The sequence below is a fragment of the Rhipicephalus microplus genome, chromosome X (assembly GCF_043290135.1).
Source record: "Rhipicephalus microplus isolate Deutch F79 chromosome X, USDA_Rmic, whole genome shotgun sequence".
NCBI classification, from domain to species: Eukaryota; Metazoa; Arthropoda; class Arachnida; order Ixodida; family Ixodidae; genus Rhipicephalus; species Rhipicephalus microplus.
Genome location: NC_134710.1, coordinates 105262323 through 105334411, shown reverse-complemented (window position 1 = coordinate 105334411; position 72089 = coordinate 105262323). Strand labels below are relative to the sequence as shown.

At 45.6% G+C, this 72089-nt stretch overlaps 2 long non-coding RNA genes across 2 annotated transcripts; one reads left to right on the top strand and one right to left on the bottom strand.

Annotated features, from left to right (window-relative positions):
- Positions 1–26781: 26781 nt before the first annotated feature.
- On the bottom strand, positions 26782–45594 carry LOC142776939 (uncharacterized). The gene is made up of 3 exons (XR_012887878.1): positions 45439–45594; positions 45320–45376; positions 26782–27561 (listed from the first exon to the last, which is right to left on the bottom strand). It is a non-coding gene; the product is annotated as an uncharacterized LOC142776939 (long non-coding RNA).
- Positions 45595–60647: 15053 nt separating this feature from the next.
- LOC142776938 (uncharacterized) lies at positions 60648–62695 on the top strand. The gene is made up of 4 exons (XR_012887877.1): positions 60648–60757; positions 60819–60875; positions 62078–62213; positions 62341–62695. It is a non-coding gene; the product is annotated as an uncharacterized LOC142776938 (long non-coding RNA).
- The last annotated feature ends 9394 nt before the right edge of the window (positions 62696–72089 follow it).

The following is a 72089-nucleotide window of genomic DNA, read 5'->3' as shown; positions in this document are numbered from 1 at the left end:
TGTTGTTTGTGCTTGATTCTTGGTTCACATTCATATCCGGTTGCATATTGTGGTTCAAAGGACACGGGCATTCCGAGTGCAACTGTACAGGGAGTCCCCGCTCAACTAAGGCTGCAATATGGGGACTATTTGGTGCGTTTCATATTTCGATGCGCGGCCACGTTGTTTGATGGGCTGGCAGTGTCAATGTATGGGGCTGACTTTGTATAAATGAATGACCTGGTACGCATGAACCAGCTTTGAAGTGGAGGAATAGGGACAAAAAGAAGGTGTAGAGGAAGAGAGAAAGAAATAGAGAGGAAAAACGCATATAAACATTGACGCACCCAAGCACACACATAGAAAAGGCATTCTGGCTATACGTAATTGCGTTTACTGTCTTGCAAATGTTTATGTGGCACTTCACTAATGGAGAATTACGGCGTATTGGGCACTTCGGTATAGTGCTTGCCGTAGGAGCGCTGGGACAGCTTAAAACGGCAATTGCCACACGCACCAATTTTTCTTTACTCGTGGTGCGGTTGTAGAATACACGAGAAGGGAAAGATGGCAAGCGAACGAAAGGCGATGAGAGCGGGGTGCGAAACGCTATCGCTTCCTCTTTTAGCGCAAAGCTTAAACGCCCTTCAAGCTTTCTTGCGATCCCTATTAAGGAACGAAGATATCACTCATTCTGGAGATACAAAAGAGACATGTGCTTGCATCTAGGAGGAGGTGAGAAACAATATATACGACAAGGGACGCATCACCAGAAGCGAAGAATAGCGCCTAACTCCGTCACTTTACCTTCTTCTTTCTTCTGAAGATGAATGGGAACCAACTTGCTGACCATTCCGTCATAGAATGTTCTGACATATTGTAACATCTATTACTCAAATACGGTCGGGATCAGCTTACCCTCGCTCAAGAAGTAGTACGAATCAGGAGCCACAAATAAGAAGGGTTAAAGAAAAAAACGATGGTTTTCAGGAAAGAAGTTCTATGAAATACTGTTAGTCATCGGTAGCTTTTATAAAGGAGCATATATATGAAGAAAAAAAAACTATAGCGCAAATAATTTGAAACCCAGCAGCTTGCCTAGGCAAGCATCAACTATTTGATTATTGAATGTTTAAGCTGCCATAACAAATGTGACACTTGACCGCCAGCGCTGGCGGTGCTGGTGGCTTCAACATTAGGGCTTACAAAAATCACCTCAAGATGACATCTGCTAATGCCGTCATCGTGACCTCGAAAATCCACTTGATATGTGACTTCCCCATAGAGTCACTAAAATTCCGCCTGAGGTGACGCCACATATTGGGGTAATTCTAAGACACTGTCGCTTCGCAAAACAAAAGTCGCGAGGTAGCCTGGTTGGTAATGATGAGGAATTGGTTGCAGTTCGAACTTGAGACAAGGACGCACGAATAATGACAACGCAAGCACCGATATCGAAAACAATGTTTGTGTCGCGCTACGACCAATGCCGCTTGGTAAAAGGTCCACCAACCACGTAGGCAGGGCTAAACGAGGTTAGATGCAGAGAGCCTGCAATGCCTCCAATATTCAAAGCAGTGCGAACTCATGTTAGATGCAGAAAGTTTCGGATGGTGGGGAGGGAAAATTATTACCTCGACTGAGAAAAAAAAAGAGGAGATGGATTTTGCCTTGCAATCACTTTAGGCTAATGCCTAAACACAGTTTGAGTTTCTTTTTCTACCATTTTTTTTTCAGAGTCCCTTTGGAGTTCGATTTTGGCCAGTTAACGGAAAATACGCATAGGAAAGAAAGTTTGTTGTGTGGAATTGGGTATTGGAAATCTTTGCGATCGATGGGAATGACAAAAAATGCATTTAAAGAAGTAAGAATATATATTAAAGGCATCTGCCATTCCCTCACTCTAACAGCAGAGTCAGCTGATCCCACTTATTCCTACCTGCTCTTCCATAATATCTCCCAAATTGTTCACAATGAAGCCTTTCACAATGAGACCTTTCAAGAAAAGAATAAGAAGAAGAGGCCATACTCATCTAAACCAAAGCTTATAATCGAAGCATAAAGGTTCTACTTAAATATCAGGTACATTGCTGCGGGAACCACGCAGCAATGTCCTTTGAATTTTTAGTGCATATATAAGTTTTAAATAGAACGTATACTAATTAGTACATGTATGTCGTACTTGTGTTAACTTCAACGCGATTACGTTGGTTCTTGGCAATTCAAAAGCCGTATATTTCCGGCTACGGGCAAGTCTCTTTCGATATTGAATGGTTTCGTATGAAATGTCAATAAACACCCTCTGAAACTTTGGGATATAAAGATATCACTAATGGTTTTTCTACGAATAGATTTATATTGTAGCAGTTCAAAAGTACGTAACGATTATAAGGTATATATACAAATAATCCTGTCATTTCTTCTTAAATATCCCGGGGCAATCGAGAAACATTTACAATGAATAAGAAGAAGCAAGTTTCGAGGTTTGCTAAAGCTTCCAAGAACAACGATACAGAGCTTCTTTCGCGACTGTTCCGATGCTGGCGCGGGGCTGTGACGTGTGCGTGGTGGTGACTACGCGGGGGCTTCTCAAAGAGGCGCCTTCTCCGTCCGATTCGCGCAATTAGTGGGCGCATCATTAGGACAGTCCATCCGTTTACTTAACATACAGTGACCCGCGCAGGTCGCGTAATCGAACCCCGGCGTCGGCTGCTGCATTTTCGATTCAAGCGAAAATGATGTAGGCCCCTGTGCACAGATTTGGGTGTACGTTAAAGAACCGCAGGTCGTCAAAATTTAGGAGCCTTTCACTACGGCGTTTATCATAATCAAAGGTGGTTTGGGAACGTTAAACCCCACAAATTAATCGATACCTAACATAAAGCTTCCTCAAGGAATACGATGGCTTTGATGAACTTCGGCTGACGTCACGTGCTGCAGATGCCGAAATATAATTGAGAATAATAAAACCCGTCTTATAAACGGATACTATGAAGGGTGACGCTGGAGTTTGGAAAGCGAGAAACGCTTCGGAAACTCTTGTGCCGGCACCGCGTGATATTGCAAACACAAATATTTCTCCGTGAGTTTTATTGCATCTACATTTACATATGATTTCTGCCATTTGCCAAAAGTCATTGCGTTTCCTTGTTTTTACTTCCGCCACCTCATAGGTACCTATTTGTATATGGCGGAAAATGTGGTTTTGGACTCGCTGGGCCATTTCTCCACATATTATGCCAATTCTCCACGTATCGTTCCACGATATGTGGAGAATTGGCATGATTAAGAAGCATGATATGAATCAAATCGCGGCTGGGGTGGCTATATTTCCGATGGTGGCGGAAGTGTTGCAGGCCCGTGTACTCAGATTTGGGTGCCCGTTAAAGAACACCAGGTGGTCGAAATGTCCGGAGCCCTCTACTACGGCATCTCTCATAATCATATGGTGGTTTTCGGATGTTAAACCCCACAAATCAATCAATCAATAGTTCGCAGGCTTGATTCTTTCCTCGCCGCTACAAGTTAAAGAGAACTTGCAAAAAAATATCCGTGTCGTTGGTACTTATGCATATACTCGTTGCGTGCCCCTAATGAGACCATAGCTTTAGCACGTGAAACCCTATAAATCCTGATTGTGATAATTTTGATAGATAAATGTTTTCAAAGCTAAAAATTGTTTTTAATATGTTTTGATAACTTGACCAAAACGACCACACTATATTTATATTTAATATTCACGGCAAAGGGGAAAAGCTTGACTGGCACAGTTGCCTGCTTTTCAACTTATTTTTGTCTTTAGAGAATTCACAAAGGCTGATGAACATTCAAGAGACAATTTTTTTTCATCTTTTGTACCTTTCTGTGCTATGTTGCTCGCATGGTGTCCCTCAATCTATTTTATACTCACGTTAATACTTGAACCAGGACGGTGTGCGTATACGCATGTGTTTTCTTATCGGTGATGCTCGAGATAGGTTTGTCGAAGCTGCTCTTAAGGCAGCAGTGCCATAGAGTCCCCTTCCTCTGTGGTAGCGCGACAACTTATGTGACACAATCATCGGACACTCAACCATCGGTTCACCGCTTGCAAACAAGATGAAGCTCGCCTTTTCTTTATTTATTTCAGTTCACCCAAGTCCACTTTTATCACTCGGGAATCATACCTGCGACATTGAAGTCAACGTCACTGCCACTGTGGTTAGTATACTGGTCGATGCGGTAACCCCGTTTGGTACTACCGTCTGCAGCATCTTGCTCTTGGAGTTCACCGTATACTGCGTGTTCTTGTCGCCGATTGTGGCGCAATTCGAAGGCTCTTCGCTGAGACCTGCCTTGCGCAAAGGACCTATCTCCAAGATCAGCCCAAATCACCGACGCAACGCGGCAGACAGACGCAGCATCAGCCAATCCAAATATCACAGGAAAACAAAAGCTTGTCTCCCTTCGGCTACGGGCAACTGGCGGTGCGGCCTGCAGCTCGAAAAAGAGCGAAGGAGTAGGGGACAAGCCGGGGCAGAGACCGAATGCTGGTCAGAACGAGGTGTCGCCACTGCGCGGCAGTGGCAAATAGGTACGCACCCTGTGAAAAAGAAAAAAAAGAAAAAGAACAGCCTTGTAGGAGCTGCACCTCGGGCCCTGAGCCACGGGCATGAAATCGTGTTCGATCCGGTTCGATGGGGCCGCGATCATTCAATCAGCGTTAAAATAAGAACTCTTATTGCACCGCTTATTTTTCTTCATTGCGTCGCCGGTTTCGGAGCGTGTGGCTTTGCTTGATACCCGCATTTGTGGGAGGCCCTCGTGGACGTGGTAGTGGCGGCGGACCGCGAAGCAGCTCGCGCGATATTGAGACGGATCCCTTCGCTGCAAGCGCTAACGGTGCGGCGTCCTGGCCCAAATCCGTGTACATCAGACATGTTAGAGGGAAGATTCCTTTGGAGCTCACAGTTATCGCTTCACGTGTTCCGACATAGCTGTCAGGTGCATGACACTCCCAATGAGAGCGATCGAGATAAAAGAATCATTTTTGAGATAATCTAGGATATGAAATATATTCATTCGTTCAGGCATTCATGTTTTCTCTTCGTTCGCTATTACTGTATTTTATTGCACTGAGCATAGTGGCAGAATTTGACGAGTACAAAAAGAATAAAACAGAATGCTGAACTGGTTCGCGCCATCGCTAAAAAAAGAAAGGGGATAAAGAAACTACGTCATGAAATGTGATTCGGTGAAATACCGAGGAAAGCATGAAGTACTGAGTCATGAAAAAAAGCTCGTATGTCTTTCAATCAATTACTTACGAAAAAAACCTGTTTGAAGAAACGTGCAATTGCAAATAAACTCGGTTGTAAGTCAGCTCTCGTCCTTGTTGTGTGTGTCTACTATGGTCTTTGTCTATATAGCGCTGAAGCTTATCCAATTATGTACCAACTCGCCCAAGTCAAAGTGCTTTTAAAGAAACGCTGTTCAAAGGATTAGTATATACATTGCAAAACGGTTCAGAAACTAAACAGATGAGCCCCGGCTAGCACAAAAGTTATTCGAAACTGCTACAAAGTATACTGCCCAATCCAAAACGAAGGTATTCTAACGAGTGCACAAAATCCGTCCATTTGACGTCAGCAGTCGTATATCTTCGCTAACGTACGGCCTGTATAATTATGTAGAGGTTCTACAATCCTTCTTTCAAGAGGTCACAAAAATCTGTTCTTCTAAGGAGATACTCGACGACCATCGTAAGCCTTAAAAAGTAGGGATAGAAACCTTCTACAACACGGATTGTAATGTCCGTCTTCCTTTTCTCTTTATGGCTCTCCTCACTCACCTTGTTTTTCTTTCCCGTGCTTTTATAGTTTTGTCGTTTCCCTCTCCCGAATATGCGCTCTTTTTCTCGTACATCTTCGGGGTAGGAGACTGAGTGACTGCCGGCAGGCTATTCGCACTTAAATGATGCGGGAGGCGAATATTTTTATGATATCACAAGTGAAGTTACAATAACAGCCATGATAAACACGCAAGTCTCGTGGGACCACTTTGCTCAGCAGTAAATGGAGAGAAGATCTGCCTGGGTGTGTGCATACGGTAAGAAGCTCGTATGTAGACTACCGAACAAAAGTGGTACGACTCGATCAGCAAGGGTGAATAAACTTCGATATAAGCCCACTTGCTACAGTTGTTTATCTCAAATACTCGTGCACAGCTGTTTGCTCACACACACCATATGCGCTCAAGTGAAAAATGACAAAAATCATGGGCACAAGCGCTGCCCCAATAGTCTATTCCAATTTGATAAAACATTACTACGAAACTGAGCATTGAAGCTACTACAGAGCTTCAAAAATACAGAACAAAGGCAGCGATTTCGATGCAGGTATCAGCTTCCCAAGAACAAGGTTATAAATAGTGGCAGTGGAAACCAAGCTATGTACAAACAATAAACAAAAATGAATGGTTATGGTTCAAATCAGGTGATAAATCAAGTGACAGATGCCTAATTACATGCCCCAGCTACACAAATAATGGCGGTAAAGCGCATGTCCTAGCTTTTCACAAAAATGTTGGACAGCTTGAAATCAGCTACATTGTTAAGAGAGCACAGATTTGGCCACCTCGCTAGCGCTCCTTGCGGATGATGTAACGTAAATACCTTCTTAAGAATTACGCATACCATCTACGTCAAATTAGAAAGCACACCGACGATTGGCGGAATTGGCTCACCAGGGCACCCTGCGGTGCGATTTGTTCACGTTGCCAACACACACAGACGTTCAAGGAATTACACAACTGCTTGATACAGCTTATTATAGGCCACACAACTAATTAACGTAGTTTAACCTTTCGTTTGCCTAAAACGCCCCAAAAAATGAGAAACTAGAATGTTTTGACATTTATTTTTATTCATACAAAAATGGCAAACCTTTGCAATAGAGAAGGGATAAATTAGTTGGTGTAGCACTTGTTTATAAACATCCAGGGTAACACAACCTGCGAAAAATAGGAGAAGGGAGAATTTTGTATATATCTATCATTACGAAGCCTGGAAGCTTAGGAAAGTTGGTAGGGCATAACTGAATATACGAAACAGCACGACCTTTTCTATTAAAGCGCTCCTTTCTATTCTTGTTTATTGCTTTCTTAGTTACGCTGTCACTACTTTTAAGTTGCGCTGTTCGTATATCCATCACTGCCTTATAGACGACAGCATGAAAAGGCGAAACTTGATGATACTGTATACGGCGACCGAGGACGGGCAAGATATAGTTACCCACGCGTGCCGCGTGCATGACGTGATATAGAACTTTTCAATTCTGCATGAGATGCCAGGTTTAAAGAGAAAGGAGGAGGTCAACAGAGAAGAAAAAATATGCCACAGGTTTCAACGAGCGCGTCGAGGCAGTTAAGGCGAAGTATCTATTTGGAGTAGACGCCCAAATAGTCCGTGACGGTGACACGAATATTACGCCTCTCGTATAGTACCATCTGGACAACAGACTTGAGAGCTCTGTTGAACCTTTCTACACGTCCGTTTGCTTGCGGGTGGTAAACTGAAGAAAAGCATTGGCGTATGCCACATTCCCGAATGAACTCCTCAAATTCAGCTGAGCTGAATTGTGGTCCGTGATTAGAAACTATTTCATTCGAGTAGCCATCACGAGCAAGCACCTGTAACAGGAAGTTCTTGACCATCGCCGTAGAAACTTTCTTTTAAAAATGCTTCTGGCCATTTTTTGTGGTAATCAATAAGCGTCACCGCATAACGGTTTTTCATGGGCGTTTGCTCAAAGAAGCTAATAATATCAAGGGCAATTTTCTTCCAAGGCTCGTCAGGGAAAGTCATTGGTTGCATAGGGTCTGCAGTAGGCCGTGCATATTTGCCACTTGCCTGGCAAACAAGACATGTTTGAACCTGTTCTTCTACATGGTCATTCATTCAAGACCACCAGTATAACTTTCGCAGTCGACTTTTTGTACGACTGATTCCCGGATGCGATTCATGTGCGAGTTCCATCGAACGAACAGTAAGACCACTTGAAACTAGATTGTTTTCACCGTGGTAAAGCAAGTCGCGCACAATAGATAGCTCTGCACACAGTTCCACGCACATCAAGATATGGCATTAGTGCCACTCGCAATTTTTATTCAGGCCTAGATGACAAAACAAAGTCAATGACTGTTGCGAATATTTTGTCAGATGTACTCACTGCTTGTAATTATGCCATGGTTAAAATCGAAGAAAGAAGTCAAACAAACTCATCGTCAGTGACTTGTCCGGTTTCTCCAAGTAAAGTCAGTCGAGAAAGTGCATCGGCCACCACATTGTCACTTCTCTGGCGATACTCTACAGTGTAGTTGTAGCTAAGCAGTTTCGCTGACTAACGTGAAATGCGCAATGGCCGATGTCCAACACCCTTAGTAGACAAGAAGGTAACAAGGGTACTATGGTCAGTCCGCAGAACGAAAGGGTGACCCCAAAGGTACACGTGCCAACGTTCACAAGCTCAAACACCTGCTAAGGCTTCACGTTCAACTGCAGAGTATTTCCTTTCTTGGGGGTTCAAGGTGCGCTATAGGCAAAGACAGCCATCTGTAAAAGGCCCTTGTTGTCTTGTTGTAGCACAGCGCCTAGTCCATATCCGGAGGCATCAGTCGTGACGATGACGGGAAGGTTTGGGTCAAAGAAATGCAGAACCTTGCAAGTTGTCAGCAGCGATTTAAAATGGACAAAACTCGTTTTAGCAGCTAACGTCTAAACGAATGGTTCGTTACCTCGAAGCAATGCCCGTAGAGATTCCACAACATCCGAAAAATGGTGAACGAACTAGGCGTAAAATCCCGCCAGGCCAATCAGAAAACGAAGCTCACTTATTTATGAAGGCGCCGTAGCTTCTTTCGTCGCTTGGATAGATTACGCTAATGGAAAGAGTTTTTTGCCAATCACAACATGTCCCAGAAACGTGAGTTCCGTGACGTCTGAAATGCACTTCTGATTTAGCTTCAGGGCTGCTTTAAAACGTCGTTGTAAAACGTTACGAGAGTTCGCAAGATGGTCATCTCGAGAACAACCATAGACGACAATGTCGACTATGTAAAAAAGTACACCTTCGCACCTTTTCAGTATGAGATGCATCATTTACTGACCAACGGGTCTGAATCCAAGCCGAAGCATACCTTTTGGAAGCGAAAAAGCCTGTAGTGCGAAATGAAAGTAGTCAAGGGAAGCAAGGGAAGTGATAACGTGGTGACTCGTGCACTCTCTCGACTGCCTTTACCAGGAGAAACCACTCAGGTCTCTGACGATGAGTTTGCCTTTTTTCTCCGATGTTAATCATGACATAACTGCAAGCAACGAATGCATCTGACAAGATAATCGCATAAGTCATGGACTTTGTTTCGTCATCTTGTCCTGAAAAAAAATCTTTGGAAGTGGCACTAATGACATATTTTCATGTGTGTGCACAGCTACCCATAGTGCACGACTTGCTTTAACCTAGTGAAATGATCGTAGTTTCAAGTAGCCTTACTCGTCGTTTGATGGAACTCACTCGCAGACTAATCCCATCCGTGAAACAGTCGCATGAAAAGCAGACTGCGAAAGTTATACTGGTGGCCTCGAATTAATGACCATGTAGAAAAACTGGTTAAAACATGTCTTGTTTGCCAGTGATGTGACAAGTATGCACGGCCTACTGCAGATCCTATGCAGCCAGTAACTTTCCCTCACAAGCCTAAGGAAAAAAATTCCATTGGTATTATTGGCCTTTTTGGACAAGCGCCCATCAATTGCCGTTATGTGGTGACGCTTATAGATTACCACCGCAAATGTCCAGTATTTTTTTCAAGACAAGTTTCTACGGTGATGGTCAAGAACTTCCTGTTACAAGTGTTTGCTCGTGATGGCTACCCGAATGAAATAGTTTCTGATGACGGACCACAATTCAGCTCAGCTCAATTTGAGAAGTTCATTCGGGAACATGGCATGCGCCATTGCTTTTCTTCTGTTTACCACCCGCAAGCAAACGGACGTGTAGAAAGTTTCAACAGAGTTTTCAAGTTTGTTGTCCAAATGGCACTATACGAGCGGCGTGAAATCCGTGTCGCCGTGACGGACTATTTGGGCGTCAACCTCTGCACACCTCCTATCACAACGGGATTTGCATCCTTCACTCTCTTGCACGGACGAATGCCACGAACTTGTTGAAGAATTGGATTACTGGATTCTTCATTTCACGCAAATCCAGTCGAGTCGATGAAACGGCTGCCAGACAAAAACAAGCTTCACACAAACTTTACACAGACGGCCGTCGTGGAGCACAGACCAAAAACTTTGGCGTCGGCGACTACGTCCGTGTGAGAAAGTCGTCTTATCACGAAAAAAATATCTTCACACTTTCTAGAACCGAAGAATATCACTGAGCAACTAAGACCAGCTTCATTTGTTTTGAAAAACGGTCGCATATGGAACTCTTCCAAGTTTCAAGCAATAATACACCCAGAATCTCCTTTTTTTTCAAAATTTTACTACGCATTCTCAAAGCATTTACTAAACGTTTGGCAGTTTTCTTCTAGTACTATCATATGTCATTTTCCGCCATTAGCGTTAAAAGTTATGAATTCCAAGTGTTTAAGCCAAAAAGACGCAGTAAGGAGCTTTTTTTTAAACTTGTAGTTTCGGTTTCCACACCTCCGGGCAGTGCCGCCTCGGCACACACCTGTATACCTGAAAGAGGCATGTCCACTCTTGGCCAATTTCTCTTTCTTTGAGACTGAACTATGGGAGAGCAGTGAGCTTCCAGACTCGCTACAATTTATGGTCGCATAATGTTTAGGAAAAGTTTATTCACACAATGTACATAGACAAATAATATAGAATTCCAGTAATGAGGAGGTGGGGCATACACATCAGCACATCCGTGTGCTACAATATAATGCAGTGTACACATCCTAACTTAGTATACATAATACTTGTATGTACGGAAGAACTGTGTTTAGAAAAAATGGTTAACAATATAGAGTACATGTTACCCTACTATGGGAGAGCATAAAACGATACGGAAATATACTTTCGTAAAGAGTACACACTCGAGCCTTTTTGTGGCTGAGCAAGGAAGGGTTGGACTAACCGCTAGATGGCGCACCCATGCTCGCTTCTACTCGTTGGTCAAGACATGTAATATCCGCCTCAGGAGAACCCTGAAGACCCAAGATTGGCATCATTTTTTTTGCAAAAGAAAATTATTGGTTTGTGCCATTCTTCATATCGATCGGCTCTACATCGTGTCGCGCTGAGGGCGTTTAATGCGTCACCACAAAAGTCAGTGAAGTCTGACTAGGAAGTGTTATCTCTCTGCAATTATTTTGCACAAAGGGTACACATTCGTGTGGTTTAAATGTACTGTATATGTATTGCGGTTGATTGGCGGATCATTGGAGAGGCCTTTGCCTTCCAGTGGGCGGTGCCTTTACATTCCCGCACCGTTCTAGCCGGTAACTGCAGCGCCAAGGTGAGTCATGGTGCGAACTAATACGAGTGGCGGCGCGCTAGGTGCTTTTCCGACGACCGCGCGCACGGCTAAATAGCCAGATAAATGGACGGCGGTCATCTTAAGTCCCATTCCAATTCTCACATAGCCAGCAAAAAAGACAACTCCGAGAAGACGGCATTATGCTAGCCACCATAACCGCATCGTAGACAAATACTAAATACGATGCAGGCTACTTTGCTGTGCAAACAAGGTGGCGGCTCAGTGAATCGCTCAGATAGATCGGATCTCACGGGAAGGGTCGTCTGCTCACAAGCAGACGCTTCTCCAAACGCTCAATATGAGTGTTTCAATTTTTTTAGATTTCAGCACTAAATAAGCCATAAATCACAACAGTTATGTTTGTTTATGCTAGCTTTCTTTTTTTTGACGCGAGGTGGCGCTTCATCGCATATAAGCCGTCAAGACGTGTTTCATTTTTCGGACAGCATAAGCTAGATGCTGTCTTCTAAACTGTCCGCGTAGACTGTCTATATGTACGGTCTAAGTATCTGAACACAGCCGTGCGTGAGGAGAGGAGGAGCAAACTGCTGAACACTTGATAATAGGCAGGACCATGGCATGTTTCAAGCTTCCCGTCCGCACCATCAGAAGACACCCCCATCAAAACGACGACAGCGCGCCGGCGGCAGTGGCAAACAAAGCACCATCTAAGCCTTTTTTCTACAGTTTCATTTGTAAGACTTCAGAATGGTATGCATAAGAACTGCTTCTCATTTAATTTTAGGCATTTGTAAGCATGAATAGTGCACATGCGTGGAAGATTGAAATATGGCCCACTTTAGCTGGCAGCACGAGAGAACAAACCCGAAAACAAACAGTCGGGCCGCACTGCTCGTGAAAGGCAGGTGGATAAGTTGACATTAATTAACAGAAAGTTTGCTGAATACTTTCAACGAGGTGCTTCGAGATCTTCAGCTACAGATGTACTGGAACGTTATCAGTATACTTTTACTTACTGCAGTGAAGGTTTCGTGGAGAGCGACGGATACATCAACCAGTGGTGGACAGCTTCTGTGCTCCAGGCATCTGCGTTGGGGCTATGCGTAGTACGTACCTTGTTTGCACATGAACGCTGATGCGCGCATATAATTCACTGCTCTACATGCTAAACCGTTACTTACGTGACCTTTATGAAAAATCATGACAACATATCTATGGGATGAATGATGGAGAGTGCAGCAAAGCTGGGTCCGCATGCCGCTGCCGCTTCGGCCTTCCGTTCTCGTACGCCGGGATCTTGACGCAGCCGCCACGCAGATTCACGGCACGCTTCTGCCTCGCGCACTCGCACATCGGGGTTCCGTCTTCGAGCACGAGCCACCACCGCCTTGCGCGCACGCCACTCTGCAGCCTTGTCCATCCACAAACTTTCTGAACGCACGCGCGTGCCAGAACAGCTTTTATTTTACTACACCGCACCACTTACAGGATGGCGCCGCCGACGAAAACGCGATCGCCAAAGTCTTCGTGTGACGTCATTCCTATTTTCTCACGCGCTCGCACATCGGGGTTTTATCTTCGAGCGCGAGCCGCCGCCGCCTCGCGCATATCATACTTTTTATCGGCAAACCGTGAATCGTGTGCTGGCCGCGTCCGTCCGTCGTCTGTCTGTCTGTTTGACGCACGGATGGACACATGTACGAACGTACGGATGGATGCATGGACGAACAGATGCATGGATGGACGGGCGCATGGGCGAACACAGGAATGGACGGACATATGGACGCACGAGAGAACGGACGGACGCATGGTTTGATGCACGAGTGGACGGATGGACACCCGAATGAACGCACAAACGGACGGGCACACGGATAGGCGGACGGACGGATGCATGGACGGATGCACGAATGAACGGACGCATGGATGGTTGCATGAACGGACGCACGGATGGACGGAAGCGTGTACGGAATGATAGACGCTTCGCCCCACTCATCATCATTCACTCGATGGATATGCTGCGATTTTTATTTTTTATCATAGTACAAGTAACGTCAGTGAAATTTAAAACTATGCATATTACCTGACAATCAATTGATTCTGGGGGAAATTCACACCAGCTAGTTTTATAAATGACAAATAGCTGCTATTTATTAGTTATATAGTGTCACGGGTCCCGTTAATTCGAGAGGCGATCGCCGGGCTAATTCCAAGGGCCAAAGTACCGGCCCCCCGAACCGCACCATGAAAGCGTGGACAATTTAGAAGTGGTCCTTTTTGGCGCGCCAGTGGACGCCAGCTGTGGCCCAAAGAACAAGTCAGAGCCGAGAGTTGATAAACAAAACAACGTTAAACGTCAGTAAAATTTAAAACTATGCATATTACCTGACAATCAATTGATTCTGGGGGCAATTCACACCAGCTAGTTTTATAAATGACAAATAGCTGCTATTTATTGGTTATATAGTGTCACGGGTCCCGTTAATTCGGGAGGCGATCGCCGGGCTAATTCCAAGGGCCAAAGTACCGGCCCCCCGAACCGCACCACGAAAGCGTGGACAATTTAGAAGTGGTCCTTTTTGGCGCGCCAGCGGACGCCGGCTGTGGCCCAAAGAACAAGTCAGAGCCGAGAGTTGATAAACAAAACAACATTATATTCTCAATAATGGCAGATCGAAAACAATACACAAGTATGCACACTCCACCATAGTTGAGTACAATATGTCACCAATCAAACAACGTACTACACAGTACTATCAGCCACACTCGAAACAACGGACACAGACAACAATACACACTACAATGCAGTCGCATGCATTGAACAACCAAGACACTTAAAGACTAAAGAGATAGAAAACCTATTCAGTCCAAAGTTTTCTGGAACAAAAGTCTGGATGATACTCTTTCGAGAATCACTCACTCAAAGTCCAGCGTTGTTGTCGTTCCGCTGCCCCTGAAGTTTCTCTTCCAGGAAACCTCGCGTCTTCAATTGGCCACTCTTCAAGCTTCAAACTTTTTCGCCGGAAACACGTCGGCTTCACACACGCAGCTGTTGCCACGCGTCTTCGCTCGATAGCGGTAAACACAGACTCTTGCCTGTAGCTCGAGTCGTCACCCCTCAGGTGGAAATCATCTTCTTCTCCTGCTTTGTCTCTACGGACAAAACCTTCGCCGACTACACGGCGGAATCCCTACGCGCTCTGGCGCTAACTTCCGTCTTCTCCTGATCTCTCGTCTCGGCTGCTCGATTAAATACCTTCCGCTCGAGATTCCAGAAAGTTCTCATCATTTCGTCGGCGCGATGCGCAGCGAAGGCTGGGGGAAAGGTCGAGACTATACGAGGGCCGTCCGCGACGGATGACTCAACCCGGAATCACCACGCCTCTTTCCATCGAGAAAATTCGAGTGCTTGCTCGGCCGCCGATGTGAGGTGAGGAGGTTCGTCGGCGAAGCCACGCTTCCGAGGGAAAAGATTCACGCGCCGGGGAGCCTCGGATGTTTGTTTTCTTTTTTTGATCGTTGACCTCGCGGCGTCACTCCGGCGTTTCATCGCGAGAATTTGGCAGCGCGCCCTTTTTGAGCGCTCGTTCTGTGACACTGCTCCCCACTTTAACAATATTATCTCATAATACTCAAAACCACACAAACGAGCGCAAACAGTCCCCACACTCTCAAAGACTATAACATAGTCCGTCACTCATGACACGTCACATTCACAATAGATCACTCAATACAATTGTGCATTGTAATTCAATTACACAACACATGAAATATAACCACAGGCACATGAGTACAACACTCCACCACACATTCCCAACAATACAAATGTACAAAGTTCTCTCATTACAGCAATTGTACAATACTATACATCACATCACCGCACAAACACTTCGACACTTGTGACACAGGATAACACAATATTAACACAAAATATGGCACTCAGCACTGCCCAACACATTATTATTCGACCTCAGCCCTTATCCTGTGTACTTTGAGCGGCGCTTGCGCCCTTTTTTGCAATGCTCGCTCGATCTCTTCTTGTGTTTCCACGTTCTTTTTCGGCGAGCCCTTTCTAACGACGGTATCTGAGGCGGCGTCCCAGCCATCGTTGTCACGTCCGACACTGCTAGCGGGTCATGACGCTCAACCGATCCTGTCCGGTTATTCACCCGCTTGTTCATGTCCCGACATTTGGCCTGGCTGGCCGACTCCGTCATCTTTACATTGTCGGTCAGTTGAGGTCGAGCCGACGTAAGCCCAGCTGCCCAGCACGTGAACTCATTCAACACGATCATCTTCTCATTCACTGTCTCTTGCACCACGGCTTCACCTTGGGCTCGAGTGAGATCAGTCACGGGATGCTCCTCCACTTTATCTCGCGGTCGCTGGTTTGGCGAGGGTTCCATCTTCGGGTCTTCTCCCAATCGTTCTGGATCATTCGGCCCTCGCGCCCCGTCGATGTTTCCGACGACGAGGTCGTACAGGGAGGTCGTCATGCATAAAGCAGTAACCTTCCTGCTGAAGTACGGGGTTTCAACCTCAATTTCTGCTTCGGGAAGCATCCAAGCCGTACTATCAATTAGGCAAACTGGTTTCGTTTTACCTGTTAACTCGTTTTCTCGTACCCAATTTCTCCGCACGATAACAGTGGAGCTGCCGGTATCTCTTAACACCGTAACCTTCTTGCCCGCAACTTTTCCAGGCAGCGTTGGCATTCCCTTTGTGACACCGGTTGGCTGTTTTGCCATTACAGCACCCACAATAGGCATTTTCTTCCCATTTTTCAACTCTACGAATCCACCGGTGACGGCATTATTACCGGATTTCAGTGCCGCTTGCACACAGGATACCTGGTGAGTTTGACTCGCTCCGTTTCGACATGCGGCTGCTTTGTGCCCAGTCTGACCACACTTAAAACATTTTAATACCGTAGGGCTCGTAAAGATCTTTCGACAGTTTTTCGCGCGATGACCCACTCGGTTACACAGAAAACATCGCGGAATGCTCTCCGGTGTACGCTTCTTTTCTTCGGGAGCCGATTTCTTCGAATCTTCGGGACACTCCTTCTTGACCTTGGCCAAATTAGTGCCACCTTGCGCTTCCAAGAATTGATCAGCTAATTCAAGCATGTCTTCAAGTGACTTAGCTCTCCTCTCTTTCAAGTACAGCGACAGGCTTGGGTGGCAACTAGTAACAAATTGTTCTCTAATTAGGAGCTCTCTAAGCTCATCGTACTCCTGCGCTGTCCCTGAAAGTTAAATCCATCTGTCGAAATAATGGCAAAGTCGGGCGGCATACTGCGTAGCCGTCTCACCATCAGCTGGCTTTCCTGTCCGAAATCTGTCCCGGAATCCTTCCACAGTAAATCTAAATCGCTTCAGCAAAGCAGCTTTCACCTTTGCATAGTTGGCTGCATCGGTCGGCGTCAGCCTGCCGTACATACTGAGCGCTTCACCACTCAAGCAGGTACTCAAAGCAGTTGCCCATTGATGTTCCGGCCAATTCTGGCTTCTTGCAATCGTCTCAGATCGGTGAAGGTACGCGTCAAGGTCGTCCTTCCTTTCATCAAACGTTACGAGCAGCTTGCCTGAGTTCAAGCGGAAGCCATGATCTTCCCGTTCGCTGCTTTCAACTCTAGCTTGGACGGGAGTTTCACTTCGCTGTTGCAAATGAAGCCGCTCGAGTTCCATCTCGTGCTGCCGCTGCCGTTCCCTTTCAGCCATCTCCGCTTCTCTTTCTTCTTTCAGCTGTCGCTCCCTCGCTTCTCTTTCTTCCTTCAGCTGTCGCTCCCTCGCTTCTCTTTCTTCTCTCGCCCTTTCGGCTGCCAACTTCTTTCTCTCCAGCTCCAACTTCAATTGCTGCTCTCTTTCTTCCTTCAGCTGTCGCTCTTTTGCCTCTCTTTCTTCTTTCAACTGTCGCTCCTTTGCTTCTCTTTCTTCTCTCACCCTTTCAGCTGCCAACCTCTCTCGTTCCAACTTAGCTGTTTTTTCTTCCTTGGCTCTCTCAGCTGCCAACCTCTCTCTCTTCAACTCAGCTCAACCTCTCTCGTTCCAACTCAGCTGCTTTTTCTTCCTTGGCTCTCTCAGCTGCCAACCTCCCTCTCTTCAACTCAGCTTCTTTTTCCGCTTTGGCTCTTTTGACCGCCAGCCTTTCTTTTTCCAGGTCAGCTGCCTTTTCTTCTTTGGCCCTCTCTTTTTCTTCTTTTTCCTTCTGGGTGACCCCCTTCCGTAGTTCGGCGCCAGAAAGACCCATCTTCTCACCAAGAGCGACTAACTTTTCAAGATCCATTGTGTCTCGCAACTAGAAAATAAAACCTTGCCGCGTGCAAAAAGTATAAGCCTAAATCAGTCTATCGGAACACTCTCCTGCACTCGTTAACGAGAACACCAAGCAACACACAAAATCGTTCCGATAGCACTATCAACAACTCGAGGCTCTTTCTCACTACTTTGGACACACTGGGCACCAAAAGGTCCTAGTCGCGGACGCCAGATTAATTGTCACGGGTCCCGTTAATTCGGGAGGCGATCGCCGGGCTAATTCCAAGGGCCAAAGTACCGGCCCCCCGAACCGCACCACGAAAGCGTGGACAATTTAGAAGTGGTCCTTTTTGGCGCGCCAGCGGACGCCGGCTGTGGCCCAAAGAACAAGTCAGAGCCGAGAGTTGATAAACAAAACAACGTTATATTCTCAATAATGGCAGATCAAAAACAATACACAAGTATGCACACTTCCCAATAGTTGAGTACAATATGTCACCAATCAAACAACGTTCTACACAGTACTATCAGCCACACTCGAAACAACGGACACAGACAACAATACACACTACAATGCAGTCGCATGTATTGAACAACCAAGACACTTAAAGACTAAAGAGATAGAAAACCTATTCAGTCCAAAGTTCTTGGAACAAAAGTCTGGATGATACTCTTCCGAGAATCACTCACTCAAAGTCCAGTGTTGTTGTCGTTCTGCTGCCCCTGAAGTTTCTCTTCCAGGAAACCTCGCCGAAGTTTCTCTTCCAGGAAACCTCGCGTCTTCAATCGGCCACTCTCCAAGCTTCAAACTTCTTCGCCGGAAACACGTCGGCTTCACACACGCAGCTGTTGTCACGCGTCGTCGCTCGATAGCGGTAAACACACACTCTTGCCTGTAGCTCGAGTCGTCACCCCTCAGGTGGAAATCATCTTCTTCTCCTGCTTTGTCTCTATTGTCTCTACGGACAAAACCTTCGCCGACTACACGGCGGAATCCCTACGCGCTCTGGCGCTAACTTCCGTCTTCTCCTGATCTCTCGTCTCGGCTGCTCGATTAAATACCTTCCGCGCGAGATTCCAGAAAGTTCTCATCATTTCGTCGGCGCGATGCGCAGCGAAGGCTGGGGGAAAGGTCGAGACTATACGAGGGCCGTCCGCGACGGATGACTCAACCCGGAATCACCACGCCTCTTTCCATCGAGAAAATTTGAGTGCTTTTTCGGCCGCCGATGTGGGGTGAGGAGGTTCGTCGGCGAAGCCACGCTTCCGAGGGAAGAGAGTCGCGCGCCCGGGAAGCCTGGGATGTTTGTTTTCTTTTTTTTTATCGTTGACCTCGCGGCGTCACTCCGGCGTTTCGTCGCGAGAATTTGGCGGCGCGCCCTTTTTGAGCGCTCGTTCTGTGACATAAAGCGACCAATGTCTCACCTATTACGGCCTATGCATACGAATACGCACCAGTAGCTTTCGCTTATAGGTACCAATACATATTTGTTGGTCCGATAGGAGACAAATAGCTGTCTCTTATATAACCCTAACGTCGCCAGTACGTGCATATTGGTTCTAGGTGACGAATAACTACAACCAATAGGCACCTTATCGGTCTTATCAATGACGAATAGGTGTGGTCAATAGGTTTTTCTTAGTACCAATGAAATACTAAATAGACCAGTGAAGTACCAATACAGCTCTTATAGAACCAATAAGGTTTCTCTAGAGGACCGATGCATTTCTCCATGAACATTTTTGCTAGAAATTTTATGTAAACATCATTTGGCTTGCAATAAAACAATTTATTTCCGCAAGTTTGTGTGATCGGCGTTGTCATTTCGCTCGGCCTATATGCGGCATCACTTACTAAAGTGAGTATACAAGATATTTGTGTGAACTTCTAGTAAGTAGTTTACTGCATTGTACTATATGAAAAAGAAAGAAATTAAGAGAGGGAGCTGCTCCAACGAGCGGGGGACAGCCATGACGCAGAGGGAGACGACGACGGTGTCATCTGCTATGCGAATAGCCAGCCGCCATATCGAAACGCCCTGGTACTTTGAAACCTATTTTGTTTTATACACAGCTATAAGCTATACGAAAAATATTCTTAGTTATCATTTGTTCAAAAAAGCTATTTGAGTGCCGAACGTAATAAGAACTTTTCCAGTTGTATGTAAAATAGTATTTTTTACATCTTTGTACAACTGCCAGAATACAGACAGGGCTATCATCGCGTTCAATTTTATTGGCTTTCCGGACATGTCACTCCCTTCCTATAGGTGGCAGCACCGTGTGCGCGCCGGTGTGGATAGGCGGTCAATATGTCCTTTAAGCCGACCGCCTATTCACACGCGCGGGGGACGGTGCTGCCACATACGCACCACAGCGCAGGTTCTCCGTCAATAAAACTGCCACCCTGTACCACATGATATGGGAATGCCCAAACAATCCACCTCTACAACCTAGAGTACAACACAACACTGTAGGGTGGGAGGCAGCTTTGTCCAGCCCGGATCCGAAGACCCAAGAGGCCCTCGTGAGACGAGCGAGGACAGCGGCCCGTGCCAATAGGATCCCGGACTAAGGATCCCACTCACCGACATTGCTTCCTTGGTCACAAATAAATGTTTTATTCTCTCTCTCTGGATAAGCGGTCGGCTGAGCGTGTACAAATACACGCAGCGGTGTCAGGCCCATGGCATGTTACGAGCTTTGCGGCCGCGCCGTGAGGCAACGCCACCGTCGAAACGACGGTAGCGCACCGCCGGCGATGGCAAACAAAACTCTCTCTAAGCATTTTTTTCGACGATATTATTTGTAAGACATGAGAATGATACGCATAAAAAACTGGTTCTTATTTAATTTTAGGCATTTATAAGCATGAATAGTGCGAATGCGTTGAAGATTGCCAAGTGACCCACTTATGCTGGGAGCGCAAACCCGTAAAGAAGCAGTCGTGCCACACTGCTCGTGAAAGGCACGCGGATACGTTGATATTAGTTTCAGAAAGTTTGCCAAATACTGTCGACGAGGTGTTTCGACATGTTCAGCTACAGGAGTGCTTGAACGTTATCAGTATACTTTTACTTACTGCACCGAAGGTTTCGTGGAGTGCGATGGATATATCAGCCAGCGCTTGACAGCTTCTGTGCTCCGGGAATCTGCGTTGGGGCTATGCGTAGTACGTACCTTGTTTGCACATAACGTACCTTGTTTATATTTCTTGTTTGCATTTTTGGTCATGACTGTATATACGTCTGGATTTCAGTGTTTACAGGCATGACCCACTGCACAACAGTTTTCCGCTACTTAGCACACGGTCGTGTACTGCTAGGATGTCAGGTGCAGTGGCTATGTTATTTACAAAGGGGGAAAACGGAAACCATTATGTATACGAGATCCACGATGCACGAGCCCCCACTACAGTGCGCCTCATTACCTGTGTTGCGTTGTCGTGTTAAGCTTGGAAAAAAAAAACTGCACTCTTTCCTGTCTCTCTTGTTTTTTTTCTTCAAGTTTGTGCAGCAATTCAATTTTTCAAGTATGAACCAACTAGTCTGCAAAAAAGTATTGCGTGTTAAGCCCTACAATCAAATAATCAATAAACTGCATAGGGAGCGAATGTCAGTTGAGCCCTCCACAACGGCGCACACGTGTAGCTCTGGCATATGAAGCTCCAATTTGAATTAGAGCCATTTATTGTGGGGAGAAATTTTTAGCACAATTTAATTATGGTATTTTAAGACCTTCCCCTATCCCTTGTGGAAAGGGCGGGGGAAGGACAAGTGTCTTCCTCACGTCAATAACTAAGCCGGTATCTGCTGCATGTGTTACATTTGTAAAATTAACAAGCTAGACATGAACTGGCATTGCTTGAATATGTTCATGAATACATACATTTCTGCTTGCAGCACTGCCTAAGGAACGAAAGCCACCAAAAGAAAGAACTGTGCCTGCACCCTCCAGCAACGAGACCAACAAATCTCCTCCTGGTCTGCGTCAATATCCAGCTGCAGTTAAAACTACCCTAGAGACCCCACAAAATATTGCATTCCTTTCAGCAAGCGTAGTAATAAAAGTTCATGCGCCCCTCCGTCTTAACGACGACAACGGTTTAACGCGAATCTTTCTGGTGTGGGAGTTCGTGGCTCATTTCATTCAGTCTATGTCAGCCCCTGGCGCATTGTACAAGCACAGGCCACCAGTTTGTATGACGTGCGTTGTTCCATTTAACAATTAGGCAACAACAGCACTAAGAGGTGTCCAAGTTGCACCAAAAAAAAAAAGCTCGCCAACGAGTACTTCTTTCCTACCATACGCGAGCACCGCAAGCGGTAATGCGCTTCGCATGCTGCCCCACTACGGCAGGAGCCGTAATGGCGGCCGTCGTAGCAGACGACGCGGCTGTCCTCACCCTCAGCGGAGCGCGCGGGCATCAAGGCACCCTATTCAATATGGCAGCAAGCACTGAGTTTGCTGTGTTCTGGTAGTGCGTCATTTGCGGCCACTATTCGACGTATCGGGTAACTAGTATTATCTAATTGGCGTGTCTGTATATTTATGTCACATACGATTGGGTTTTATCTAATGATTTATGTTATATTGCAATAAAGTCCCGGTAATAAACTAACTATTTGGAAAGCGTCAACTGGGTTCTCCCTCGCTGCGCGGCCTCGTCGTCGTTTCGTGGTGATGGTCCGAGATCGCGTGCGCAACAGTACGAACGGTACACGGCGCGACGATACGGACGAACGAGAACGCGGTACTCCTGCTTGGAGCTCGCAGTGCTCGAACCCGCGGTGGTGTAGGATGGCAACACATATAATAGAGATTGACACCCAATAGTTTACAGGCTGGTGATGTAGATAGTAAAGAAAAGACTGCGGACATGGGTGGAGAGTGAGGGGGTGCTGGGAGAACTACAAAACAGGTTCCGCAAACGAACGAGCTTCGAGGACAATATGTTTTCATTGATACAGTGTATTGAAATAGCCGGAAAAGAACACACGCCCCTGTGGGTGGCATTTCTTTGCATAGGTCTTTGTCGAAGAGTGTCATTACTACTGGGATACACTTTTAAGTGTAAATGCCAGGGGCATGACCGTCAGTTTTCATGTGTCCTCCACCACAGCTCTGCTTGGTCCTAGTTGCAAGCCCATTAGTTGTGTTTCAGTGAATTTCACGAGCTATCTCTGGTAGAACATTGTAGACGACTGCAGGGGAGCTTTGACACCTTTGGCAATAGGTTTCCTCGAGTTCAGGACATCAAATGTCCTGTAAAAAAGAATGTGCCTATTGCGCACGTCAGTCTACCAACATCTTCTATAAATGAGGCAGTATGATTGAAGTGGCATTTGAGAGGCTGTGTGCACGGTTGTTTCAAAGGTGAAAGTTTAGGTTTTAATGTCAAAGCTATAACCAAATGACATCTTCAATAAAAGGTTCAAAGTTGATTAAGGCTGTTTAATTTAGCTTTTGCTGCACCGTGCTTTACCAATGGGGGCATGGATTTGCTTGTTTCAGCTGGGAAGAGTTGCCAGGTGGATGAATGAACAGGTATAGGCATAGCCTAGCAACATATATATATATATATATATATATATATATATATATATATATATATATATATATATATATATATATATATGTATATATTGTTACCTGTATTGGGAGATATATTCCCAAGCATCAGCGTGCTCATTCTCTTAAAAGTTTATCACGACAAACCAAAACTATCACGTACTTGTTAAGGGACACGATTTGCTGTGCTGCGTCACTGCTCGTTGCCTTTTTGTAGTGCACCTTTCCAAATGACATTAGCGTGCTGTGAAGGTGACTACAGAAGTGCCTTGTATTGCATATATTTGCCTTCATTGTTTTTTCTTGCATGCACTGTCAATGTACGAATGTCAGTGATTTAGGTTTGGCTGCTTCCAAGGGGGGTGGGGGGCAGGTAATACTATGTGTGCTTGTTAGTGATACAAAGAAACAAAATATTCAGTTTTAGGAAACTGAACCAGCTGACAGCATTTTCTGGCACACACAGGTGAAACGTATGATCGGTATTTGCATGAATGAGCAGGTTGTATTAAGTGCCTTTAAAATGCATTAAACACCAAGTCGAAGGAAATGTTCAACAATGTTCGAAATAACATAAAACTTGAATTATCTGACCTTGTATTATTTTGTGTACAATTTAATGTACAAAATTTAACGCTGCCCACCAAAGCATATTGCAGAAATCCCACTAGTCTAGAATGCTTACTAGGTCAGAAAAGTATTTTTTTTTCTGCATGGGTTGTTCTTAACCCCTTTTTTTTCATCTTGGGTTTGCACTTCATTGGATATTGCGATACCCTTTTTTGTTGCTATAGGTGAACTTTTTTGCTTTATAGCAGCTGTTTCTGAAATGTCTAATTATTATTACATCAACCCTTCAGTTGTTAGCTTGGGGCTTAGCATTCTGTGGGTTACTGCACCACTGTAATACCAGTTTGTTGGTTAGTATAAGTGCAAAGGAGCAGTTGTTCCCACTGGTCGACCAAGGCGATGAATGCCGCAGTGCCAGAGCATCCATCAAAGCCAGGTTTGCCAAGATCCATTGCGAAAGTGAGTGCCTTGCTTACAGAGCCTGTACTGTGAGCTTGACTTTCATAATTTTTAATTAGTAAAACAAAATGTATTACATCTTTCTTGATGTGCATAACAAATATCTACATCACAAAATCATGGCTTTCAAGCCCGGTAAGCTACTCTGTCTGTAATACTCCACATGTGCACGAGAAAGTTTATTGCCTGCTCGAAGGCCCTCTCTCTCTTGGAGTTCATGCAGACGGACAATGTACTTTCACTCTATTGCCTGCATCGTAAAGATGGATTGAGGACACTGCATTATTGAAAAATATCATGGCATCAGCTTCATAGCCCAAGTTTTATTTGATCTTTCATGCATACAACACACGTACAAAAATGTAACTTGAGCGATTGGGGGGTGCTACCATCACAAAATAAATTTCTGGCTGTGCACCTGGAAATTGTGCTGCACATCAGCCACTAAAAGAACGTTATACAGGTGCCAAAACGGGTACCCTTTATTAGTAACTGCTGATTACTACAATGCATTCCCACTTGCCAAAACGCCCCCATATACACTACAGGAAAACCCCGTTAATTTGAACTCGGTTATCTCGAAATACCACTTAATTCGAAGGATTTCTGCGGTTCCGTATTTCCCTATGCAAGTTCGAGTGGATAATTTGAAGCGGTGACCGGCATCAGTCCGTTTAATTCGAAAACTTTGGGTGCCATGTGCCAGTTTCAGATCCTGATTTCACCGCGAATCCGCGGGAACGACGGCCATTAATCGCCACAAAGCAATGCAACTTATCGATACTAATGAGTGGCAGCTGAAGCACCTCAGTCTCGCTACTTCTAGCACAAAAAAAGAAAGAAGAAAAAACGGTCTCGTGGTCAACCAAAACGTGCACCTGCGGAAAACAAGCCATGCTTCGCTGCAACACAGTGGTGACACACGGGCAGCTTATCGCATGTTTCTCGCAACGTCAGCGGGTCATGGTTTACCCATTCTTTCTAGGGTTGTCAAGAAATTAATAAAGAGCAGTTTAGCAGAAATCGCGATGTATGTGAACCTCCGATTCCAGGTTGCTCCAGCAATTCATGTCTTTGCACTGCAAGATGGTCGCATCATGACGTGCTGACGCAGCGAGGAGCAGGCGACATGCTGCCCGCGTGTCACTACTGTGTTGTAGTGAAGGTGTCTTGTTTTCTGCAGGCGCATATTTCAGTCAATCACGGCCGCGTTTTTTTTTTATTTTTCGGTGGCAGTAGTGAGGCCTCCCCGTTCGTCCATGTTCGCGGCCAAATGAAGACCAGGTACTGCTGGAAAACATAACCATTGGAGCCGCAAGCTAGTCGCACAGCAAACGACGAGCACCCATTACTTTGAATAGTTCTATGTTCCTTGCGTACTACTTTTTGTACGTTCAGTTAATTAACCTGCTTAATTCGAAGCGTTCTCGCGGCCCCAGTGACTTTGAATTAACAAGGTTTTACTGTGCATTACACTTGCACTGTGCTGAAAAGTTTAAAGGCTTCAGTTTCTGCACGAGGTGGGCAGTTACATTTTGCATGAGAAGCAAACGATGGGCGACCACATGGAGTTTCAGTGATGCCAATAGTGAGATCAAAGATCACACTTTAATTTTATGCCGTAATGAGCCACTTCAATCTCGCTAGTACTGTGTGGTATCACAAAGGAATGCCATTTGCAACACAGACCAATTACCTAATTTGAATATCTACTAACAGTGCATGCAGCAGAATAAGTTGAATGTCATGGTCTGTTGCGATAGCCTAGAGGCACACATATCTTGAAGGTCATGCTACTTTCATAATTTCCCCTAAAAGAATAATAAAGTTGTTTACTACCCTGAAAGATTGAGTTCAACCCAATCACACATCATTGCGCATTATTTATTTCAAATCTGCTGCCCAGGTTATATATGTCAGTCACTAGGAAAACCTACAACACCTATCTAGGCTGCTTATATCGGTGTCGACCACATCAACGCGTAGCGGGGATTTCAAAAACTGTTGTGGCCAGAAATAGTGAAGCAGAGTGCTTGCAGCACTGCAGCAGAAAAGAGTTATTATTCTTTTTTTTGTATAATGATTTTTCACTGAATCCCTGGTACACTTATGCGGTCGGACTTCTTCAGCTTGAAAACTGTTTCAACGGGCAAAAAAATGTGTTAAAACATCCATCATTGCAAGAGAAATGTCTGTGGCACTCACTGTTGTTTGCAAAAACTTAGGGGAAAAATGTAACAATTGTTAGACACTACAAGGAATATCACTAAAACTGCACAATAATAGAAGAATGCGGCTTAATAGGAGAATATCGCTTTTGTGAGGTCCTTGCGCAAAGTTAAATAGCAAGCAGCCACACATTGGCAAAAATACTCTAGGCACTGTCCACCCCGCCACGGTGGTCTAGTGGCTAAGGTACTCGGCTGGTTACTCGCAGGTCGCGGGTACATATCCCGACTGTGGCAGCTGCATTTCCGATGGAGGCGGAAATGTTGTAGGCCTGTGTGCTCAGATTTGGGTGCACGTTAAAGAACCCCAGGTGGTCAAAATTTCCGAAGCCCTCCACTACGGCGTCTCTCATAATTATATGGTGGTTTTGGGACGCTAAACCCCACATATCAATCAAACCATGGTTTTAATAACTGTAGTTTGAACCTGTCTCTAAATGTGTGTCAATGCTGTCACGGTGTCACGACTTTAACCAAGAGAGCAAACTGTAGGTTCAAGACGCCACTGTATATTCGGCTGAAAATTGATAATTATTCACGTGCAAGGTAAAACAATAAAAAATGTCATTAAGTGCACAAATAAAGTTCACAAAATCACTATGTTAATTCAGAAATAAACTTGGATAAATTTCGTCTGTTAATGAAATTACAGCTACCATAAATATCAAATTATATAGGAGGAATATTTATAAGTATAAATAATGAATTCGAATTAAATCTACAAAATCAAAATAAATATCGTTCTTAGCACCATGGAGGGACGCCATGCAGAGGACGGCACTCTTCTTCTTTCCAGGCGTCGGCAGAGGCTGTCTTGTCTGCAACATTGTTGTTGTCACCCGCACCGTTGTTCCAGCCTGAGCTGGCAGTACCATTGGCATTGCCTCAGCTGGACTCTGTCTGTGCACCGTTGGCCCGTTGACCTGGTCTCTCGAGGCCCAGCATGAGGAATGCCCACCAAGATCTTGATCGAGTTGTCGAGAAACTCTCGTGCCAGCATCTGCATACCTTTCGGGAATGTGGTGGAGAACATGAGCATTAGGTGTGGCCCCACTCGAGGGCACGCTCTACTTCCGCCGAGGCACCTGCCCGGTCATTGTGGCCACTGCAGTAGCCCGAGGCTTGGACATCAAATATGTGTGCCAGGTGATTAACTATGACTTTTCACAGTCTATCGACGAGTATGTACACCTTGTAGAACGTACTGGTCATGTAGGAATGCTGTGTAAAGTCAACTTCTCGGACAGTGATTTGAACAGTGCACTCGCGTCCGTGCTTGTGAAAAACATTTTGTCAGAGTCAACAAAAGGTTGCAGACTGACTTCAGAATAAAGCAAAGTTGGGAGGGGGAAGTGGTGAAGGACCTCCGAGCTATGGCGGAGGTGGCGGCAGTGGCGTGTCATGGGGTGGTGCAGCGGTAGATCTGCCTAAAAAATAAAATTTATAAAAATTAAAATATGCCAAAACATACATGTTGCACTAACAATCATAACTGCAAAATGATTGGTGTGATTAAAACGCGACTTGACGTGCATGTAGTGAGTACACTACCGTGTGCATCTAACCTAAACAATCACCACATCTCTAAGCTATGGCACGTTATTGCAAAAAGACTGAAAAAGTTGATATTCAGCAATGTCATTTTTCACACTATTGGCCTGTGTACGAAAATTCACGGCTCGTTTCCAATAATTCTGCATCAAAGCTAAGTTTTACATACAAAGAAATAGTAAGAAAAAGTTTCATGGGTAAATTCATTAAAAAGAGAGTTCTCACTGTTTTAAGTGTAGGATGCGCAAACTCGGGTTTTGAAAAAAAACGACTTTAAAGATTTCAATCGAATGTTCACAGTATAGAAAAACTGTCAACATCTTTAAAATTCACCAGGACCATTGCTTCGGACATATATTGAAGGGTTACAATCTTTTTTTTGAGTGAGCTGAAGCATATACCTTTTTCCTAGCTCGTGTTGCATTTCCACCTGACTCTCATTCATGTGTGTCACAGCAGGCCCAGGCTTGATATACTATTTATTAGCTTGCGTTGATGCTTCTCTTTTGTCGTATACTTCGCCATATTTCGTGGAGTGCTATAACTCTCTCTCCTAAAGGCCATAACCAAGTCCAAGAGGTAGAGGGTAGTGCACCAAAAAACACCAAACCGCTCAAGAAAATTTCATCATTTTAATTCCTAAATATTTTTGAATCGCCAAGGATTGCAGGAGTGTTAATTCCGAAAAAGTCAGTTTTTTTTAGAAAATTGGGTTTTCATAGGTGGCAACCTACCTTAACCTTGAACTTGGCTGCCATGCCTGACGCTTGTTAATTTGGCTAACCATTGTTGGCAATACTAACATCATACTGCCAAAGCTGGCAGTACCATTGGCGTTACAGTTGGTGGTAATTAGCTAGCTGATTTTCATTAGATAGATAGACAGACAGACAGACAGACAGACAGACAGACAGACAGACAGACAGACAGACAGACAGACAGACAGACAGACAGATACATAGATAGATAGATAGATAGATAGATCCAAAGAAGCTTAAGTTCGCTTAGAAGTGCTTCACATTTAAAAACACTTAGATTTGACATTGCAGCGGCTAACTGCTGCAGGACTCGTGTGGCTTTCTGCGGTATGAGCCAGAACGACTGACTGCTAGATGACTGGGTTGATCTTGATTGATTGATTGATATGTGGGGTTTAATGTCACAAAACCTCCATGTGATTATGAGAGACACCATAGTGGAGGGCTCTGGAAATTTCTATTGCCTGGGGTTCTTTAACAGGCATCCAAATCTGAGCACACGTGCCTACAGAATTTTCACCTCCTTCAAAAATGCAGCCGCCGCCGAGATTCGATCCCGCGACAATAGGTTTGTAGGGAACTATGCGAACGACGACGAAGCAGCATGAAAACGGCAAGCCACAGCGTTGGTGCAGACGCGCGACCCGAGCTTGCGTTTGTTTTGTATTTTTGGCCTGTTGGCGTTCCTCGCTCTTCTGGCGTTCCTCGGCCTTCCAGTAGGTCTGTACGTAAATAAACTGCGTGACAGGTTGATCTTTTTTTATTATCAAATACTACTGTCACACCGTGTTGTAAATTATAAGTTATATCAATGCGGTTTATCAAATACATTGACGAAACTCAACCACACGGCAAGGTTTTGTTTGTCGTTGCATAAGTCAGCTGCCAGACTTTGGGGTGGCTGTTGCCAGACTGCTGCCAAACTTAGCAGAAAAATTTCCACCTGTAGTTGTGGTTTCTCCGTGAGCGTTTGTATCGTCCGCGGTGCATTTTGCGAATGCATGAGCGATGCTGGCCGTTTTAATTAACGGAATGAACTGCGCCTTGCAGAAGTTGGGGCGCATTCTCTTACTGTTTGCTGCTGTGCAATTGAGAGGCCATTTTAATTAACGGAACGAACTACACGTTATTAATTCGGGGCACGTTCTCTTGCTGTGCACGCAGCTGTGATATATTTAGGTACGACGTATTAGGGACGTCGTCGCAAATATTAGGCACGACGGAGAAAACCAAATGGAGTCGCAGCAACTGATGCCCTGCCCCCCCCCCCCCTTTTTTTTTTCAGAGCTAATTGTGCCGGGTCGACCGCGCGCTATGACGGGAACGCCACGCTTCTCCTAGCTGTGTCAGCCCAAGACATATCATTCAGACTCGGACTCTTGAGCTTAGAGACAATAAACATTTATTATTTGGAATTTTGGTCGTTTGTGCTTATTCTGGGTGGGGCCCTGCAAGCGACGGCGGTTCGTCGGCGGGGTCCCATTGTTCACTATATTCTAAATGTATATTCTAAAGAACAAATTAAAGCTCTGCAATGGTGCAACCGGGTGCCGTCATTTTGGGCTCTTCCAATTAGCATTTCTTCATCTTCAAATTTTCCACATCAGCTGGGTCCTCTATTCAGAATCAAGCATGCGAAAATCAAAAAATAGTTTGCAGGTCTCCCATTGGCTGCATCTTTTATGTTGATCCGGCATGCCTCGTCATTAGTCTGATGCATATAATTCCACACAACTTCAACAAAATTGGTCAGAGGGCGGGGGTCTCGGTGATATTTTCTGTGTAGAATAAGTTGTGCAGTCATGTGCAAGAACAAATCCTGTCAGAAGGCCTCCTAACAAGTGTAAAATTAAGCACCGGAGTAAGTTTGTTCTATGTGTGAAGAAGGCAGTTTATGAAAGACCCTGCACCGGCACTCTAACTTACATAGAACAGTCAGGATTTTTTTTTGTAAATTCATTGCTGCTTAGCTTTCACTTTTTTCTTTATCTTTGTGAATTGATTTGACTGATGTGATGTCACAGGTATGTATCCTTGCTGCTTTGCAATAACATTTTAGTTGGAAGTTAACGCTTGTTCTCGTTGTTTCCTTAGAGTGTTGTTACCTTTTAGTACTTCAGAAGACATGGAAGAGAAAGGCCTTTTGTGTAAGTTAAATTTTGACTAAATTGACGGTGCGTAAACATGTGTGTTTGTCACACACATGTGCTTATGACCACTTTTGAGCAGTGATGTGTCATTTTTTTCAATTTAATCTCTATAATATTATGTTTATTACATGTCTAAATGGAAAAGCGTCGCACTCAGGGCTGCAGCGGAGCATATAAGCCACATCTAATCATGCGCGTAGTCCCAATGACGCGCATTCCTTGCGTTTTATTTGTTTGTCACTACAGCTGCATCAAGTGTTTTGGACGTCAAACGTGATCAGAAGCACTCTTGGTAATACGTAGAACAGAACAAAGAATATTCTGCAAGATATGTCCTGCGACAGGCTGCGGGAATGATAACACTGCTACCAGAAAACTTTTGCCACATATCCTAAACTATTCGAAAACTAACCCAGCCAATTCACCGATTTTCACAGCCAAAATAGTTGCATCTGCATCTCAAAAAAGGGTCTTCATTGGGGGTTGCCCAAGCTAGCACGTGGCCTATATCAATCTTCGTGTTCTGTGTAGATGTGAACCATGTAGTGCAGAGCCTGACACTCAGGCATTCTAGACCAACATGTTGCCCCTTGTACGAGTTGCAAGCAGTGCTGTAGATGTAGCTGAAAGCCGAAGTACCATTTAAGCTGCTGTTATTCTCAGCCAGTTGCACACTGCTTTTGCATAAAGAAAAGCCAGCAGTTGCAGCAATTGAAAATGTACAAGGGTAGCTTGGGCTTGGTTATTTGTAATTAATCTTGAAACAGCATGAAGGACACGGACAATAGAGGCACATCGCTGTGTTTGTGGACTCTCTCGTCTCTGTCCTACATGCAGTGTCTGGATTAATTACGAAAGTTTACTCTATAACTTATTGTTAAGCACCGAAGTGACCTTAATGTTCAAAATGCACTTCAGTAGGAAAAATGGAAGGACAGGAAGGTTAGCCAGTTCTCAGACTGGCTGACTACCGTGTATAATAGATTAAACATTATGGTAAAAGAGACTACTAATTCGTGCATAATCTTGCATTGTGAATGCATATTGTAATCAAACACGGCTGTATTCATGCATGCATGATTGTGTACACATCAAACAATCAGCATACTTTTCACCCTTTAGAATATGCATTTACATATATGTCTGGTAACCATTACAACCATAGAACATAACTTTTTCATCCTTATGCTCTGCTGGTGCAATTCATTGGTTTCTAAACAGCATGTTTAGAATGTTTAGACTCATTACTCATTATTAAAACTGTTGTCATTGCAATTGTAATGCTGTTCAGGCAATTTTTCAAAGTCCAGATTACACGTACCCTGCAAACACGCTTCATACATACACTGCTCGTTGAGCATCAATTTTACGTTAGCTGTGTCAAATGTGATGTTTATAAACATGCATATATTTGCAGCCTACCAGTGCCCTGACTGACTAACCAGTGCCATCACTATGACAGATCCCCCAAGACCTTTACTTAATTTAATGCAATGAATTTGACTAAAGGCCACCATATGGAGTTAACAGTCTCGTTATTTTGTAGCATATGGTGCAATTGCATGCGCGTCTGTCCGTCTCAGTGGAACACTGGTTAGGGTGCTCAACTGCTGATCCAAAGGTCACGGGTTCGATGACGGCCGCAGCAGTTGCATTTCGATGGAGGCGTAATGGTAGAGGTACGTGTGCTGTGCGATGTCGGTGCACGTTAAAGAACACCACGTGGTTAAAATTTCCGGAGCCCTTTACTACGGTGTTTCTCATTCGTATTATTGTTTTTGGACGTAAAACCCCAGCTAGTGTGCATATGTGCGTCACTGCACCTAAAAATAAGTGTCATTTGATGTATATTAATGTTATCTGAAGAGCTGCTGCGGACAATCTATGGACGTTGACTCTCGTCAAAATGGACATCCTCTAAATATTGTACTAATATTGCCAATATTATATCAAAGTTGTGTGTGGAACTAGTGTGTACATTATATAAAGGTCAACTCTGTTGAAAATGAACAGCCTCTAGATATTGTATAAATATTAAATTAACCTTTGTGGACATCCATTGAAGGTAAAAATATCATAAAGTTGATATTTATTTGATGTGTACTGGACATTACATGGTTGGCTGGGCTAGCAGGAGAAGCATTTCGTGTCGTTGTCAGAAGAAAACGCAGAGGCACTTTGTCCCAGTCTCTCACGTAACTTAACCCATGATCAGCCGTTTGTCTTTTCTGGCATGACCTCCCCCAGAGTCTGGTAAAAGGGAAGTTCTATAGTTGGGGGGGGGGGGGGGGGTGCATACCTTGGCAAAGTGGCACCGCTCGGCGCTAGGTGCCCAACAGACGCGGCCTGCCTTCCGGCGTACAAGCAAGAGAGACCTAACTTGGGGGCTACCCTTCTGGGCGGTAACTTCGGTCACAACACACAAAGCGGACGTACCCTGGTGAAGCGGGCTATCGCAGGGCACGTTGCGGTCATGGCCCGTCCCCTGGCCGCCACGGGCCAGTGAGACTCGACGAAGGGGGTATATCTGGCTATTGGCGCTTGTCCCACCCATCATTGCTGCAAATTTTCACAATGTGTGGCAAAGAATGTATTCAAGACGCATGTATTTGTAAAGCACAAAAGTTCCTTTCACTGCGATTTCAAGCAGAAGAAGTAATTTTCATTTTATTCACAAGAAGACGCGTGGCCTTACGATGCCGAATTTACTTATTTGGCATCGCAAGGCCACGCGTCTGCTCGTTTAAACTCATCTAAAAGCTTAGGATTATGGTTTGCATAACGCCAGACAAGTAGCCAGGAATTAATTGGACTTGTATTCCGCCAACGTATCTTAGTGTGCCACAGATGCGTACAGATTCAGCGCGCACTACTGGAAAGAACGCGTTTTTATAGGCTTGAACGACGTTTGCCCAGATTGTTGTTCCGTGTTGCCTTTCCATCTTTGGGAGAGCTGAAGCTTACATTTTTAGCTACGAAGTTTTACCATGTATTGCAACTTATTCACTGCACCCGATCTAACACACAGCGCTTTCATCGGACTTTCGCAACTTTCGTGGGGTCTTTGACTTTTGACCCAATCAGATGGGAGAACCTTTTCAGGCCAGTAAAGACGCATTCACACGCGAAGGGAAAATATTGCTTCTCCCTAAACCAAACAGTCACGTGACAAGCTCCATCCGACGAAATCGTTGAGGAGTTGCATGCACACAGCCGGAGCGCGGCTCACGGAATCCGTGTGCATACAGTAGTCCTGCAGTCCTCAAAGGACGGATTGAGTCTCACTGCACCCTAGTGGTTAGGAGACTTGCCATGAACGCAAGGCACCTTGCGCCGAGCAATATAGCCCATCCGCCCTAAAGGGACGTCGCCGCGCGCGGCTCTTAGCCGTGCGAAAGTGTCGGGGTATCGTCCGCTTAATGTGCGGTGACTGCAGTTACCGCGCCCAACGGCAGTCCCTTTGTCACGTGTCCCTTTGTCACGCGCCGAGGGGTAGTCCCTTAGTCGAGGTACGTCTGCTTTGTGAGTGGTTACGGAAGTTAGCACGCCAAAGGGTAGTCCCCCTGTCGAGTCCCACTGGGTCGTGGCGGCCAAGGGACGGGCTGTAATTGCAAAGCGATTTGCGCCGAGCGAGAGTCGGCCTTGTCAGAGTACGTCCGCTAAATTGTTTTTGTCAGTTATTTCGATTTAGAGGTATCTATAAGTTGTCTTTTTATATGGTTTCCTTGCTGTGTGAATGTCACTTCGTCAGAGTCTCTGTTCAGGACCGTATCCATTGCGTCTTTTCGGCCTCGAACTTGAGGTGGTCTCGGTCGCGATTTGTGAGCAAATATCTAAGAGTTCTAAGCCTGTGGCTTATTCAGCTAGAAGTACAATGTCGTCGGCAAATGCCAAACATGAGATTTTTGTGTATATCTCTCGGTGATCTGTTATCAAGAGTCTTAGTCCAGGTCCCTTTTCATTAAGTATTCTCGAAGGATTTTATATATATATATATATATATATATATATATATATATATATATATATATGGTGAGGTGAAATTCCAAGGATCCGGTGGAAATGCGGTAAAAAAAGAGGTCGACAAACGTGCGAAAAAACACTAGTTTTACTAACGTTTCGGCAGGTGGGCCTGCCTTGGTCGGAGTGACTCCGACGAAGGCAGGCCCACCTGCCGAAACGTTAGTAAAACCAGTGTTTTTTCGCACGTTTGTCGACCTCTTTTTCTACCATATATATATATATATATATATATATATATATATATATAAATACATATATATATATATATATTATAATTAGGGTTGGTGATAACGGACATCTATGCTTTACCCCCTCTTTTAGGGTCACGTTTTTGGGATTTGTGGCCACGTAGTTCATTTTGTCACTGGTATGGAAAGGTACCTCAGGCACGGGTGCAGAAATGACGCAGAAGGAATGAAGACGACGATGTTGTTGTGGGGCCGTGTCTGAACTGCCCTCTCGTCCTGCATCCTTGCATACTATGTGCAGTGTTAGCTCACCCAGCGTTCACTTATTAAATACTCCCCGTTACATATTTTTGGTGGAGCTGCTGGGTAACATTCCGACTCTGGATCTCCGTAGCGGACGTCAGCTTCGTCCAGCCACGATGCCTGAAGGCAGTGCGCCGTCCATTCAGTCTACGCCTGCTCCGTCACCTGTGATCCCTTCTCATCGTTTCGATCCAGGTACATTTTGCGGCACCGACACAACTGACGTTGACGAGTGGCTCGCCTTATACGAGCGTATCAGTAAGCAATACAGGTGGGATGAGACGCTTATGCTGGCCAACATCATCTTTTACCTGCGAGGTACTGCACGTGCCTGGTACGAGACACACGAGGAAGACATGACGAGTTGGGACGTGTACAAGCAGAAGCTCCGTGACTTAATTGTTCGGCCGGTCAGTTGCTCAACAAATGGCAGCCAGGCAGGAACTCGCGTCATGAGTTCAATCTTCCACCGAGTCGTACGTCACCTATATCCAAGACGTGCTCACCTTGTGTCGGAAGGCCGACAAAGACATGACCAAACTAGACAAGGTCAGCAACGTGTTGAAAGGCATAGCCGACGATGCCTTTAACATTCTGATATGCAAGAACTGTACCACCATTGACTCAATTGTCAGTGAATGTCGGCGGTTCGAACAAGCCAAAAGCAGGAGAATCACTCAACGTTTTTCAAGACTCCCAAACACCGCTGCGACTTCTTCCTGCAAGGATCCTGTGGCGCCACGTTCATTCGTGAATCGTCCAAGCATCACAAGAATTGTCCGCCAGGAGCTGGAAGCCATGGCTCCTTTCGTTATCATTCCCCTGTGCCTGACAACTCGGCCCCGATATCTATTATTCAGGCTGTTTTGCGACAAGAGTTTGCAAACATGGGCGTCTTAGTTCCTCAAAACTCCAGCCACACACCGCAGCCCATAAATCCTAACACTCACCACCACGCCGTCCCACTTGTTGCTGCTGCAGCGTCGGTCCCGTGGTTCTCATCGCGCTACTGAAATACATCTGAGTGGCGCGCAGAAGATGATCGACCAATATGCTTCTCTTGCCATCGCATTGGCCACATTTCCCGCCACTGCCGCAACAGATGGCCATTCCGGCATCGTTTTCTAGACGACCACCGACAGGATCGTAGGCAGTATTCTCCACCTCGTTTTGCCAATGACCACCTTCAAGACCTGCCACCCAGCCGTTCTACGCTACGCTCCGAACCATCCTACGCCAATGTCGTCGCCCAGGGAACCCAATCCAGCCGCTCGCCGTCACCTCAGGGTCACCAACCTCGCTCCTATCTACGCCGACGCTGCCCGTCACCGGCGTATTCTGGGCAGTTCTCGGGAAACTAACAGATGCAGCTCCTGGAGGTGGCGCTGCATTGACAACTCGGACCGAAAAACCTTTACCGACCACTAATTCCAGACGAAATTTACTTGGTGTTATTATCAATGGCCCGACCGTTACAGCTCTAATAGACACTGGTGCCCACATATCCGTTATGAGTTCAGGTCTTCGATCCCGCCTAAAAAAAGTTCTTCCCCCTGCCATGTCTTCGACTGTGCGAGTAGCCGACGGCAGCCGAACATCAGTTCTTGGTATGTGCACTGCCCGCATCACTGTTGCCGGCCTTCACACTTCAGTCCTCTTCGCTGTTCTAGACTCTTGCCCACACGACATGACTCTCGGCATTGACTTCTTGACCGCGCATTCAGCCCTCATCTATTGTTCAACCGGCACTTTACAGCTAGAGTTGCCTTTGTACTCTGATGTCCCTCCTGCAGCTCGCACACGGCTATGGTCCATGGAGTGTCTACGATTACCGCCTCAGACCGCTGTGTACCTTTCTATGTCGCCGTTCCCACCTGTTCCTGATGGCGACTACTTGGCAGCTCCACTCATTGACCTGACCCTTTCCCGGAACATCATGCTTCCTCATTCTGCCCCGTGCATAGCTGCATTTAGCGGAGAGATAGCGACAACAACGAAGAACGCGGATTTGCTCGAGAGGCACAGCGCAGGCGAGTGAAGAAGACGACGATCTTAGCGGCCTTCTCTGAGAGCGTTTCTAAGGTTTCCACTGTCTGTGTTTTTAAATAAAGCCCCTGTAATTTATAACCCGCGACACTGGTGGAGGAGCTGGGTACTACCACCTCATGATCAGCACCCCTGTGAGAAGCCCCGAGTCCAGCCCTAAGAGACAGCCACGCGTGGAGACGCCAGTGCACCGCTCAAGCCGTCACCTTCAAGGTCTTGAACCAGAATTTCGCCTTTTAAAGGGAGCAACACTTCCGACAGCCACCCCTACTCAAGAAATGGCAAGGAGTCCTGCACAGGTGACGGTCCAGAACATGCGCATTCCTGAACCATTTCATGGCCGGCCGAACGAAGATGCGCAAGACTGGCTTGAGCAGTTTGAACGGGTAGCTAAATCGAACTACTCGAGTCTCGATGGAAAGCTCTTCCACGTATACTTCGCCCTTGAAGACGGCGCGAAGACGTGGTTTATAAACAGGGAGGCAACATTGACGACATGGGAGGAGTTTTGTCGTCGGTTTCTTGACACCTTCGGTAACGCGGACCGACGTCAAAACGCACAACGCCTTCTTGAAGGACACACCCAACAGCTTCATGAAAGCGACACCATGTTTACTGAGGATATGGTGCGTCTGTGCCACCGCACGGACCCCAACATGTCCGAGGCTCGAAAGCTAAGCCATCTCATGAAAGGCGTCAAAGAGCAGCTATTTGTTGGTCTTGTGCGCAATCCGCCGACAACAATGGGTGAGTTCACCAGGGAGGCCACCGCAATACAGCGTGCGCTGCAGCAACGGTACCAACAGTCTGATCGCCCGGCCACCGGCGCAGTTGCAGGCGCCGCCGCACTTACCTCAAACGACGAGTTTTCTCTACGCCACCTCATTAGACAGATCGTGCGTGAGGAGAACGCGAAGGAGAACGCAAAATACACATTGCAGTCACAGGCGCCCCTGCAGCAGGAGTCCACGGTAGCCTTCGTCGCTGAAGTCGTTCGCCATGAACTTCGACAAGCGTTTGCCTCTCCTCAGCAATATTCCGCTCCACCGCATCGTCCAAACTCGTGTACCTATGCAGACGCTGTGCGTCCTCCATTGGCTCCAGATGTATCCTACCAGCCGAACGGATACAGCTATGCAGACGCTGTTCGTCGACCCACGCCCATGCCAGCGTCGCAGTACCTCGAACCGTATCCTGTGGCAGCCTGGGCTCAGCAGGATTCTGTCAGGCGACCCTATATGCGGAAGACCGACATGAGCACACTGCGGATCGCCGACCACTCTGCTACAACTGTGGAGAGCCAGGGTACATTTACCGTTTTTGCCCACATCGCTGAGCTGAATACCGCGGTAGTGCACCTACAGCTGCGCGCCGACAGTTCGACGAAAGCCGTGCCCCCATCGACGACGACCAGGCTGGCAGGCGGGAAGGCTCTTCTACCTTCCGGACGCGCTCACCATCCCCAGCTCGCTTTAGTTCACGAAGCCGCCGTAGTTTTGCTGACGCCGTTAGAGGTCGGTCTCCCAGCCCACGGCAAGGAAACCGAAAGCAGCGACCTCTGGGGGGAACGTTGCAAGCCGTCGAATTGCCGAAAATCCCCCACTGCTGCCGAAACACGTGAGAGACGACGAAGAAGACTCCGCCAAAAAAACTGTGACTGCCAACCTCACTGTGACGATTGACGGCGTTGAAGTGACGGCCTTAGTCGATACCGGTGCAGACTTCTCCATAATGAGTGAACGATTGGCAGACGAACTCAAGAAAGTCAGGATGGAATGGACGGGCCCTTATATCCGAAATGCTGGAGGCCAGATAATGATTCCCACGGGAAAATGTACAGCAAGACTCACGATTGAGAATGTGGCTTTTGTAGCCACATTTCTGATCCTACCGGAGTGCTGCAAACCTAAGATACTGGGAATGGACTTCTTAAGAGAGTACGGTGCTGTGGTCAACCTACGCGATGGTGTGATCACATTCGCCGCTGACAAGTCTGTGACCCATGATCCAGACCAAGAACCGAGGCTGTTACGTGTGGTCGACGACGACGTCTGCGTGCCACCACTGTCATGTAGTCTTGTTTCCGAGTGTTGCGCCGTGCGCTGTAATGAAGACGCCATAGCCGAATGCGTCACTGCCTTTCTTTTTCGCCAAGGCATCGCCATCGCTGGTGGCATCGTCAGCTTAGTGGATGGGTGCGCAGAGGTGCTTCTGACCAACTTCAAGAATGACCGCCGGCACATCGGTAAAGGCACGGCTGTGGCGTACCTCGAAGAGCTCGATTACTCTCACGACTGTCTTCTAATGCAAGGGGAAGCCACAGCTCAATCACCTTCACATACCCCACCAGTTGATATCGGTCCGAGTTTAACACCGACTGAAAGATGCCGTCTTATGGAGCTGCTTGACCAGTTCAAAGACTGCTTCTCATCGACATCACGAATGGGTCGAACGCCTTCGACTAAGCATTGCATCATTACGGAAGACACAGCAAGACCGATCCGACAGAACCCATATCGCGTCACTCAGAAAGAACGTGAGGTAATCAAGCAGCAAGTCAAGAAGATGCTAGAGAATGATGTAATCCAACCATCAAAGAGTCCTTGGGCATCGCCAGTGGTACTCTTGAAAAAGAAAGATGCCAGCTTGCGTTTCTGCATCGATTATCGTAAGCTGAACCATGTTACAAAAAAAGACATTTATCCATTACCACGGATCGATGACTCTTTGGACAGGCTACGGCATGCGCGCTACTTCTCGTCAATAGACCTTAAAAGTGGATACTGGCAAATAGAAGTAGATGAGCGCGACCGAGAAAAGACCGCCTTCGTGACGCCAGACGGGCTTTATGAATTCAAAGTCCTCCCTTTCGGTCGATGCTCAGCCCCAGCCACATTTCAGAGACTAATGGATATCATTCTGTCCGGCCTGAAACGGAAAAGATGCCTTGTGTAGCTCGACGACATGATCGCTTTCACCGGCTATAGAGGATGATGATTTCCGAGGTTTTTTAGGAGTTGTTGATGCACCTATCATTTCTCGGCAACAACAAGATGATCGAGAGCTCAACTCGCTTATAGAATTCTTGAATGAACGAGCCGCCAATGCACCAAGAGTGTTTTCGAAGAACTTATCGTGATTCTGTTTACGGGACGGAATTCTGTACAAAAAGAACTTTTCATCAACAGGTGGAAGCTATCTGCTGGTAGTTCCTGGAGCTCTCCACAGCGAAATTTTACAAGCCTGCCATGACGAAGCCACTGCGGGCCACCTCGGTTTCACAAGAACACTGACAGGCATCAAAGAAAAATATTACTGGCCAAGAATCGCAGCAGAGGTTAAACATTACGTCCGAACATGCATTGACTGTCAGCGGCACAAGGTACCGCCTGTCAAACCCGCTGGGCTATTACATCCTGTGCCCGTGCCAGAAACCCCGTTTTCTCAAATCGGAATGAATCTGCTGGGCTCACTCCCGACATCGGACAGCGGCAACAAATGGGTTATAGTGGCGACGGACTACCTCACCGGATACGCGGAGACCAAGGCAATCGCGAGTGGCACTGCAGTTGAAGCAGCCCAGTTCTTCATTGAGAACATTGTCCTGAGACATGGTGCTCCAGCTGTCCTCATAGCAGACAAAGGTACCGCGTTTACAGACGAGCTTTTGCGCACTGTGCTTACGCTCAGTGGCACAGCGCATAGGAAGACGACAGCTTACCATCCACAAACGAATGGGCTTACAGAGCGACTTAAGACAATTGCTGGCATGCTTTGCATGTACGTCGATGTGGAACACAAGAGTTGGGACCGAATATTACTGTACATCACATTCCCGTATAATACGGCGCGCCAGGAAACAACAAAAATGACCCCGTTCGCACTAATTCATGGCAGAGAAGTTACGACAATGCTTGACGCCATGCTGCCTTACGATTGCAATGATTCAGAGACAGACTCCGCAGACTTCACTGAGCGCGCCGAGGAAGCAAGGCAGCTTGCCCGCGTCAGAATAATGAACCAGCAGCAACTTGACACCCAACGGTACAACCTTCGCCATCGATTCATCATTTATCAACCAGGAGATAGAGTCTGGGTTTGGTTTCCTGTACGACGACGAGGCCTCTCAGAGAAACTCCTACGTCGATACTTCGGACCCTACAAGGTTTTGCGCCGTCTTAGGGATGTGACGTACGAAGTCGTGCCCGACGCCTCCTCCTGTTCGAAACGTCGCCAGCATCTGCCTGAGACAGTGCACATGGTCCGCATGAAACTTTACCAGTCTCAGTGATGTAAACACCCACTGGCCGCAACTCTACCTGTTGAGCATCGGGACAACGCTCACTCTGGCGGGAGGGTAATGCCACGTGCATAGCTGCATTTAGCGGCGAGATAGCGACCACAACGAAGAACGCAGATTTGCTCGAGAGGCGCAGCGCAGGCAAGTGAAGAAGACGAAGATCTTAGCAGCCTTCTCTTAGAGCGTCTCTACAAGTTCCACTGTCTGTGTTTTTAAATAAACCCCCTGTAATTTATATACCGCGACAATACTATAGTGAGGATTAGCGACAACAAGACGCTTCTCCCTGTCCTCAACTTCTCCGTGTCGACCCAGGTCATTCCTCAAGGTAATGCCTTCGCAGAACTCTCCACTCTGCAGCAATGTACAATTTCATCTCTCACTCCTGACATAAAGACCGTAGCCGAACCTGTCGCAGCCACACAGAATAGAGTTTTCCTAGACAAAATGATGCCAAGAGACCTGTCACCGTCCCAAGTTGAAGCGCTCCGTGGTCTTCTATTTTCTTACTTCGACATTTTTGATATGGACGACCATTCCTTGGGCCGCACGAGCGTTTTAGCCTACCGTATAGACGCTGGCGATGCCAGTCCCATTCATAAACGCCCTTACCGTGTGTCTCATTCAGAGCGCCAAATAATCCAGAAGGAGGTAGAGAAAATGCTCGACAAAGACGTCATAGAGCCTTAAACCAGTCCTTGGGCATCACCTGTTGTGCTTGGTAAAAAGAAGGATAACACCTGGCGGTTCTGCGTCGACTATCGCCATCTCAATTGAATAACCAAGAAGGATGTCTATCCTCTACCTCGAATTGATGATGCGCTTGACTGCCTTCATGATGCCAAGTATTTCTTTTCCCTGGACCTACGATCTGGATATTGGCAAATTTCAGTCGATGACCACGACCGCGAGAAGACAGAATTCGTAACACTTGACAGGTGCTTTATCAATTTAAAGACATGCCTTTTGGGTTGTGCAATGCTCCAGCAACTTTTGAACGCATGATGGACTGCCTTCTTCACGGTTTTAAATGGTCGACGTGCCTGTGCTATCTAGACGATGTCATCGTTTTCTCGCCAATCTTCGAAAGCCATCTTCCACGTCTGTCGGCCATCCTTGATGTTTTTCCCTGTGCTGGCCTCCACCTTAACGCATCTAATTCCCCCTTTGGGCACCGTCAGATAAAGCTACTTGGCCACCTTGTTGATGCTGCTGGTGTACGACCCGACCCTGATAATGTCTGCGCGGTGCGCGAGTTTCCGGTCCCACGTTCCATGCAAGAAGTCCGCAGCTTTTTGGGGCTCATTATATTCCCACCGTTTTGTCAGCAACTTCGCGGAAATTGCTCGGCCCCTCACCGGTCTCCTCAAAAAGAATGTGCATTTTTCCTAGCGTGAAGACCAAGAACATTCTTTTGCGTCGTTGATTTCTGCGCTCATATCACCACCTGTATTGGCTCATTTTGACCCAGCCGCTTGGACGGAGCTACGCACCAACGCAAGTGGCCATGGCATAGGGGCAATACTCGCACAAATGCAAAACGGCACAAACCGTGTCATAGCATACGCTAGCCGCCTACTTTCTCAGTCGAAGAGAAACTATTCAATCACTGAGCGAGAGTACCAGGCTCTCATCTGGGCTATCATGAAATTTCGTCTGTACCTATATGGTTGCACGTTCGCAGTCATCACAGACCACCATGCGCTCTGCTGGCTGTCAACCCTTAAGTATCCTACAGGAAGACTCGGGCGATGGGCATTGCGATTGCAGGAGTACACATTCTCTATAGTGTACAAGTCTGGCAAGCTTCACAACGATGCCAACTGCTTATCTCGACACCCTGTTGATCCACCTGATTCCTCTGAGTTGGAAGCTGATGCCAACATCATAGCCATAACATATTTTTTGCAAATAGCCGACAACGCCGAGATCCATCGCTGCTATCGATGATTGATCGTTTTCAATCCGGCCATAAAGACCCTTCACTGACCCTATTTTTTCTTCAAGACAACGTTTTGTACCGCCACAACTTACAGCTCTATGGCGCAGAACTTTTGCTCGTCATCCCACGTCATCTGCGCAAGGACATCTTGCAAGAACTTCACAACCCCCCAACTTCGGGATATTTAGGTGTCTCCAGAATCTATGACCGCATTCGCCGACGGGTATTCTGGAAGGGCCTTTATCGTTCCGTTCGCCGCTACGTTGCAGCGTGTGACCTGTGCCAGCGTCGAAGAAGCCTACGTCTCTCCCTGCCGGTCACCTTCAACCTATTGAAGTCCCAGCTGAGCCGTTTCATTGTGTGGGTTTGGATTTGTTAGGTCCTTTCCCAACATCGGCAACGGGAAACAAATGGATAGCAGTAGCTACGAATTATGCCACTCGGTATGCAATTACTCGAGCGCTACCGACCAGCTGCGCAACAGACGTCGCATATTTCCTCCACCTGTCCATGACGGGCATTATTTCACTTCTTAGGTCATTTCACTTAGCAGTCATCAAGAGAGGCCATATATTCTTAATGGTTGTCCAGTAACCATGAAAAAGTTTTGTGCCTAGCTAATTTAGATACACAACACAATAGTAAGTGTCCGAAATGCAGCCTACATGTGCCACATGCATTGCAATGACCACTGCAAATCTGAATTTTTGGTTCAGTGATCACCATCATTTTTCTGCCAAAATATTGTCTCTTTCCTTATACTTTGAATACATATGGAAGAAGAGGGAGCTTTGAAAACTTTCTACTCTGTATAATAACAGTGGTCATTCTTTGTTATCTGTCTCTACTGTGCGTTAGTTTGCTGTCTACCCAAACATCTTTTCATGCCAATAATGCAAGTCAAATAACTAATTGAGTGATTTCTGAGGTACGCCAAATAGGCGCACCATACTTGTCCCTTAGATCGACCTCCTGTATAACCAAAATGTACCCAATATAGACCAATTAGCTAAGTAATCTCCACTTCAAAAACGCAGTGCATCGAACACAATAGCAACTGTACGCAGTGCTGCTCTGTCAACAGCACTTGTAACTTGCCCCAACTTGCCGACGAACTCGGAGCACTTCTGCTCGATAAGCACAAAAAACAAGCCCGCCGCTTCTGGGAAATTCTACTAGCCGGCATCGTAAGTGTTTTCCCCCTTTTTCTTCCCAGTTTTCACCGCAACGTGGTTAAAAACCAATGTGCAGCACATATTATACCAATCATCAGCTGGCTAAAACAATTATGCTCATCAAATCTAATCGTTAAATCATCGCAAATGAAACATGGTGGTGTGCAAGTAAACATAAATAACAACTTTCTTCTGCGAGAGTTCAATTAAGCAATAATTGTAAGATGCAGTGGGTAAATACATGAAGGCGCACTTCTGTGTTATGTATCGGGCGCTGTAACGACGCTCGTCCACGCATTATCGTTCCTTAAACGAAAAAGTGTTGCCTACCTGTCAATAGACGACAAAAGTGCAGGCTTTCCGGGACCACACTTTGTTGTTTGTTACCTGTAATAACAAAAGCGAAGTAAATATACGCGATCGCGGTATGTTTGGCTTTGTATACTCACCTTACGACAAGAATTCCACGATTTATCCTTGTTCTTCGTAGCTTGCCATATCCTTCAGCGACGAAAATACTCCCCAGTAGTCGTGATTACATTCTTCTCGCAGATTTATATGCCACAGAACGCAAAACGCGGCTCGCAGTGATGATCAGCTGTTTTTTATACACAGCAGCTATTTTGTGATTTGGATTGGATGTAAAAACGACATGGGGCTTTGATTCTCAAAACACCAAAGTGCATCATTTACTTTTAGCAATATAATTCATTCATGTCAGCGCTAGAAGCCTAAAAAATCAAATTTCTTTTAATTTGCGTGGGATGTTTTTGTTTTCGTATCAAGCTTGCGAATAAAATAAATAGATTATACGACCCCTTTAGGGCTCTCAGCCAGAAAGTCGCTAAGGTCCTTGAATTTTCCTTTTCAAAATACCACAAAAATACTCAAATATCTTCACTCACGCAAAAAATACATAAAATATATGGCCCCTTTGCAACATTCAGCTAGAAAGTCGCTAAAGTCCTTATTTTTTTATTAAAAATTCGTTACCCGGATAGATTCTGTGAGAAATGAAGGGAAGTAAGGGACGGCTCTGCTCCTGACCGCGTCAAAATAATATGCGGTCAATAATGACGACATTGTGCGTTAGAGTTTAATTAAAGGATAAAGTGCCAGCATTGTGGCATTTTTTGTGGTGTCTTGTTTCAGTTAGGTTAGTTCAACTGCTATTGAATTAAAAGTAAAACTTTTTGGTAAAGCTAGAATCAATATGGAGGTTTTTCTAGATTGTGTTGCACTAAATGACACCACCGTGCATTCGCGTCAGTAAACAGTGGCTCGTAAGGATGCTAGACCACGGGACGGCTTTAAGCTCTCCCATAGTAGAGTACTCTAAATCGTTACCTTCTTTTTGTACCCCCCCCCCCCCCTTTGAAGGTGTACGGGACGGCTTTCCGCTCTCCCTTATTAAAGTACCTAGTACTGCTAGTACTTATGGAAACGAAGGGGACTGGCCCGTCTGCGGGGACGCTCCCAGAGAGTCATGTTACCCCAACTACATCGGCTAAGAAACATAATGCTTATGCATCTTAACACAGAACTAGTCATGCTGGGTGAGGAGGCTTTTCTCCGACGTGGGTATACACAATTTATTATCGTAAAAAACAAGTGTCCATGCCTTTCCTCCCCCATTGAAGAGGTGGGCTATAGCTTGTACCACTGTGACATTACAGTGTGTATTTTTCTTTTCTTCTTTAGAAACATGTCCTTTTGTGCAGTATTGTTCTTGAGCACGAGAGCCAATTGTCCTCGCAGGTGAATGCAAAACATCACCCTTCACTGTGAATGACCTCCCCTTGTTTGTTCATATAGCCTACTATTTATTTAAGTTTAATCATCTCGATGGCAAGAATATCCTGTCTTTGTTAAACAATTTTTGCATTGTACGTCACTGCATACACTATAAGTTCTTTCGCTGTATAACAGCATTGTTCACCATTGTCCATGCTCTCACGAGGCTGCATTTTCTCGCCAAAGCCTCCAACAAATCTAGAAATTTGCAGAGACAAAAGCAAAAGCTTCTGAAGATGAGGCGGTGCCAGTGAGTGTCGAGTCAAGTTCAGTGTTTCAGTTTCGTGTTGTAAAAAGTTATACAATAAACCGTAAAGATGTTGCATGTGCTGATTTCTGACCTACTGTGTTCTTTCAATATTACTTTGACGCGGTTAATGTGCTGTCTTCAGCAAAAACGTGGGGGACTAATGGTACGCGGTTTGCAGACCAGGCGCCGTAACGTTTTGCCCAGTTTCACTTTAAGCTGTTTACTTAGTTTGTCGACAATGTGGGCGCTTGCGTAATTAGTGCCGCGGCAACGCCGAGGGCGCTTTCATTTTGAGACACTATAAAAGGGTAGGTACAAGGCAGGATACCTATTCCGCGCAGCAAGATCGAGAACTTCAATCGCGGCCAACAGAGCTACAACGTACGCGGATTCAGCAAGCAACATTCGCGTACTTTTCAGCCGAAGCCAGCAGTCTTTTGAGCAAAATTCGCGTTGATGATAAGACCAAGGAACCTGCCAAAAGTGAAATGAAGGAAACAACGCTCATTTACCAAGGTGTAGAACGGCAGGATAGCGCGCGCAAGCGCCGCGCTGAATGCGTGCCAGCGAGCGGCAGCGCCACCTACCCACAGGATCGAGAAATGTTACACCAATACTCCGCCGCTCCGGACACTAGAAAAGCGTTCTAGCCTCTGTACTGCGGCCACGGAGGAAGGAAAGCGGCGGCCAACGGTTATACAACGGTTGCGATGCCGCCGCTGCTGCGACCTGGTGAGAATAGCCGGTATCTTATATTCAGCTGCCGGCACACGGCTAAAGTGTTCTAGAAAGGGGTAGTGGGCTGACTGGAGGCCGTGCACTGACGCACTTTATGTCTCACCTGGTAGATGGCGCCACCACCACCTGCAACGGAAGCGACGCGTTGCTGCTCTCGGCCAACGCAGCGCGAAGGTTAGTTTGCCAGCGCTTCAAGCACAAACTACTCTTGTGCAACCCCTGTTCATAGCCATTTTCGTTGCTTTTCTTCTTTTGCCTGAGCATATTCTTGCTTTGGCCGTCGTTCTGGCGCATGAAGTATCGCTAAACATGAGCGCGTCATCAGCGGGATGCAATATACGCTGTAAACAGCCAGTTTTGTATTGCGCTCTCGCAGTGTTATTGCCTTTAGATAATTGATTTATGAAAGCACTTTCTGCTTATGAAGCACGCCGTAGTGGAGGACTCCGGAAATTTTAACGTGCGCTGACATCGATTGCCTTTAGATAAAAGAAACTAATGTTTTCATGATCACTAATTTAATAAGTCGCAGAGTGGCATATAAGCGGCTCACATTTCTCCACCAATATGCTAGCGTTTGTACTCAATAGTAACTTTAGTGAAGTCGTACTCTCACTAAATAAAACAATATTACTACAAACTTAAGCACCTTACGCGCTCTCAGCTGATATATTCTCCTGAAAAGTGCAAGAAAATGTGTGGTAGTGCACAGAAGGAAAGACCTATCCTAATCATGCCCAAGAAATAAAAGTGAATTTGTAATGAAGGTGTGGAAAAAAATATAGACAACAATCGTTCACGGGAATAAGTTGAAAGTTTATTTGGTGGGGCAGCACGACGACCGTACTCCTCAAAAGCCATGCATATCAATCACTTTCATTTTTTTTTTCTCAAAGTGAAAGCAGATGGAAAAAGCTGAAATATCTTGAAGAGGGCCTTGCCCCATTATGTACTTATCAGCATGTGCGACAAAGAGCATGTCTCCTAAAACAGCCCAATAAATGCTAGAAAAATATTCACAACTACAAATAATCACAAAAAGATGCTAAATATTTTCAATAGCACACTTGGCATAAAAAAGTTCACAAAAACACATGAACACTCAACACATATTGTTCACACAATAAGTAAAGACACTGAATCAGAAGGAATACTGAAAATGACAAATAATAGACACATTTCCATTCAAATAACATGCATTTTTATAGAGATCTACAGATGTTCTCGTAGATCATATTAATCGCACTGTTGATGGTACACCAAGGACCAAAGTCACCATTCACAATTGAATTAAGCAGAGTTGCCACTTAGTCAAGGGTTTATTGCTATAGTATGCGTGGCGAGTGGCTACATACTATTTTGCTTGTTTTTCAAATCTGGCATTCTCTCGTATTTGGGTCAGTGAAACAGAAAAAGAATATTCAGAAAGGATTCATACATCAAGTTTAACCTACACTTGTAAAATCCACACAGGAATAATATTAAACTTTTAAAAATCTTCTAAAGCAAGGAAAAAATATTTAACAGCAGCGGCTTATCTTTAAGTGCTTTGCTTTCTGGCGTTTGCCTGCTCTGTCTGTATTTAGCCCCTTAATGTAAAAATGAAGTCGTGTAACAACATAGAATTGTATTATTTTTTGAGAGAGCATTGAGACATGGCTCTTGCCAAAGCCTTGCTTTGACAATGGTCAGCACATCTAAAATGCTGTCTGCATGGAGTTGTTCACAAGAAAAGCAGCCCGTGAACAAGTCTTCAAGCTTCTTTATGAACCGAAAGAGGCAAGCACTTGGGTATAGGAGTACACCGTTGTCACGAAATAGTGTCAACCTTGCAAGCTGAAAGCTTTCGTCTGGGGCAGGCGCGGTAAGTAGTATCAAACAATCTTTACAATTGCTTTTCAAAATGCACTTTCGTGCCACGTAGCCAGGAATGTAAAATATAATTCTCGAGTCGCTCCTCGCAACATGCTGGCTGTGGTCCTGGGAAGGTATAACAAACGCCTGCGCATTCGGAGAAGAGCTCAGTGCCAAATCCATGCCTGCTGAATTTTGCGATGTGTCTCGTGGGCTACTAACTTCCAAAAGGGAACCTAGCATGCCCTCTTCACAGTTTCCTTGACTGACACCTTTAACTAAACCATAGAATGACATGCAGTTTACTGTAATCAAAAACTGAGTTGGTGTTGGATGATCATTACTGCCAGAAGATTGCCTGATAATACCGAAAAGGTTTTCCAAAAGATCCTGGCTAGTATTTGCAGTCATTAGGTATTTAAAGCCAACATTTTCAGTGAGATAGTCAAGCAACTCTAGTGTACTCGAAATGGTCACACGTAGGCCAGCAGCAGTGGAATTGCTCAGAAAGCCTCCTCCACCTTTCGTATGCTGCTCCCATGCTTTGAGGTAGGACAGAAAATCCTGCAGCACTGCTGTTCCAAATGAACACGGTCTGAGGGCTTCAGCAGAGAACCGCGATGTCATCACTCTTATGAGCTGGTGGATTTTGCTGAAATATGCAAAACAGCTGTTTTCATAATTTTGTAGTTTGCATTGCATGATGCATTCTTCATAGTTATGAACGGTGCAAAACACACGAGACACAAAATGACGAAAAACACAAGGACGTCATTTTGTGTCTCGTGTGTTTTGCGCCGTTCATAACTATGAACCAAAACCAACTCGCCCAAATGTCGGTGTGTATGATGCATTCTATTAAGATATAATTTTCATTTACAAGTTGGTTATATGAGATATTTCACTACTTAATTTTAACCAGCATATGACAAGAGACGACTCACCTGAAGAACTCTTGTGTTACATCCATCCTTCCAAGTGTTGCTTCCAACTTGTCTTTGTATAGGTGGAAAGCTTGGAAGACTTTTGTCCCCAAAAGCTGGAAGGCATAGCTGACCCTCATCTTCTCAAATCCATTAGGATCCAGGTGACACCGTGTTATGCCTGGCATCACTTAAAGGGTCACGTTGGAGGAGTCTATTTTGTGAGCTTCCCTTACATGTTGCATATCAACCTGCAATGAAATTAAGTGGACCATATTGAAATGCACCTGGTTAAGCTTGGAGATAATGTAAGCATATATGAAATCCAATGTGTGGTATGCGTAAAAAACATCAGACTTACATGACCTGCAGGGGTGTTGAATCCAGACTTCAGCAGCGAGTTCCGTAGGCATTTGATGAGATGTGGGAAGTCAGATATAAAATATAGGTGCCGTGATGCATCACTGGGGTGTTCAATTTTCGAAGTAGTAGAGTCAGCTGTCGCTTGAATCCCAAGTACTTTCTACATATTTCTATTCCAACTTGCACCATCGCAAGTAATAAAATGCACAAAGAGCCCACTCTTTTCCGCTAGTATGGTTGCTTCAATGACAACTTTGGCGAGTGTGTCACCTTTCATGTTTCCATGTGTAGCAAAGTAACCAATAACTTGACTCCATTTGCCTTGAAATGGGACGAAAAGGATAACCATACCGTGGTAACATGGTACACCTTTGTCCGTGGAAGTTGTAAATGGACCTAAATCCACAAAACCCTCAATTGCACCCGACTTCTTCATTGAAAAATGTTCTGACAGTTTAAGTTCGTTGATGACCAATCCACCGTGTTTCTTCCAAACATCAAGCTCCGCTGTCTTTTCCTTTAGCTGCTTTAGAACTCTCTCACTAAAGCCAAACACAGTGCGGTATGCATGTACATAGCGCTTCAGGGTTGATTTACATAGAAGGGCTAGGATGTTATTGCGACGAAGGTGTTCATACAGGCGAGGGCTCTTCATCTTCATGATTAAACAATCTAAAACCCAGCTTTTCGTGTAGCGCAACCCATTTGGTTTTACTCTTGAAGCTGCAAAGCACTGTCGTACAGCTTGCTGCTGTCTTGGTGGAAGCCTTGCAATCTGTGCTTCTAAAGTTTCTGTTTTTATAGCAACATTCCTAATTTGCATTTGTTCCAGCTTCTTTTTCACACTTTTCAAGTGAGAAAACAATCTAGTGTTTCTTCTGGCCACAACACGCAACTTCAGCGCTGCATATTGGCAATTCCTTGTTGCTGTTCGCTTCACCCGGGCTCGTCGGATTTGCAGTGCTCGTTTCAAATAGCGGCAAGACACACATTGTGCACCTGAAAGAAAGGTGCAGTGAGTTAGGTTGCAATAACTGGCAAGAAATCTTTCGTAGCGACAAGAGTTATAGCTGTCATACTAGTAAAAATGCACATTATAAATACCTTTTTTATCAACCTGGCCAAGACACTTAATGCTGAAGTACATTTCGTTGCATGTAACCACATGGTCCTTTAGCTTCTTCGTAAAAAATCGTTCTTCATAGTCTTCGTGAGATATTGCTCCAACGCAAATTCACATACGATCACTTGTTTTCAGCACTTCTTCTGCTGCTGCCTCTGTTTCCACGGTGCCTTCTTTCAACAGGTTACCTCTGATGAACACTTTGCAGTAGCTCGCAATGCGTGATTCAAAAAACATGACCACTTTTTCCCATCGCACTTCATTCTTCGGTGTCAACACGGACGTGCAGTACACAATGCCTTTGTGATCTGGAAAGATGTGCTTAGTTCAGTGCGGCGATGGTACCTCAAGACAGCTAAATAACGACATAGACTTGCGGTCTTCCTGCGGATTTTCTGAAGAAGAAACTTCTACATCGATGGCCAGCTGTTAGTTTTCTGGCCTCGATGCTGCAGCGTCTGGATCCGGAGTATTTACGGTGTTTGTGTGCAACACCGTGGAGTTGCCACTCGTGCACAGCCGGCGCTTCACTGGCGAAGCATGACTCTCAGACTTCCTTTTTCGAGGCGGCCTTTCTTTCACTGCTTTTTTGTTGAGATACGATGGCAAATTTGGCAAAATAGTGGGAACAGCGTCACTGCTCAACATAGGCCTCCCGCGTGGGATCCGCACTTCTTTACCGCCGATGGTGTGCACATAATCGCGAATTACGTACCGAGGCTCGAAGTGGAGTTCACAAACCGCACTTGTGTCTTCGAGTGGCTTGTCCGCACGGTGTAAATTATTCTCCCACAGTCTTCTGAGTCTCTCATCCCTGGGGACGACGAACAGTGACGGTTTTGGAGCACCTTTCACGTGAACGTAGCCCGTCTGGCATCCGGGTGCATAACAATGGTTCTGGCGACGTGGTGCCATTCCGCACTAAGTGTCGATGACCGCGAGGTGTTCACTACCAATCTACATTATTCACAACTATAAGAACTGAAAAATGGAACGTATTGACAAAGCACTGCTCGGCCGTAAATTTGCAGCGACGAAGACACACAACCAACACAGAAGCGGAGTGAAAAGGAGAAAACTCCCATTGCTGACGATGGTAGCGCCGCCACGCGGGCACTCAAGAAAACAAAAACTCGTTGACATTTTTTGCGCCACGGCAACGTACCCTCTCCCCGTAGAGTGGGCTCACTACCCATTATTCTAGAACACTATAACACGGCGCCGGGACAGCTTCCGGTTTGGTGGCGCTGGCGGCGCAACAAGCTTTCGCTAGCAGACGAAAACGCGTAGTCATGGCAAGACGCCCTGGTGGCCGTTCTGAAAGAGCTTACCAAAAGTATATTATCGAGATTTGCTGTGCTGCCACAGAAACTTAATACTGCGTAATATTCAGTGGTGTAATACAGTATAATTGTGGTTTTCTGAACTGCCCACAATAAACAATGCTTGATATATATAGCATAACATACGAGTCTGTCGGTTAGTTGCTAGTTGGTGTACGTTCGCAATAGATTTTTAGACGCGAAAGACCCAATTACAATGTCTGGCATTCTCTTTTGTGGCTGTGTTTTTCGGGCTTGAAAATAAATTACAACAATGTGCCGCAATCTTGTGGCTTTTGTCTGGTTATGTAGTCAGCTTTTTTTTTCATGTCAGTCACATTCTTTCGCAACTTAGACCGTCGAAAAGCTACGCGTGCGGCCATTTTCTTGAGCACGTCTTCCCTCTGCTTCTTCTGGAGTTCCTCTAATGAAACCTGTTAATACAGCTGCAGCCAAAGCTTCGAGCAGAGACCGCACTTTGGGGTATCGGTGAGCACTTCGTAGTGATTACTCACAAGTCTGCCTGCTGGTGCACTGGGACAACATGCCCCGCCGCGGTGGTCTAGTGGCTAAGGTACTCGGCTGCTGACCCGCAGGTCGCGGTATCGAATCCCGTCTGCAGCGGCTGCATTTCCGATGGAGGCGGAAATGCTGTAGGCCCGTGTGCTCAGATTTGGGTGCACGTTAAAGAACCCCAGGTGGTCAAAATATCCGGAGCTCTCCACTACAGCGTCTCTCATAATCATATGGTGGTTTTGGGACGTTAAACCCCACATATCAATCAACTGGGACATAAGAACACACTTGCAGCTTTTCTATGTCCTCCAGAAGTTCGGCCCTTCGGGTGATGGTATCTGCATTACCAGGCGACTTGGCTAAGTGATGGTGACGGCTGCTAATGGTGACTGTCATGTCTTCTGCGACGACAACGTATTTCTCCACAAACAGCGCTCTTTTTTTTCTTTGAGCCCTAGAAACACCACAAGACGTCTTGTCTCGCCATTCTGAACAACTTTCCGCCAGCATGCAAAATAAAGTTTTCTATGTCTTGAAGCGAAATGACGCCACTAGTTGACGGCATGTCGGGACTTATTTCACTGTATTCGAACTCAGTGCTAAGAGATAGTCTATTCGTTTTCGTCGATGATATTCCGGAAAATACCCCACTCTTATCGGGCAGCTTTCGCTTCTTTGTCGCGGGCCCCGCGACAAAGGTAAGCGAGCAAATTCGGGAATATTCGTAGAATGCATCCTTCGACGAGGTCCCACTTTTTTCTTGCGATTTGTACCTTCTTACCATATGACGTGAGTGAAAGTCTTCAGGATGTCATTCTCATGAAATTGCATATCACACACACGTGAGGTGCTGAGGCAGTTTCTTATTCGCACGAGGAATAGCGTGGTCCCATACCTCTCGCTGCTCAGGTACACGTGGGAACAAAAGAAATGTCGTGGTGTCTCTTATTTCCTGTAGCTACTCTACAGCCGAGAACGCAACATCCGGGCATGTTGAAAACACGCAACACATACAAAGCAGAACAGGGCACTCTGAAGCACAAAAATTTTAACGCAGAAAGAAGCCTCCACAGATATCATCGCACTGCAACATGCACAGCGATGGAGGTTACGGTAGTGACACGAGCGAGCTAGGTGTTCTGTGAGCGAGCATGCAGTGAGCGAATCTGGATGCGACAGCAGCGCCATATTCGTCGCTGGCAGTGGTGGCGCCGCGCAACATCGCTCAGTTTTGCAACTTACCTAGTCTAGAAACGTTGCTGCAAAGAACCTCTCCCAACTTTGAAATGAGCACGGAGGAAGTGGAAATGAGGATAGTGATGTCAATAGGCTGCTGCTGACCTCGAGTCAGCTGGATGAAATACTATTACAAGAAATTGATGACGCAGCACATGTTTGAGAAAAACGACTTGCTAGAAGAACAAGTTGCTTTTTATGTGTAGCGGTACAAAAAATGTATTATTTGATCATTTTTAAATTAGAACTTGACGCTGACGAGGGACCCCTACTACAGTGGCTAGAATAGAAAAGTGTGATGAACGCGCCGGCTAGCGCGTAACGTGTTAGAAGGAAACCGCCAGGTGACGCTGGCAAACGTTTGCACCTCACCCAAGGTGGCGATGCGTTGCGCAGAGATGGGAATGAACCACGCGCGCGGACAATGTGAAACATTTAAAATATATTTTGTTGCACGTGCATGGCCTCAAATGGTGACCAAAAAATATGTTAATTAGCTTCTGGAACTACATGATGCCTACGCGAGTGTGCGACTGAACTGAAACATCGATGGGGTGCCTAAAGGCAGCGCGTGACCGCACTGAAACATTTTATCAATGTGAAGTGGTAGAAGACTGGAACGATGAGCTAAGTTGTGAGCCATTGCTTGCAACACCTTCCACGGCGAACCCTCATTTCCCCAAGCAGTAATCTGTAAATATAGCCGCATAATTCGTAGCGTCAAACTCAGAGACGAGAATCTCGAGCGGTATTTGAATAACGACCTTTTATTTTCTGAACACTGGTCATACAACGGATTTCCAAGTAGTGACTCACTATCTGTTTACAACAGTGCATCCTTAATATTTGGTCACGTGTCTTTTTTTACCCCCCCCCAAAAAAAAAATTTTTATAGTTCACAAGCGCCCCACAGAACACTGTTTCCTTTGGAATGAGAACCTATAGGTGACACGCCTGAGCCTCAGGTACTTCCTCTTTTCACGGGAAGATGCTCACTCCTTGTTGAGTGCCTTTGCGTAAAGACGCAAATGTGTGAGCAGAAAAGAACTTGTTCGCTTAATTGGTGAGGCTAGGACCATGTTGTGCGCAGCTCAGTGTGACTTTTTTTTTTCAATCAGGAAACAAGCTCTTTCAAGCTGTCACTGTGAAGCTCGTTTTACCTAAATCACTTTGAAAAAATGATCTTTCAAGGGCGTCTACAAATGCGAAGAACTTCCTCGAAAGGCCTACCCATAGGCGTCTGCTCGAAGGGGGCACAGGGGCGGGCGCCCTCCTAGTCATTTGGGAGGGGGGCGCAAAATCTGCCTCATACACTGAATTATTAGGGAGGGCGCGCCCTGAAATACACAGCCCCCCCGCCCCCCGTACGGCAAGGATGCTTATGGGCCTATCCGTTTCAATGCGGGCAATTTCGACGTTCACAGTGAGCTCGAAGTGCCGGGAGATGTACCTCTCGTCGAAGTGCAGCTCTCACACAGGCAAGTTTAGTTGAAGCAGCTTGTCAGCGCGCCGGACCACTCTCCACCACTGCGCAGAGCTTCGTCCTTTGGAACGCCGAACAACCTGTCTTGTAGCCTGTAGTGCACCACAAAACGAAGCAATGACTTTGTTTTCCCGCTATGAGAGCGCATACAGAAGCGTTGGTATGAGAGCACCACGACAATAATAAAAAAAAAGCGAGGACGAATGCACCCGACGAAATATTCGGAAACATGCAGACAACGTGAATGGATGGATGGATGGATGGATGGATATGGCTGTACCCTTTAGATCGGGCGGTGGCTAGCGCCACCAAGCATTAATACTTAATGAACCAAAAACTAGATTTATTTTTTTTTCTTTAAAAAGTGAGTTTGAGGATTCGTACTTTGCAGTGAAGGGTTTAATTTTCACTCATGCCTTGACTTTAGCCACCAATCAGATAACCTCCTCCTAGTTAAGTCTACCCGCTTAAAGTCTATTTTGCCCTCCCGGTCCCTAAACCCCAGTGCTTTGAAAATCTCTGCGCCATCATCCCGAACTATAGGGTGAAGCCCTTTAGAGAACATTATCAAGTGTTTAGCAGTTTCTTCTTCCTCTCCACACGCACTGCATACTGTGTCTACCCCTTCGTATTTGGCCCGATATGTCTTGGTTCGCAGTACTCCCGTCTTGGCCTCAAACAGTAGGGAACTACCCCGAGTATTATCATAGATTCTTTCCTTGGCAATTTCCTGCTTAAAAGTTTGATAGATCTCTAGTGCGGACTTCTTAATCATGCCCATTCTCCACATGTCAGTCTCCGTTTCCTTCACTTTCTTCTTAACCGATAGTTATTTTTGGTTTGGCCACCTGCTGTTTTCTAAGTATTTACCAGTCAATTTCCTGGTTCGCTTCCTCCATTTTGTATCGAAATTCTTCATGTAGAAGTAGCTGAAAACCTTCTTAGCCCAACGCTCTTCCCCCATTTCTCTCAATCGCTTCTCAAATTTTATCTTGCTGCTAGCTTCCCTGCCCTCAAATGATGTCCGTCCCATATCACGTTGTACTCCCTGATTTGGTGTATTCCCGTGAGCTCCTAAAGCAAGCCTACCTATTCCACGTTGCTTAATTTCTAATCTTGCTTGAACTTCTGATCTCATGCACAAGACCGCATTGCCGAACGTCAGCCCAGGAACCATAACCCCTTTTCATATTCCTCTCACAACATCATACCTATTGTAATTCCACAGTGCCCTATATTTCATCACTGCTGCATAACTGTTACCTTTAGTCGTCACGTATATTTCGTGTTCCTTCAGGTACTCGGTCCCATTGCTTATCCACACGCCCAGATATTTGTATTTATCTGTTATTTCTAGCGTGACCACCTGTATTTTAAGCTCAGTACCTTCGTTGTCATTGAAAAGCATGACTGCTCTAAAATCTAACCTATCTCCCGTATAATCGACTGCGCGCGCCCACGCGTGGATCCTCCTCAGAGGCGTCAGTGTGCTCCGTAAGCGCCGCTTGCCGCTCATCACACTTTCCTATTCTAGCCACTGTACCCCTACAAAAAAGTGGAATAGCGCGAGTGGCGACAGAGGTTAGTAGATCCACAACGGGTGTTTGAAGCAGAAACGCGCCGCGGTTGATTATTTCGCCCCCTACAGGTGATCACTTGAACTTGGAAGTTTCCGGCAAATCCGGGGCCTGGTACTAGAAACTGATATGTGTTCTGTGACTTTACTATCGGAGAGCTGAAAGCCGTCCCGTGGGTGGTGATTAGTGTGTTTACAAAAAAGTTGTTAACGATTTAGAGTGCCGTTGTCAGATAGGAAGGAGACGCGGCGCCGAAACGCTTTGTCCCAGAGTCACACTTAACTCATAAGAATAAGAATAAGAATAAGATTTATTTGATCTTGACAACTTCAAGAAAGTTACAGGAGCTAAAGGCGAACAACGCCTGACAGGGGCCCCGGTACCCGTAACATGTTACAACATCATATTACATGGCATAATAGTAGTTCATTGGCAGTAAACAAAAATATAAAAAAAATCGTTACACATTTGATATACAATGCGTTAGGAATACAAAGTCTTTCGCATTCGTACGTCCACATAGTTACTGTGCTATTTTTTTTTTTTTTTTTTTAATAGACAGAGGCATAAGATAACAAAAGGAGTATTGATATCAGCACACAATCAAGCTCAATCAAACGCATGGAATGCAATAGTATACATAGATACATACACATACATCCATATATATATACATATATATATATACATACACATATATATACACATACACACATATATACATACACACATATATATACATACACACACACATACACACACATATATACACACATATATACACCTACATACACATATATACACACATATATATACACACATATACATACACATATATACACATACACATATATACACACATACACACACATATACCCACACACACATGTGTTGCAATAGTCATTCTCTCAAAGCCTGTGCAAGTAACAGTTCCTTCACCTTATTTTTAAATGCATTTCTAGTCGTGAAGAATTCAATATGACCTTCTAGCTTATTCAGGATCATAAGTACTTGGTGGCTGGTTGTTTGTGTACCATAGTTAGTCCTGGTTTTTAATGTTCGTCTTCTCTTCAGTCTCATGTCGTATGGGACTTCATTACTGCTGCTGTCGTCTAGATATAGTGCATTGGAATGTATATACTGCAGTAGTTTGAAGTCATAAACTTTGTTTGCTTGAAGCATTTGATATTTTAAAAATAACGGTGACGTGCTTAATTGGTACCATGGCCCCTGATAACTTTCATAAATGCGCAGTATCATTTTTTGTAGACGAATAATCCTATTGTAGTTGGTTTTTGTAGTGGTACCCCAGACCAGTATTCCGTAGCATAGTCTAGAGTAGAACAATGAATTATATAGGTTTTGCTTCAACCAGATAGGTATCAAGGCTCATCAACCCATCATCATCCTACGTCTGTCCCGGCACCGCCTCCCCCCAGGGTTGTGTGGGGGGAAGATTTCTTTCGGGCAGACGGCCATGCCCTGGCAAGGGGGCCACCGTTCGGCGCCAAACAGACGCGGCCTGCCTCCCGGCATACAAGCCAGGGAGGCCCGACAAAGGGACTACCCTCCGGCGAAGCAACTTCAGTCGCAACGCGCAAAGTGAACGTACCCTGGCAGGGTGGGCTAGCGCAGCGCGTAGGGTGCGCTGCGGTCATGGCCCGTCTCCTGACCGCTAGGGCCCAGCGAGACTTGACACAGGGGCTACCCTTCGGCACGGCAGCTCTCGCCACCACACGCAAAGTAGACGTACCCAAAAACGTGGCAGCGGGAAAGACTGGGGTTAGATTTTCAGCGCAGCCTAATCTAGAAAAACTTCCATGTTGATTCTACCTTTACCAGAAAGTTTTACTTTTAATTCAATAACATTTGCAGTAACCTCACTAAAACAAGACACCGCAAGAAATGTTCCAATGCTTGCACTTTATCCTTTAATTGAACTCTAACGCACAATGTCGTCATTATTGGCTGCATATTATTATGGCGCGCTCAGATGCAGAGCCGTCCACTTCTACTTCCCTTAATTTCTCACAGAATCTATCCGAGTAACTTGAATTTTTAATGAAAAAATAAGGACTTTAGCGACTTTATAGCAGAAAGTTGCAAATGGGCCGTATATTCTATGTATTTTTTACGCGAGGGAAAAATTTGGAGTATTCTGGGGTATTTTGAAGAGAAAAATTCAAGGACCTTAGTGACTTTCTGGCTGAGAGCCGTAAAAAGGTCGTATATTCTATTTACTTTATTCGCGAGCTTGATACGAAAACAAAAAGATCCCACGCAAATTAAAAGAAATTTGATTTATAGGCTTCTAGCGCTGACATGAATGAATTATATTGCTAAAAGTAAATGATGCACTTTTGTGTTTTGAGAATCAAAGCCACATGTCGTTTTTACATCCAATCCAAATCACAAAATGGCTGCTCTGTATAAAAAACAGCTGATCATCACTGCGAGCCGCGTTTTGCGTTCTGTGGCATATAAATCTGCGAGAAGAATGTAATCACGACTACTGGGGAGTATTTTCGTCGCTGAAGGATATGGCAAGCTGCGAAGAACAAGGATAAATCGTGAAATTCTTGTCGTAAGGTGAGTATACAACGCCAAACATACCGCGATTGCGTATATTTACTTCGTTTTGTTCTTACAGGTAACAAACAACAAAGTGTGGTCCCGGGAAGCCTGCACTTTTGTCGCCTATTGACAGGTAGGCAACACTTTTTCGTTCAAGAAACGATAATGCGTGGGCGAGCGTCGTTACAGTGCCCGATACATAACACAGAAGTGCGCCTTCATGTATTTCACCACTGCATCTTACAATAATTGCTTAATTGAACTCTCGCAGAAGAAAGTTGTTATATATGTTTACTTGCACACCACGATGTTTCATTTGCGATGATTTAACGATTAGATTTGATGAGCATAATTGTTTTAGCCAGCTGATGATTGGTATGCTAAGTGCTGCACATTAGTTTTTAACCACGTTGTGGCGAAAATTGGGAAGAAAAAGGGGGAAAATACTTGCGATGCCAGCTAGTAGAATTTCCCAGAAGCGGCGGGCCTGGTTTTTGTGCTTATCGAGCAGAAGTTCTTCGAGTTCGTCGGCAAGTTGCGGCAAGTTACGAGTGCTGTTGACAGAGCAGCACTGCGTACAGTTGACATTGTGTTCGATGCACTGCGTTTTTGAAGTGGAGATTACTTAGCTAATTGGTCCATATTGGGTACATTTTGGTTATACAGGAGGTCGATCTAAGGGACAAGTATGGTGCGCCTATTTGGCGTACTTCAGAAATCACTCAATTAATTATTTGACTTGCATTATTGGCATGAAAAGATAATGTTCGGGTAGACAGCAAACTAACGCACAATAGAGACAGATAACAGAGAAGGACCACTGTTATTATACACAGTAGAAAGTTTTCAAAGCTCCTGCTCTTTCCATATGTATTCAAAGTGTAAGGAAACAGACAATATTTTGGCAGAAAAATGGTGGTGATCACTGAACCAAAAAATCAGATTTGCAGTGGTCATTGCAATGCATGTGGCACATGTAGGCTGCATTTCAGACACTGTTACTACTGTGTTATGTATCTAAAATAGCTAGGCACAAAACTTTTTCATGGTTACTGGACAACCACTCAGTATATATGCCCTCTCTTGATGACTGCTAAGTGAAATGATCTAACAAGTGAAATAATGCCCGCCATGGACAGGTTGAGCATACTTTTAAATAGGACAAACAAAAAACATCATTGGTGTGCTGAAATTGGTGGAACATCCTAACGACATAGGCTATGTACTCCCTACAACTTTGCTGTGTTTTCTGCTGCTACTGATAAATTGAATAACAACATGCTTATGGATTCGTGCTGTACACCTAAGAAGTTCTGTAACCCTTTTACTTTATAGATGAAGCTGAAGTGCAAGGTCATACTTAACAATGCTACATTGAAGTTGTTGTGCCAAGGTTTGGAAGAAGCGAAGTGAAGGCAATCTGTTTGACTTCTTGCGGTTGGGCTGTGTTATAATCGACAAAAAAAAAAAGGTTGGCTTTTTCTATTTTCATAATTAACTTTCTTTTCCAAGTCAATCACCATTGCTACGTTTTGCTGCCCATCAGACTCAAACAGGAGGAGCATCACTTGTGTTTCCTGTATATTTTTGCATTACAGGATCTGCAATACATCACGGGATTTTTTACATCTTCTGGAGCTTGTCGAGGAAGTGAGGGGCTTGCATACGGCTAGCCTGGTTGTCGTTGGGCCTGGAACTACTCAGCCTTTGCTGTAACCGCAGTAACGACCATGGGCATCATCACTTTTTTCCCTTTTAACTTTTCTTTCTTTGATGTTGTTTTACTTGCAAGTCAGCTTCTTAACACGACAAGTGTAGTTCATAAATGTGTTCAATTATCCGCTTTTTCACAGTCATGTGAGGGTATCTTCACACATTGCTTTTACGCGTGCTCGTCAGCCTTTTGAAAGGATGCACACAACACTTATCACGTCACTTCATTTCATCAACCAAGCCTGGCATGTATATATATATATATATATATATATATATATATATATATATATATATATATATATATATATATATATGACGTCACTTCATTTCATCAGACAAGCCTGGCATGCATATATATAGCATTTTAGTATTAATTACCCATTCAACACAGTGTTTCATTCAGCAGGAAGTTTCTTGTAATGTGTGCAAAGTAATAAATCGCTGCTTTGAAAACATGACACCGTTGTTTCACATCATGCATGTATTTACAGATTGGCATGAGCATGAACAAAATAAAGTTTTTACAAAGTTACAACTTGAAAAAAAAGACTGCGTACTTATTTTTTCTCATTACTTCAGGATTTACAAATGAGCCAAATTTACTTGAAATGCTAGACTATCTGTTTCAGTATAAGTTGTCCCATTCCGTAAGAAAAGTGTGGTGGATGTGCCACAGAAGGTCACTGAGTGTAGTATAGGTGTGCGGTGTGTAGGCAGGAAGCGAGAAGACAGTGCGCAGGCGTGAAGCAGACGACGGTACCAATTGTTGGCGGCTGCGGGATGGTAGCAGCGACAAAAATGATACTGGTGCACTGTGGTTACAGTGCTTGACTGTGGACCCGGATCACAAGGGCATGATCAAAGTTGCTGAGGTCGTACTTCGATGGAGGTGGTATTCAAGAGGCATGCATAGCATTTATATGCACATTAAAAAAATCTGAGGTGTTAAATTTTTCCAAAGGCCTGAAGTGAAGTGGGCCTCGTAATCGTATTGTGGTTTCAGCTGTACATATACGTACATAAACTGTACATAAACGCTTCTGTTTACCAACTCCAGCTCCTGTACTCGTCTTCTCCTGAGACTCGGGTAGGTGCAGTCTGGGCCATGCTACCCAAGTTCGCCACAGTCATGGGCGTGGTGGGATGCCTCGACACTTCATTCCTAACAGTAGATGGCAGCTCGGTGAGATCGAACAGCGTCAGCCACCCTGGTGTGGTGAGTGCCTGAAGTTTACTCTCGTGATGCCAGACCTACCTTGCGCTCTTTGTTGATAGGTCATGGTGTTTTAACTTTGTGGGTCGGCCAAGAATTGAATTATTCGACCGAATAGTTTCAGTAGAGGGTAAATTAGGCGGAGTGAAGTGCCGTTATGGACAAGTTCAAAGTGTGGGACCTTCTTGAAATTTGCAAAGAGTTTGGGCTTGCAGTTGGCCCTGCTAAGAGGAAACAGCAGATCATCGCGTTTATGGAGACAGAGAAAGTGACTCTTCAGAAGCCCAGGAAGCTCATGAGGAGATTCAAGTAAGAAAGGAAAGGGAGCGAGAGGAGAAAGCTCAGGAGGAGATTCGAGCTAGAGAGGAGGAGTAAAGGAGTAAGCGGCCTTGAGAGTGAGAAGCCCGGGAGGAAAGGGATAGAAACATGAGCAGAAACTAAAAGAGTTGGATCTCAGAATATTAGCATCAAGGCATATTTTGCTATGAGGAAGCCGGTAAAGATTACAGGCCTTTTGCAGCCATTCGAAGTTGGCAGGAACTTGAGAACTTATCTTGTTGATTTTTAGCGAACGTGCAAAAATGCTGGATCCTCCTTCGAAAGTTGGCCATTAGCTACCACTTTTGCCTTGTGATGTCGCTGCTGTAACTGCTAGACAGAGAATACGCTGATGATTACCACAAGGTCAAGGAGGCGCTGCTGTGCAGATATGGCTCGACAATCAATTCCTTCCAATTTTCTGGGCATACGAACAAGGCCAGAGAATCGGACAGGCACACCCATGGGAGCAGAGGGAAGAAGGGTTACCGGTACGGTATGCTGAAGTTGTAGCTTCCATGTCAAAGAGCTTGCAGTTGCCACGGCTTACTTAGGTTGCTAAGGATGAGGCACGTCGTAAAGGGCTAGAGGCTGAAGCCTGTCGCTCAGAAGTTTGAGGATGACGTGCTCCGCGAAGCCAAGATGAGGTGTGTGGTAAAGCGCTAAAGGCTGAGGCGCGTCGTGAAGAAGTTGAGAATGACACGTGCCGGAGAGCGTGAGAAGACGATGCGCACCGTAAAGCACTGGAAGCTAAGGCACATCGTAAAGTTGGGAATGATGCATGCCTCAGAGTGCGAGAAGATGATGGACACCTTAAAGCGCTGGAGGCTGAGGCACGTCGTAAAGTTGAGAACGACGTGCGCCGCAAAGTGCGAGAAGGCGATGCGCATCATCAAGCTCTGGAGGCTGAGGACGTTGTAAAGAGGTGGAGAACGATGCTTGCCGCAGGGCACGAGAAAGTGATGTGCACCATAAAAGCGCTAGAAATTGAGGCACGCCGTGGAGAAGTTGAAAGCGACGCGTGGTGCAGAGCACGAAAAGACCATGCGCACCGTAAAGCACTGGAGGCTATGACTCATCGTAAAATTAGGAACGATGCACACTGCAGAGCATGAGAAGACGATGTGCAACGTAAAGCTCTGGAGGCTGAGGCGGGTCGTAGAGAGGTTGAGAATGGCGCTTGCCGCAGAGCGCAAGAAGGTGGTGCACACTGGAGATTGAGGTACGTAGTTGAGAATTTGAACGTGACGCATGCTGCAGAGTGCAAAAAGAGTATGCGCATCGTAAAGGGCTGAAGCTTGAAGCGCATTTTAAAGAAGTTGAGAACGGCCACAAAGCGCGAGAAGACACAGTGCACCATAAAGCGCTGGCGGATGAGGCACGTCGTAAAGTTCAGAACAGCCACACGTGCCGAAGAGTGCGAGAACGCGAGGCGCCCCGTAATGCACTGGAAGCTAAGGCGCATCGTAAAGAGGTTGAGAACGACGCGTGTCACAGAGCGCGAGAAGACGAGCGCACCGCAACCCACTGGAGGCTGTTATTCCTGCGAGTCCACAGCGAACGTCCATGCCTCTGAAAAAGGCAATCTGTGTCAAGGCCAGCACGCGAGCCCGCCTGACGCGATGAACAACTCAACAGCGTCATCATGCGACGATGCCTTTCTGCCGCGCACGCACAGTGAGTCACCTCAGTCAGCGAGCCGGCGCCTTCCTGTCTGGCGAGTCTGACGCAATGCGTGGTGACGTCACTCGTCCTTGGGTGCAGCCACGTGCAGCGCAGCGGCTCCAGATTCGATGAGAATGACGCGGCCCAGCAGCGACCCCATTGGAGAATTCTGACCTCACGACCAGTGGCGCTTCTGGTTGGACATTTGGTTACTCAAAAAATCCACCCGGTGCATATAAAAGAAGCCCTGCGGTGCGTCGCGAGCAGTAGACCTATCCCTATCGGAAAAATTGCCATGGTGGATACTGGAAAACATGGTGGGAGTAGTGGAAATAATAGTGGGCATGGTGGAAATTATGATGGCTATGGTGGGACGTAGTGAAAAATATGGTGGTTATGCTGGGGCATACTGGGTGGTATGGTGTACAGATGATGGGTAACGTGGAAATGATGGTGGAAAGTAGAGGCTAGATAGTGGGCAATAATGGGACACTCTGCCCACCATTGCGATAATGCTGGGAAGCCCTAAGCATATGGTGGGTGGTGCTTATTATGGTGGGCTACATGGTGTACCAAGTTGAGAAACTCTTCCCACCATTGCGATAATGCTGGGAAGCACTAAGCAGATGATGGGTGCTGCTTGTTATGGTGGGCCACATGGTGTACCAAGCTGAGAAGCTCTGCCCACCATCGCGATAATGCTGGGAAGCAGTAAGCAGATGATGGGTGGGTATACTGGCGTGCAATTTATATAGTGTACAAAGCTGGGATCTGTACACTACATGTTCTACCACCATGATTTCCACCGAAGGTTAGGCCTACTGACCGAGCCCGTACAATTGTGTTATCCGTGCTTCAGGGTTTCAGAATACATGATTACGACGATTAAGTATGACAATACAGCGCAGCCATATGGCATCAATTAACCTAAATGAAGCGTTTTTCATTGTGTATGGTGTCCGCTCAAGAAGCAACAAACATCGATGCGACGCGATTAAAGCACTCCCAGAGAACGTAATTAAGTGTCTTCTCACCGACAGCCGCCGGTCACACTCGCCGGCACTTCTCTAGCTTTTGTACGAGAACTCAGACGTGGCAAATCGTGTGCTTGGTGAACCAATATGATAGCGTAATGTTTCCGGCACACTGCATTCGTTTTGGCCAAGCCGTTATGTAGTTGTTGCTTTAGCGAAAGAGCTACAGCATTGCGCTGGCGCGACCATCCTCTACATTGCGCGAAAAGCATCCCAATACTCAATCAAATAAATTAGGCGGGCGAATCTATGGAATGAGCCTAGAAGCGTCATAAAGCGTGAACAGATGTCGCCCTTTAGAACGAGCGCGAAACGGATATTAAACTTGGCAGACCCCGCCGGTAAACTGTTGATGCTCCCCAGTCCACTTGGTTTTTTATTCCTTGAGGTTGTGAATTGTAAAAAAGAAGTAGCACTAGTGCCAATAACATAGTGTCAATCGTTACAGGCCGCAGTTGCTTGTGTTTAATAAATGTGCGATATTTAGTAGCAGGTGTAGATCTTGTCTCTGTAGTGTACACGACAAACATAACCAAGTTGAACCTTAAGTTTGTATGGCAACTAAGTATTTAACACGCAACCAACGTCATGTTGGTGTGGCGCAGTGGCTAGCGTCTTCGAATGGGAATCCGCAAGTTGCAAGTTCGATCCTCCGTGGCGCCTTGTTTTTTTTTTTACGGGACGGGTGTTTTTTATACCGTTTTTATAGAATTCTTTTTTATTTTTTGTGGCAGCTCGTCACGGTGATTCTGACGTCATTTCGCGCTCAAGTGATGCCAGCACTGCAGCACCCACCATACCCACCATGCGCCATGGTGGGCGTTTCCCACCATTCACCCACTACATTAATCCACTATAATGGTGGTTGGTCGTTTCCACCATGCCCACCATTCGTTTTTTTCCGATAGGGATGTGTTAGAGAGGAGAGGTCGGCTTTTTGGGTCTCTAAGCTGTCGGCCCCAGTGCCGAATTTGTAACGCCTCTGTATATATGCTGTACATAAGCCTTGTTTAACTCACCGTCGTCTCGTGCGCTCGTCTATCAGCTCTGCGCAGAAGCAGTCGCGAGCTGAGAAACCTACGCTACCAAACGGCTGGTAACCGTGTCGGCGGAAATCGGAGCAGTGGCGCCTTCGGGACCGTGTTGGCGTCGCCGTCTTTCGTAACAAGGCTGAGGCGCTTTGTAAAGAAGCTGGGAACGACGCGTGCTGCAGAGTGAAAGAAGAGGCTGAAGCGCGTCGTAAAGAACTTGACAATGACCTGCGCGGTAAATCACAAGATGCCGAAATGTGTTGTACAGGACAGGATGCTGATGTGCATCGGAGAGAGCTAGACGCTGAGGCGCATCGCGAGACGTTAGAGGCCGAGGTCTAGCGCAAAGCTCAGGACCCTGATGTACGTCAAGGAGGGCTGGAGGCTGATGCCCGTCGCGTAGTGCTAGAGGAGGAGGTGCATCAAAAAGCACAAGAGGCGGAGGCGCGTCGCCATGCGAAAGACGACAAAGTAAGTCGGAATTCAGTTGATGATGACGCGTGCCACAAATAACGAGAGGCCTAAACCTATCGCGAGACGCTAGAGGCTGAGGCCCATTGTAAAGAGCAAAACGTTGACACGTTAGAGGAAGAGATCGTACGAGAGAAGGGCCTGCGTAATCAAGAATGCCTGAAGGAAGAGCATGTTGCGGGCGAGGCCTTGGCCTACCTGGAGGAAGTGCTAAAGGACGTGATTGCAACAAAGAAGGGCCCGCGTAATCAAGAATGCCTGAAGGAAGAACAGGTCGATAGTGAGTCTTTGGCTGGTCAGAAGAAAGCGCTTGAAGTTGAAGTGCGTTAGGAAGCGCTAAAAGATGAGATCGGGCCAGAGGAAGGCCCATGTTTTCAGGAATGAATGAAGGTAGAGCATGTCGAGAACGAGGCCTCGGGTGGTCTGGAGGTAGGGATCACATGGGAAGATGGTCCTTGCATGGATGAGGTTACATGATGCGGTGTAACAGGTTTGAGAAGAATAGCTGTAGAAGTTAAATGCTGATGATAACATCGAAGTTTATTAATCATTAGGACAAACAACTGGAAAGCGTAAAAGCCAAAGAAATGTGTTTTATAGTTATTTGAAGATTCGATGCAATATCTTATGAAATTACTGTCATGAATGAAAATTTGAAGGAGTAAGATATTAGCATTAGACCAAATGATTTGGGGAAACGATTAAATTTGGCATTGAACGGGGGAGTTTTCGTTACAGCCTTTTAGTGCAAGGTTTTAGCATAAAACCATTGCAAAATTTGTAATGTGCTTGTGATGGGCAGTGCACGTAAGGTTCTTTTTTTATGTGTGGGTGTCGTACACTGGGTGTTACAACTTAGCGAGAGTGTTCTGGAGATTAGTGAAGCCTGAAAGTTTTCGTTGGCTTTCTTGATTGTTCACTTCCCTGCTTAAGTAAAATTATTTTATTCTCTTGCAGTTATTTTTTTTTGCAACACTAAAAATTGAGGTCTGTTTTGACATGTTGCCATGAGGTACGGACTTCTCCTTGTTGAAGTTAAGTGCAGGAACTTAATTGTCAGGTTTTGTAGTTTTAAGTCTGGTTTGGCATTATGAGGGGTGTGCCGAAGGTGCTTTCAGCGTTAGGTGTGGTTTGACAATGGTTGTCTTGTCGAGTGCGTCGTATCCATTATTTATCCACTATTCTTTAATATCTAACTCTCTGGTTAGTGGGACGAAGGCAGAGGGACGGGAAGCAAAGCTCACTCTTGAAATCGTGGGCCCTAAAAATGTTCTCATTCTTGCTGCATTGTGCCCACGTCGAAGTGAATTGTTCACAAGTCGTGCTGCAGACTAATTTTATGGTGCGGTCATTGAATGCATTATAAACGGTGGCTGTGTAAAGGGTTTAATTGGACTAATTAGTATTTCATCATAGTACGTCTTAGTAGAAGAACTTCTGGACGAGAGACAAAATGAAGGTGACACATTCAAGCACCGAACTTTCAACTGCATCTTTATTACTGTGGCGCATGCAATAGTGACAGCTCGTTTTTTTTAGAGCTGTGGAGGTGCAAAATTTTGGGTGCAAAGCAAATTCGAACAATAAAGTTTGAGTGTGAACTGAATAGAATAATTTTCATATATTTCTTAAACATTTTTAAATAGTTCGAAGCGAACTAAAAGGAAAAGGTTGCAGAGGATTCCTAACTATATTCTAAATTATATACTAAAAACATTTTAGCTCTGAAACGGTGCAACGTGTACCACCATTTCAGGCTCATACAATGACAATTGTTCTATCTTGAAATTTCCCTTTTCAGCTGGGTCTTTCATTCAGAAACAAGCGTACGAAAAATCAAAGGTTTGTTTCAAAGTCTGCCATTGGCTGCATCTGTTGTGTTGATCCAGCATGCCTCGTTATTGGTTCGATGCTCGCTCTGGGACAGTGCCATTGGCTGCTTGCTCATTGCAAGGTTACAGCTGTCAACGATCACCCTACTTGAACTTCACGGCCCGTTCGCACTTGTTCTGTGTTCATGGGTCGACAATCACCACGAAGCAAAACTGCGATTCGGCCTAGTTGGAACATATTCATCTTGAAATTTTTGCGCAAGCACACAGGGACACAGAAAGGAAGACAAACGAGTGCAATCTAACAACTGGTTTATTTTTCGACACTTTATACCCCTCGGATCTGCGCTCTCTGGTCAGAAAAAAAAACCAAATGCACTGCGTATATATCACAATTAACGATAACAAGTTCATTGATTAACAGACATGACCGAAATTTTTTTCTCTGGTAAGGCTACCGAAGGGTGGCTAACACACTTGTCTTTCTGCTTGTCTATAAGATAAGCCTCCATTGTCTCTCTTGACGTCTTGTTTCGATTCCTATATACCAAGGCTATAGTGTCGCGAAAACACGGAGAGCACGCGCCCTCATTGCAATGCATTGCCAAATGGGTGTTTGAGCGACCTTTCAGACTTGACATACGCTCCCTTAGCCTCGTGTTAATGCATCTTCCAGTCTGCCCTATATATACACAACCACACGACAAAGGTATGCAATACACCACAGTGTGTGCACATTCAACAAACTTTAGCTCATGTTTTATGCTGCATTTCTTATGTACGCTGGTCACTCTGTCACATTTCTGGTTGACCAATGCGCACACTCCTCCTATTTTGTTTTTGGCCAAAAACACCACCTTTACATTATACTTTCTGGCCATTTTTTTTAGTCTATGCGGAAGCCTATGTACATAAGGGATCACTACCACCTTGGAGCTAGAGCTAATCATCCCACCTGTTTCCAAACATGGCGACATGGCGCCGTTTCAACGTGAAAATTTTTTGCGAGTGGTGTAGACAGGCCAACATTTTAACTGAGGCCCTGTGGAATGACATGTGCGGGGCTTGTCCAGGAAAAAAAGAGAGCCGCCGAAGGGCAGCCTTCTACTCCTGGGTGATGCAGGGGTGGAAGAATGTCAACGAAAGGTCCTGAGGTTGGGACCAATGTTCAGTGTGGAGCCAAGACTTGACCTTGTGGACAGGCTATCCCTCACAAGGGACATTGCGTGGCAAGTACCCGAGAAAGAAAAGGACAGATCTATAGTGGAATGTGTTGACCTTGTGGCCAAAGCTTCGGTAAGCAACAGGATTTGCCTTAATGTTGCCCGGGCTGCTAGTTACCTGGTTGAGAACAATTTAAAAGTTGTTCAAGCGGACAAAAATGTTTTTCGGTTGTTCTACTGGAGACTGCTTACGTAGAAAAAGCCTCTGCGGCGATGCAAAAGTGCTTTAAAGAATGTCTAGTGAATGTAGAAAGCGTGAAAAAGAAGGCTGTCAAGTTACTAAGGAAATGTAACCTAGAAAAACTTGCTTCTGATGTTGGGATATCAAAGGCAATGAAATTGAAGGCACTTTTCACAGCAAAAGCCCATAGCAGGAGGTTCCTTTTAGGCCTTTTGTTTCAGAAAAAGGGGCGTGGCAAAGCCTAGTCGCGGCGTATCTGCAAAAAATGTTGAAATCCTTAGAAGTACTTGACCCTTTTTTGCTGGCTAATTCTGAGGGCCTCACAAGTTTTCTAACATCATATAAGAAAAGAAACAGTTGGGGTATCAGCATAGATGCCCAAGACTCATATTACTCGTTGCTGCATGCGCCTTTAATGTAGTGTGTCTAAGAGTGCATAACAGAAAATCACCATGAAGTGACATTGCACAACACGTGCGGTATGCCCGTCAAATCTTTCCTTGAGCTTCTCCGCTTTCATTTAAAGAACACTCACGTTGGATTCGGGGATAAAACGCTCATCCTGGTAAAGGAGTATGCATCGGGTCAAAGGTAGCAACCGTCCTTAGCGACATATTCATGGGCAGCATAGATAGAGACATGACATTTTGCCTACAATGTGTA